The 71,469-nt window shown below is 50.5% G+C and overlaps 2 protein-coding genes across 2 annotated transcripts; both read right to left on the minus strand.

Moving 5' to 3' along the window:
* Positions 1-12,700: 12,700 nt before the first annotated feature.
* LOC308610791 (Golgi-associated RAB2 interactor protein 6-like) lies at positions 12,701-47,404 on the minus strand (the record flags this gene model as incomplete). Its single annotated transcript, XM_081259800.1, has 2 exons — positions 12,701-13,309; positions 46,871-47,404. Coding segments are annotated over 2 exons (1,143 nt in total), but the record flags the coding sequence as incomplete, so codon positions are not given.
* An 18,527-nt stretch (positions 47,405-65,931) lies between these two features.
* On the minus strand, positions 65,932-66,535 carry LOC308610792 (Golgi-associated RAB2B interactor protein 3-like; the record flags this gene model as incomplete). Its single annotated transcript, XM_081259801.1, has 2 exons — positions 65,932-65,958; positions 66,005-66,535. The coding sequence occupies 2 exons, from the start codon at positions 66,533-66,535 to the stop codon at positions 65,932-65,934; spliced, it is 558 nt and encodes a 185-aa protein (XP_081115927.1).
* Between the last annotated feature and the right edge of the window lie 4,934 nt (positions 66,536-71,469).

A 71,469-nucleotide genomic window follows, 5' to 3' on the forward strand; every position in this document is an offset into this window, starting at 1 on the left:
ACTCCCAATCCTTCCCTCCTTGACCCCTGCTTGTTTTTTTGTTTTTTTTTTTTTTTTTTTTTGCGGTACGCGGGCCTCTCACTGTTGTGGCCTCTCTCGTTGCGGAGCACAGGCTCCGGAGCCATGGCTCACGGGCCCAGCCGCTCCGCGGCATGTGGGGCCCTCCCGGACCGGGGCACGAACCCGTGTCCCCTGTGTCGGCAGGCAGACTCCCAACCACTGCGCCACCAGGGAAGCCCGAAGCTGAGCTCTTGAACTGGAGTGACCCTTCCGAGAGGGTCTGTGTTGGGCTACGACGGCCTGACCTTCACACTCCACATCAATCATTTCTTGCCGTGCACCTTGGGTGAGGAACCCAGGCAATTTCCAAACTCACTGCCAGCTGAAGGCTTTCTGTGGGATGCACCCCCAGCAGCTGGGGCCACAAGTCCTTCGTTGAAGAAATGCACCCCACGTGGATATTTCAAATGGAACGGTGTCTTTCAAAGCATACCCTCCAATCTCCTCATTATATAGATCCTGTGGCCCCAAATAGGAAGTAACATAAAGTCCCATATTAACAACCCCCCCAGCCAAATACTTCTTTTCACAGAAACCACAGTACCCTCCACAAAGTGCACATTTGATCAGGCCACTCCCCTCTTGAAAACATATCATGGCTTTGCATCACTCCAAGGTCAGAAATCAAACTCCTTTAAATGGACCTCAAAGCCTTGCATGGCGTGGCCCCTGCTGTGTTCCCCAGCATCACATCACGCTTGCTGTGCCAGCCACGACACTGCCTTCAATATGCCTCCCACCGTAGCACATCTTCAACAATCCTGTGAATGACCTTATTTTGCTGTAGGGAAAAAAACCCTTTCTAGTATGTATGTGTGTTGCCAGACTTGAAGTTTGGGACATTGGTTAGTTTGTAATCAACCATCCATTGCGTAATTGCACTTGCAGCTGCAGAATTGCTACCACGGTGATGAATATTGCTGTCCAAAATATTGGCCTTTATCTGATAGGGTGTACTGACTTGATACCCAAATTGATGTCTCCCTCCAGAAGAAGATGCCTGTTGCTTTGAAATACGTAGGTATCTGTGCATGTGTCTCTTGATGAACCGTCAAGATAGAAAAGGAAATCCAGAGCAAGTGCCAGGCAGGGCACGTTGCGGTGGGCAAGTCCCCACCTCCACTTTACTACTGCACTGGAGGTGTAAATTGTGTCAACTGTGGGTCTGCTCAGCTAACGCCCTGCATAGTGGACTAACTAGGTTCACGTTAAAGAAGTCCTTTGGGGTGAGGGAGTGAGAATGCCTAATACAGGCTAAGAAAGACAAAAGGTAAAGCCAAGGGTACAGAATCCTAAGATGAAGCTGTTTTAAGTAGGCTGATTCAGCCTCTGGCATAGTGAAAATCTGGGGCTCTGAGTCAAAGGCTTTGGAAAGAGTTCCCCTTTATCTCCCTCCTCTACCCCGTAACTCCTCACATTTCCGGAAGGCTTCCCCCAAACCCCTCTCAGGTCTTAGAGAACATGGCTCTTTCTCTCCTCTTACCAAGACCCACTGCTTCAAGAGGTAACTCCCAGGACACATTGATCCCCACAATCTATTGGTCTTTGTGTATCGGAAATCACAAGATGGGATTTTCCAGCCACCCACCAGAGCAACTGAGAAGGGCTTCCTCTCATCCTCCCAAGCTACCACTCCTCCCAGAATCCGTATCTTATTTCTCACCTCCTCCACCTCTACCACTTAATTTGCTCTGCAGAGAAAGTCCCTAAGTTTTACTGGAAACCCAACTTCCATCCTAGTAGACCCTGTTGTCACAGAAGGGAATGAGCAGAGAATTGCAAGGCTAGCAGATGACTCCCCGGTTCATACAAAGACACATGGGGCTTCCCTGGTGGCGCAGTGGTTGGGAGTCCGCCTGCCGATGCAGGGGGCACGGGTTCGTGTCCCTGTCCGGGAAGATCCTACATGCCGTGGAGCCGCTGGGCCCGTGAGCCATGGCCGCTGAGCCTGTGCGTCCGGAGCCTGTGCTCCGCAATGGGAGAGGCCACAGCAGCGAGAGGCCCGCATACCGCAAAAAAAAAAAAACCGCAAAACAAAAAACACACATGGTTCTCAGAGGCATTCTTCTCAAATCCGACGGTTGTTAACTGTTATCAACAGTTACTCTAATCCAACTGTCATCAAGTGTTGTTAACAATTTAATGATTTTCATGGACTCATGAAATTTATTTACAACTTTTTTTTAAACTGGAAAGACTTTTTTATGATGGACATTTAAAAATGCATAATCTCAGTATGAAATGAGATTTCATAATCTCATTTATGATTTTTTTTATTTTTAGAATCGCTTTCCACATGCATACATAATTTGCATAGTTCATCAGTACAGAGCATTTTGGATTATTCTGTTATTCCTTAGCAATATATCTAAACCTTTCTTGTGTTCCTGGATAGTGAGTATTTATGTCCCTTAGTTTCTTTATGTTATAGTTCTTGAAAGATATCTTTCAGACTTTGTCATCCATCTCTTGTGCATATATTGAAAGGAAAACAACAGTGAAACAAATTGGTTGAGATATTTCTAAGGCAGTGACTGCCACTTGGCTGACAGCAGTATAAGAATCATCCTGATGTCAGAGACGTTAAAATAAAATGGAAACGATAATACATTCCCATGGACATACCGCTTTGCATAATAGCTTTTCCTCCCAGACCATCCCTCCCTTGTTTTGACCCTACAGAAATCCAGTATTGTGAATTTTGTGTTTATCATGTCCTTGTTTTTTTCTCCCCTTTTAGCAAATGTGTGCTAAACATGGAAGCCAACCGGGGCTTTGTCTGCCTCTCAATGGTCATGTGTGAGCCTTGTTTCTGAACCAGGAATGACTCTGAAGCTCCTAAAGAAGGAGAGGATCTTACTGGATGTCTTACTTAGAGTCCCTGAACTGGTGGCGGACTGGCTGTTCCTCAGTTTGCGAGCTGTCCTCCCGTCCTTTGTCAACTTTGGAGTTTCCATGGCCAGATGAGGACCAGTGGGAGGATGATTTCTGGGTCTTGTCCCCTCCTGTCCTGTGGTGACCTTCACGTGTCCTGCGGTGATGGGAACTTTTCCTCGATGAAGACGTGTCCTTCTTTTCTTTTTTTCTCTCCAGGCTTCATCCCTGGGGTGGAAGCCCTTCTGGCTTCCATCCCGTTCAGACATGTAGCCTTCGGTCTGCAAGGTGGAGACCACGGGGTCTGCGACCTTCCCTTCAGCTCTTCCAGCAGCAGGCTTGCTGGTTGTGACTGCAACTGGCAACACCATGCTCATGCTGCTCTCTGGACCATCTGCCCCCGTCGAGGATGTGCTGGCATCATCGGCCAAGACCAGGTTCGTGTCCTGCAAGGATAAGCTGGCAGCACCTGCAGTGTCCTCGCCGGATCCGCTTTCTCCTGGATCCTTGATGGTGGCTCCCGCCAGGCCCATGGTCAACCCTGCCGCTGCTCCTTCGGCGCTTTTCACGGCTGCAGTTGATCCATGGGGGGCACCTGCAATGGCCTCGCCAGATCCGCTTTCTCCTGGATCCTTGATGGTGGCTCCCGCCAGGCCCATGGTCAACCCTGCCGCTGATCCTTCGGCGCTTTTCACGGCTGCAGTTGATCCATGGGGGGCACCTGCAATGGCCTCGCCAGATCCGCTTTCTCCTGGATCCTTGATGGTGGCTCCAGCCAGGCCCATGGCCATTCCTGCCGCTGATCCTTCGGCGCTTTTCACGGCTGCATTTGATCCATGGGGGGCACCTGCAATGGCCTCGCCGGATCCGCTTTCTCCTGGATCCTTGATAATGGCTCCCGCCAGGCCCATGGACATCCCTGCCGCTGATCCTTCGATGCATTTCACGGCTGCAGTTGATCCATGGGGGGGCACCTGCAGTGGCCTCACCGGATCCGCTTTCTCCTGGATCCTTGATGGTGGCTCCCGCCAGACCGGTGGTCATCCCTGCCGCTGATCCTTCGGCGGTTTTCACGGCTGCAGTTGAGACATGGGGGGCACCTGCAATGGCCTCGCTGAATCCGCTTTCTCTTGGATCCTTGATGGTGGCTACAGCCAGGTCCGTGGTCATCCCTGCCGCTGATCCATCGGCGCTTTTCACGGCTGCAGTTGATCCAAGGGGGGCACCTGCAGTGGCCTCGCCGGATCCGCTTTTTCCTGGATCCTTGACCGTGGCTCCCGCCAGGTCCGTGGTCATCCCTGCCGCTGATTCTTCGGAGCTTTTCACGGCTGCACTTGATCTATGGTGGCACCTGCAATGGCCTCGCCGGATCCGCTTTCTCCAGGATCCTTGATGGTGGCTCCTTGATGGTGGCTCCAGCCAGGCCCATGGCCATTCCTGCCACTGTTCCTTCGTCGCTTTTCACGGCGGTAGTAGATCCATGGTGGGTACCTGCAATGGCCTCGCCGGATCTGCTTTCTCCTGGATCCTGGATAATGGCTCCCGCCAGGCCCATGGACAACCCTGCCGCTGATCCTTCGGCGCTTTTCACGCCTGCAGTTGATCCATCGGGGATACCTGCAGTGGCCTCGCCGGATCCGCTTTCTCCTGGATCCTTGATGGTGGCTCCCGCCAGGCCCATGGTCATTCCTCCTGCTGATCCTTCGGCACTTTTTGTGGCTCCAGTCACGTCACGAAGCTTGTGAAGCCCAGCCTCATCCTGATCCCTTTCTCTGTGGAGCTCTGTGGTCTGAGCCAAGGGGAGGAGAATCAGGTAAGTTAGAGATGACAGAAAGTGAGATCTGAACTGTCTGCTCCTCTCTCATCCTGGAGCTGAGCAACTCAAGGGCTTATACTTAGAATAACCTTTGAGATCACCCAGTCTAAGCTCCCATTGGATGCTAGATCCCATCTACTGCACCGCTCTCAAACGGCCACTCCATTTTACTTGAACAGTCCCAGGGTCAGGGAAAGCACTGATACAGTTCTCCATGATACACACTTTAATTTTATACCCTTGTGCTTCTCTCTCTGCAGGACAGACTCCTAGAAGTGGGGTTCCCGGGTCAAGGGATGCACACCTTCTGCATTTTGGTGACTCCACGGGTTGGGCTGATTTGAATCAGCATGTCGGCGTCACGGGGAGACACAATGAAGGAAGGACTTCCTAACTGTGAATGATGTTCCACAACTGATGAGACTACCTGGGCTGGGGTAAGTGTTCAAGAAGAGACCAGACAGTCAGGATGCTGTAGGAGGGATTACAGCCCTGGTGAGGAGACCAGTGCAGCTGATAATGATACCTAAGGTCTCTCTGAAATTCAGCCCTGTGGGACAAGGTGGAGAAGCACTCGGAACCTCTCCAGTGTGGTGAATCCCATAGTGATAGCTCGTTTGTCCCTGACCCTTTTCAACAATAGAAGGTATTTCCCAGGTGAGTCTCAGAGAGCACCAAAGGCTATGAAGGACCAGCTTTGCCCTGCTCTCCCAAAGCACCCTGCCCCGTGTTCTTGAGTCTCTGTGGGTGCTTCCCACTAGGATTTTGGCATCCTCTGTAGTCGCTGCATCTCCAGTTTGGAGCATCGGGGTACTGCTGTAACTGTCTACCGGTGGTCTCAGGATATAGACAAGCTTTTCCCAATGGGAAAAGAGGTCTTTTTGTGCATCGGAAGAGGGGCACAGCTGCAGATAGAAAGTCCGGCCGGTAGCAAGATTCAGGCACAGCTGCTGTTTCTCACGGTTGTGGATGGAGATCTTGACAAACTTCAAGGGAAGCAGCCTGGTGAGCTCTAGGGTCTTCACGGGCTTGCAACCTCTCCCCTTGGTGATCCCGGCGCATCTGACATGCTCTTCACAGACTTTCGTTGTTCGGGCCAGCAGCATGACGTCAGGTAGTGGGAAGAGGGGGCTGGTGGATGCGACACCCACAGTCACCCTTCGGACGCGGTTGTCTAGGTCAATCAGTTCTCCTTTCTTGCTGACCTGGATAAAGTCGCTCTCAAACATGGGAGCGTACTTGAAAATGTCATACTCTCCTCCCTCGTACAGTTGTCGTTGCAGGACCCCCATGGAGGTCCTCAACACCCCCACTGAACAGTAGCTATTGGCCGTGTAATGAGGTAAACTCTCACTGCTCATGGCTCTCTTCGTTCAAGACAGAGCCACCAGCCACAAATTGAGTCTCGGAGAGAGAGAGGGAACGAAAGCAACTCGTCACCTCCCTGCAGGACTCTGCCAGAGTCTCTTGGCCCGACCATATTTATACCGCAAGTCCTTTGTGACCCGTCACCATCACATCGCACACCCCTTTGTTGAGCCTCCAAGTCCCCACCCCCTTGGGGCAGGCTCACCAGCCTCCCCCTAAACCAACCACCATGTCCATAGGGAACAGGCTGACCCTGCCAGGGTATAGGTGTGGGTAGGCTGGATAGTCTTTCTACTCAAAAGGTTGAGAAAACCCTCCTGCTTTTGTAAATATCTGGGTGGTTTCCAGTCTTGTTGTTGTTACAAATCTCCCTGCAGGGGTCATCTTCGTGCTTCTGCTGAATGATGTCCTGGGGATAAAATCCTGGAAGTGGACTGTGTACTTGCTAAGGGCAGGCATCCTATGGGAATTGCTGTTCTCTGTGTCCCCAGCGTATATAGCACAGTGCTGGCAGGAACTTAGAAAGAGTGCTACGTGTCAGAGTCCCACTGGTACTGTCATTTCCAGGATATGGAGAATTTTCTCACCCATTTTCTCTTTTCAAGGAGGCTAACTTTTGTTTATATTTATATTTATATTTATATTTTTTACAGTTTTAGAAACTTTTTATTGTGAAATATAACACACATTCATGAAAGTGCAGAAAGCATAAATATAGCTTAATGAGTAACAAGAAAGTGAACACCCTTGTAGCTGCCACCCAGAGCAAGAAATAGAACCCTGCCAGCCCCTCTTCTGCATGCTCCCTCCCCACAAAGGTAACCCAAACTTGGATTGTATTTATTTTCTTTTCCTTCTTCTTTTTTATTGATGTATAGTTGATTTACAATGTTGTGTTAATTTGTGTTGTGTTAATTTCTTCGGTTAATTTCTGATTCAGTTTTTTGTATACATACATTCTTTTTCCTATTCTTTTCCATTATGGTTTATCACAGGATACTGAATATAGTTCTCTGTGCTCTACAGTAGGACCCTGCTGTTTATCCATCCTGTAGTTTGTATCTGCTAATCCCAAACTCCCAATCCTTCCCTCCTTGACCCCTGCTTGTTTTTTTGTTTTTTTTTTTTTTTTTTTTGCGGTACGCGGGCCTCTCACTGTTGTGGCCTCTCTCGTTGCGGAGCACAGGCTCCGGAGCCATGGCTCACGGGCCCAGCCGCTCCGCGGCATGTGGGGCCCTCCCGGACCGGGGCACGAACCCGTGTCCCCTGTGTCGGCAGGCAGACTCCCAACCACTGCGCCACCAGGGAAGCCCGAAGCTGAGCTCTTGAACTGGAGTGACCCTTCCGAGAGGGTCTGTGTTGGGCTACGACGGCCTGACCTTCACACTCCACATCAATCATTTCTTGCCGTGCACCTTGGGTGAGGAACCCAGGCAATTTCCAAACTCACTGCCAGCTGAAGGCTTTCTGTGGGATGCACCCCCAGCAGCTGGGGCCACAAGTCCTTCGTTGAAGAAATGCACCCCACGTGGATATTTCAAATGGAACGGTGTCTTTCAAAGCATACCCTCCAATCTCCTCATTATATAGATCCTGTGGCCCCAAATAAGAAGTAACATAAAGTCCCATATTAACAACCCCCCCAGCCAAATACTTCTTTTCACAGAAACCACAGTACCCTCCACAAAGTGCACATTTGATCAGGCCACTCCCCTCTTGAAAACATATCATGGCTTTGCATCACTCCAAGGTCAGAAATCAAACTCCTTTAAATGGACCTCAAAGCCTTGCATGGCGTGGCCCCTGCTGTGTTCCCCAGCATCACATCACGCTTGCTGTGCCAGCCACGACACTGCCTTCAATATGCCTCCCACCGTAGCACATCTTCAACAATCCTGTGAATGACCTTATTTTGCTGTAGGGAAAAAAACCCTTTCTAGTATGTATGTGTGTTGCCAGACTTGAAGTTTGGGACATTGGTTAGTTTGTAATCAACCATCCATTGCGTAATTGCACTTGCAGCTGCAGAATTGCTACCACGGTGATGAATATTGCTGTCCAAAATATTGGCCTTTATCTGATAGGGTGTACTGACTTGATACCCAAATTGATGTCTCCCTCCAGAAGAAGATGCCTGTTGCTTTGAAATACGTAGGTATCTGTGCGTGTGTCTCTTGATGAACCGTCAAGATAGAAAAGGAAATCCAGAGCAAGTGCCAGGCAGGGCACGTTGCGGTGGGCAAGTCCCCACCTCCACTTTACTACTGCACTGGAGGTGTAAATTGTGTCAACTGTGGGTCTGCTCAGCTAACGCCCTGCATAGTGGACTAACTAGGTTCACGTTAAAGAAGTCCTTTGGGGTGAGGGAGTGAGAATGCCTAATACAGGCTAAGAAAGACAAAAGGTAAAGCCAAGGGTACAGAATCCTAAGATGAAGCTGTTTTAAGTAGGCTGATTCAGCCTCTGGCATAGTGAAAATCTGGGGCTCTGAGTCAAAGGCTTTGGAAAGAGTTCCCCTTTATCTCCCTCCTCTACCCCGTAACTCCTCACATTTCCGGAAGGCTTCCCCCAAACCCCTCTCAGGTCTTAGAGAACATGGCTCTTTCTCTCCTCTTACCAAGACCCACTGCTTCAAGAGGTAACTCCCAGGACACATTGATCCCCACAATCTATTGGTCTTTGTGTATCGGAAATCACAAGATGGGATTTTCCAGCCACCCACCAGAGCAACTGAGAAGGGCTTCCTCTCATCCTCCCAAGCTACCACTCCTCCCAGAATCCGTATCTTATTTCTCACCTCCTCCACCTCTACCACTTAATTTGCTCTGCAGAGAAAGTCCCTAAGTTTTACTGGAAACCCAACTTCCATCCTAGTAGACCCTGTTGTCACAGAAGGGAATGAGCAGAGAATTGCAAGGCTAGCAGATGACTCCCCGGTTCATACAAAGACACATGGGGCTTCCCTGGTGGCGCAGTGGTTGGGAGTCCGCCTGCCGATGCAGGGGGCACGGGTTCGTGTCCCTGTCCGGGAAGATCCTACATGCCGTGGAGCCGCTGGGCCCGTGAGCCATGGCCGCTGAGCCTGTGCGTCCGGAGCCTGTGCTCCGCAATGGGAGAGGCCACAGCAGCGAGAGGCCCGCATACCGCAAAAAAAAAAAAACCGCAAAACAAAAAACACACATGGTTCTCAGAGGCATTCTTCTCAAATCCGACGGTTGTTAACTGTTATCAACAGTTACTCTAATCCAACTGTCATCAAGTGTTGTTAACAATTTAATGATTTTCATGGACTCATGAAATTTATTTACAACTTTTTTTTAAACTGGAAAGACTTTTTTATGATGGACATTTAAAAATGCATAATCTCAGTATGAAATGAGATTTCATAATCTCATTTATGATTTTTTTTATTTTTAGAATCGCTTTCCACATGCATACATAATTTGCATAGTTCATCAGTACAGAGCATTTTGGATTATTCTGTTATTCCTTAGCAATATATCTAAACCTTTCTTGTGTTCCTGGATAGTGAGTATTTATGTCCCTTAGTTTCTTTATGTTATAGTTCTTGAAAGATATCTTTCAGACTTTGTCATCCATCTCTTGTGCATATATTGAAAGGAAAACAACAGTGAAACAAATTGGTTGAGATATTTCTAAGGCAGTGACTGCCACTTGGCTGACAGCAGTATAAGAATCATCCTGATGTCAGAGACGTTAAAATAAAATGGAAACGATAATACATTCCCATGGACATACCGCTTTGCATAATAGCTTTTCCTCCCAGACCATCCCTCCCTTGTTTTGACCCTACAGAAATCCAGTATTGTGAATTTTGTGTTTATCATGTCCTTGTTTTTTTCTCCCCTTTTAGCAAATGTGTGCTAAACATGGAAGCCAACCGGGGCTTTGTCTGCCTCTCAATGGTCATGTGTGAGCCTTGTTTCTGAACCAGGAATGACTCTGAAGCTCCTAAAGAAGGAGAGGATCTTACTGGATGTCTTACTTAGAGTCCCTGAACTGGTGGCGGACTGGCTGTTCCTCAGTTTGCGAGCTGTCCTCCCGTCCTTTGTCAACTTTGGAGTTTCCATGGCCAGATGAGGACCAGTGGGAGGATGATTTCTGGGTCTTGTCCCCTCCTGTCCTGTGGTGACCTTCACGTGTCCTGCGGTGATGGGAACTTTTCCTCGATGAAGACGTGTCCTTCTTTTCTTTTTTTCTCTCCAGGCTTCATCCCTGGGGTGGAAGCCCTTCTGGCTTCCATCCCGTTCAGACATGTAGCCTTCGGTCTGCAAGGTGGAGACCACGGGGTCTGCGACCTTCCCTTCAGCTCTTCCAGCAGCAGGCTTGCTGGTTGTGACTGCAACTGGCAACACCATGCTCATGCTGCTCTCTGGACCATCTGCCCCCGTCGAGGATGTGCTGGCATCATCGGCCAAGACCAGGTTCGTGTCCTGCAAGGATAAGCTGGCAGCACCTGCAGTGTCCTCGCCGGATCCGCTTTCTCCTGGATCCTTGATGGTGGCTCCCGCCAGGCCCATGGTCAACCCTGCCGCTGCTCCTTCGGCGCTTTTCACGGCTGCAGTTGATCCATGGGGGGCACCTGCAATGGCCTCGCCAGATCCGCTTTCTCCTGGATCCTTGATGGTGGCTCCCGCCAGGCCCATGGTCAACCCTGCCGCTGATCCTTCGGCGCTTTTCACGGCTGCAGTTGATCCATGGGGGGCACCTGCAATGGCCTCGCCAGATCCGCTTTCTCCTGGATCCTTGATGGTGGCTCCAGCCAGGCCCATGGCCATTCCTGCCGCTGATCCTTCGGCGCTTTTCACGGCTGCATTTGATCCATGGGGGGCACGTGCAATGGCCTCGCCGGATCCGCTTTCTCCTGGATCCTTGATAATGGCTCCCGCCAGGCCCATGGACATCCCTGCCGCTGATCCTTCGATGCATTTCACGGCTGCAGTTGATCCATGGGGGGGCACCTGCAGTGGCCTCACCGGATCCGCTTTCTCCTGGATCCTTGATGGTGGCTCCCGCCAGACCGGTGGTCATCCCTGCCGCTGATCCTTCGGCGGTTTTCACGGCTGCAGTTGAGACATGGGGGGCACCTGCAATGGCCTCGCTGAATCCGCTTTCTCTTGGATCCTTGATGGTGGCTACAGCCAGGTCCGTGGTCATCCCTGCCGCTGATCCATCGGCGCTTTTCACGGCTGCAGTTGATCCAAGGGGGGCACCTGCAGTGGCCTCGCCGGATCCGCTTTTTCCTGGATCCTTGACCGTGGCTCCCGCCAGGTCCGTGGTCATCCCTGCCGCTGATTCTTCGGAGCTTTTCACGGCTGCACTTGATCTATGGTGGCACCTGCAATGGCCTCGCCGGATCCGCTTTCTCCAGGATCCTTGATGGTGGCTCCTTGATGGTGGCTCCAGCCAGGCCCATGGCCATTCCTGCCACTGTTCCTTCGTCGCTTTTCACGGCGGTAGTAGATCCATGGTGGGTACCTGCAATGGCCTCGCCGGATCTGCTTTCTCCTGGATCCTGGATAATGGCTCCCGCCAGGCCCATGGACAACCCTGCCGCTGATCCTTCGGCGCTTTTCACGCCTGCAGTTGATCCATCGGGGATACCTGCAGTGGCCTCGCCGGATCCGCTTTCTCCTGGATCCTTGATGGTGGCTCCCGCCAGGCCCATGGTCATTCCTCCTGCTGATCCTTCGGCACTTTTTGTGGCTCCAGTCACGTCACGAAGCTTGTGAAGCCCAGCCTCATCCTGATCCCTTTCTCTGTGGAGCTCTGTGGTCTGAGCCAAGGGGAGGAGAATCAGGTAAGTTAGAGATGACAGAAAGTGAGATCTGAACTGTCTGCTCCTCTCTCATCCTGGAGCTGAGCAACTCAAGGGCTTATACTTAGAATAACCTTTGAGATCACCCAGTCTAAGCTCCCATTGGATGCTAGATCCCATCTACTGCACCGCTCTCAAACGGCCACTCCATTTTACTTGAACAGTCCCAGGGTCAGGGAAAGCACTGATACAGTTCTCCATGATACACACTTTAATTTTATACCCTTGTGCTTCTCTCTCTGCAGGACAGACTCCTAGAAGTGGGGTTCCCGGGTCAAGGGATGCACACCTTCTGCATTTTGGTGACTCCACGGGTTGGGCTGATTTGAATCAGCATGTCGGCGTCACGGGGAGACACAATGAAGGAAGGACTTCCTAACTGTGAATGATGTTCCACAACTGATGAGACTACCTGGGCTGGGGTAAGTGTTCAAGAAGAGACCAGACAGTCAGGATGCTGTAGGAGGGATTACAGCCCTGGTGAGGAGACCAGTGCAGCTGATAATGATACCTAAGGTCTCTCTGAAATTCAGCCCTGTGGGACAAGGTGGAGAAGCACTCGGAACCTCTCCAGTGTGGTGAATCCCATAGTGATAGCTCGTTTGTCCCTGACCCTTTTCAACAATAGAAGGTATTTCCCAGGTGAGTCTCAGAGAGCACCAAAGGCTATGAAGGACCAGCTTTGCCCTGCTCTCCCAAAGCACCCTGCCCCGTGTTCTTGAGTCTCTGTGGGTGCTTCCCACTAGGATTTTGGCATCCTCTGTAGTCGCTGCATCTCCAGTTTGGAGCATCGGGGTACTGCTGTAACTGTCTACCGGTGGTCTCAGGATATAGACAAGCTTTTCCCAATGGGAAAAGAGGTCTTTTTGTGCATCGGAAGAGGGGCACAGCTGCAGATAGAAAGTCCGGCCGGTAGCAAGATTCAGGCACAGCTGCTGTTTCTCACGGTTGTGGATGGAGATCTTGACAAACTTCAAGGGAAGCAGCCTGGTGAGCTCTAGGGTCTTCACGGGCTTGCAACCTCTCCCCTTGGTGATCCCGGCGCATCTGACATGCTCTTCACAGACTTTCGTTGTTCGGGCCAGCAGCATGACGTCAGGTAGTGGGAAGAGGGGGCTGGTGGATGCGACACCCACAGTCACCCTTCGGACGCGGTTGTCTAGGTCAATCAGTTCTCCTTTCTTGCTGACCTGGATAAAGTCGCTCTCAAACATGGGAGCGTACTTGAAAATGTCATACTCTCCTCCCTCGTACAGTTGTCGTTGCAGGACCCCCATGGAGGTCCTCAACACCCCCACTGAACAGTAGCTATTGGCCGTGTAATGAGGTAAACTCTCACTGCTCATGGCTCTCTTCGTTCAAGACAGAGCCACCAGCCACAAATTGAGTCTCGGAGAGAGAGAGGGAACGAAAGCAACTCGTCACCTCCCTGCAGGACTCTGCCAGAGTCTCTTGGCCCGACCATATTTATACCGCAAGTCCTTTGTGACCCGTCACCATCACATCGCACACCCCTTTGTTGAGCCTCCAAGTCCCCACCCCCTTGGGGCAGGCTCACCAGCCTCCCCCTAAACCAACCACCATGTCCATAGGGAACAGGCTGACCCTGCCAGGGTATAGGTGTGGGTAGGCTGGATAGTCTTTCTACTCAAAAGGTTGAGAAAACCCTCCTGCTTTTGTAAATATCTGGGTGGTTTCCAGTCTTGTTGTTGTTACAAATCTCCCTGCAGGGGTCATCTTCGTGCTTCTGCTGAATGATGTCCTGGGGATAAAATCCTGGAAGTGGACTGTGTACTTGCTAAGGGCAGGCATCCTATGGGAATTGCTGTTCTCTGTGTCCCCAGCGTATATAGCACAGTGCTGGCAGGAACTTAGAAAGAGTGCTACGTGTCAGAGTCCCACTGGTACTGTCATTTCCAGGATATGGAGAATTTTCTCACCCATTTTCTCTTTTCAAGGAGGCTAACTTTTGTTTATATTTATATTTATATTTATATTTTTTACAGTTTTAGAAACTTTTTATTGTGAAATATAACACACATTCATGAAAGTGCAGAAAGCATAAATATAGCTTAATGAGTAACAAGAAAGTGAGCACCCTTGTAGCTGCCACCCAGAGCAAGAAATAGAACCCTGCCAGCCCCTCTTCTGCATGCTCCCTCCCCACAAAGGGAACCCAACCTTGGCTTCTATTTTTTTTCTTTTCCCCCTTCTTTTTTATTGACAGTGTAGTTGATTTACAAGGTTGTATTCGTTTCTGTTGTGTTAATTTCTGATTCAGTTTCATGTGTATTCTTTGTATATTTCATGTATAGTCTTTTTCCTATTCTTTTCCATTATGGTTTATCACAGGATACTGACTATAGTTCTCTGTGCTCTACAGTAGGACCCTGCTGTTTATCCACCCTGTAGTTTGTATCTGCTAATCCCAAACTCCCAATCCTTCCCCGCCCCCAACCCCACTGAAAACCCCAAGTCTCTTCCCTATGTCTGGGAGTCTGTTTCTGTTTTGCAGATATGTTCATTTGCGTCGTACTTTAGAGTCCACGTATAAGGGCTATCATGTGGTGAGAAATGTTATTTTTTAAATAGGCTTCCCAGGTGATCCTTATGCATGTGAATGTTGGAGAACTACTGTCTTCCACTGTAAAGTTATGGCATACTGGGGCTGAAAGAGGCCCCCCAGACCTCCTAGCCCAGTGGTTTTCCAACTTGGCTGCTGCACAGTAGAATTATTGGGTGAGATTTTTAAAACTCCCGGTGCTGGAGGGCTTACCCCACCTAAATGTCATCAGAATCTCTGGGATTGGGGTCAGGCTATCAATGTTTGTTTGTTTGTTTGTTTTGAAGCTCCCCAGGGAACTCCCAACATACAACCAAGGGTAAGAATCACTGCAGCGGTCCAATCCATTGGTTTTACAGTTGGGGACCCCGTGGCTGCCCACAGAGGTACCATTATAGAGAGGCAGAGTGACCCAGGAGAGTCAGTGGCCCAGACAGGATAGGAACTCAGATTTCCTGACTCCTCGTTGGTGCTGCTTCTACCATAAAGATTGTGTCCCTTTGTTGAGCCAATGACAACCCTGATCCCCCCCGTGTTCTGTTTTACCCTACACAAAGTAAAATAACTCCCAATGGTTTCATTTCCTTACAAGCCAGAGAGAGTTTCTGTTTTCATAAGGTGAACCTCTGACCCCAGCTATGGCCTAAAGCTCAGCCCCGGCTGCAGACTTGTCCTCCCTCCACCCTACGTGCCCTGGAGAAGCCTTGCTGGGAAAACAGGCTTCTCTTTCGGGCAGTGGCTATGCACGTGTGACCTGCGAGCAAGCGACCAAAACCTTTTTCTGTGCTTATTTCCTTGCCTTCTACAGAGTGCCCATAACCAAACCAAAGGGCTTTGCTGAGAAAAGGATGGTTTTTCCATAACATAGCCTCGTGCTAGGCACAGCACGGCACAGACACCCCGTAAATACTTGATGAATTCAGTAATTAATTCAGCAACGCAAGTTTACACATCACGCAGTCACCTCCCCCAGCTTATCTTCTCCCCAAACTATATTTACATAGTAAATCTTATTTCCAAAGATTCGCAACCTCGCAATGAACATTTCTGTATAGTGCATCTATTTCCAGCCCTAGTGAATGGCTGAATGATACTTAATACCTATCTTGTACAACAAAATTTTGATTCTGGGGTCTCAGGCCAAAGCACAATTCGCATCACAGAAGTCACTGTCAAGTCCCTACCAGGCGAGGGGACATAGAAAACACAAGATAGCATTTCTTTTGGAGTTGTACGGTTTCCTTTATTAAAGAAAGTAGGAACTGCCTCTCTAGGGAAGGACCCAAGCCAACCGGGGCTTTGTCTACCTCCCAGTGGTCATGTGTGAGCCTTGGTGCTGAATCAGGAGTGACTGAAGCGCCTAAAGAAGGAGAGGATCTCACTGGATGCCTTACTTAGAGTCCCCGAACTGGTGGCGGGCTGGCTCTTCCTCCGTCTGCGAGCTGTCCTCCCCTCCTTGGTCAACTTTGGGGTTTTCATGGCCGCATGAGGACCAGTGGGAGGATGCTTTCTGGGTCTTGTCCCCTCGTGTCCTGTGGTGACCTTCACCTGTCCTGCGGTGATGGGAACTTTTCCTCGATGAAGACGTGTCCTTCTTTCCTTTTTTTCCTTCCAGGCTTCATCCCTGGGGTGGGAGACCTTCTGGCTTCCATCCCCTTCAGACGTGTAGCCTTCGCTCTGCAAGGTGGAGACCACGGGGGCTGCGACCTTCCCTTCAGCTCTTCCAGCAGCAGGCTTGCTGGTTGTGACTGCACCTGGCAACACCATGCTCATGCTGCTCTCTGGACCATCTGCCCCCGTCGAGGATGTGCTGGCAACATCCGCCGAGACCAGGCTCGTGTCCTGCAGGGATAGGCTGGCAGCACCTGCAGTGGCCTGGCCGGATCTGCTTTCTCCTGGATCCTCGATGGTGGCTCCCGCCAGGCCCACGGTCATCCCTGCCGCCGATCCTTCGGCGCCTTTCAGGGCTGCAGGTGACCCACGGGGGGCATGATGGATTCCCTCTCCCCCCACATAAGCACAAGACGTGGCTCCAGTCACGTCACGAAGCTTGCGAAGCCCAACCTCATCCTGATCCCTTTCTCTGTGGAGCTCTGTGGTCTGAGCCAAGGGGAGGAGAGACAGGTAAGATAGAGATGACAGAAAGTGAGCTCAGAACTGTCCGCTCCTCTCTCATCCTGGAGCTGAGCAACTCAAGGCCTTATACTTAGAATAACCTTTGAAATCACCCAGTCTAAGCTCCCATTGGATGCAAGACCCCATCTACTGCACCCCTGTCAAACGGCCACTCCACTGTACTTGAACAGTCCCAGGGCCAGGGAGAGCACTGATACAATTCTCCATGATGCTATGCACTTTAACTTTATACCCTTGTGCTTCTCTCCCTGCAGGACAGATTCCTAGAAGTGGGGTTCCTGGGTCAAGGGATGCACACCTTCTACATTTTGGTGACTCCACGGGTTGGGCTGATTTGAGTCAGCATGTCGGAGTCCCGGGGAGACACAATGAAGGAAGGACTTCCTAGCTGTGAATGACGTTCCCCACCTGCTGAGACTACCTGGGCTGGGGTAAGTGTTCAGGAAGAGAGCAGACAGTCAGGATGCTGTAGGAGGGATTACAGCCCTGGTGATGAGACCAGTGCAGCCGAGATGATACCTAAGGTCTCTCTGAAATTCGGCCTCGTGGGACAAGGTGGAGAAGCACTCGGAACCTCTCCCGTGTGGGGACTCCCGTAGTGATAGCTCGTTTGTCCCTGACCCTTTTCAACGGTAGAAGGTATTTCCCAGGCGAGTCTCAGAGAGCACCAAAGGCTATGAAGGACCAGCTTTGCCCTGCTCTCCCAAAGCACCCTGCCCCGTGTTCTTGAGTCCCTGTCGGTGCTTACCACTAGGATGTTGGCATCCTCTGTAGTCGCTGCATCTCCAGTTTGGAGCATCGGGGTACTGCTGTAACTGTCTACCGGTGGTCTCAGGATATAGACAAGCTTTTCCCAATAGGAAAAGAGGTCTTCTTGTGCGTCGGAAGAGGGGCACAGCTGCAGGTAGAAAGTCCGGCCGGTAGCAAGATTCAGGCACAGCTGCTGTTTCTCCCGGTTGTGGATGGAGATCTTGACAAACTTCAAGGGGAGCAGCCTGGTGAGCTCTAGGGTCTTCACGGGCTTGCAACCTCTCCCCTTGGTGACCCCGGCACAGACTCTCCTTGGTCGGGCCAGCAGCATGACGTCAGGTAGCGGGAAGAGGGGGCTGGTGGATGCGACGCCCACAGTCACCGTTCGGACGCGGTTGTCTAGGTCAATCAGTTCTCCTTCCTTGCTGACCTGGATAAAGTCGCTCTCCAACATGGGAGCGTGCTTGAAAATGTCATACTCTCCTCCCTCGTACAGTTGTCGTTGCAGGACCCCCATGGAGGTCCTCGACACCCCCACTGAACAGTAGCTGTTGGCCGTGTAATGAGGTAAACTCTCACTGCTCATGGCTCTCTTCGTTCAAGACAGAGCCACCAGCCACAAACTGAGTCTCGGAGGGAGAGAGAGAGAGGGAACGAAAGCACCTCGTCACCTCCCTGCAGGACTCTGCCAGAGTCTCTTGACCCGACCCTATTTATACCGCAAGCCCTTTGTGACCCGTCACCATCGCATCACACACCCCTTTGTTGAGCGTCCAAGCCCCCACCCCCTTGGGGCAGGCTCACCAGCCTCCCCCTAAACCAACCACCACGTCCATAGGGAAGAGGCTGACCCTGCCAGGGTATAGGTGTGGGTAGGCTGGATAGTCTTTCTACTCAAAAGGTTGAGAAAACCCTCCTGCTCTTGTAAATATCTGGGTGGCTTCCAGTCTTGTTGTTGTTACAGATCTCCATCATCTTGGCGCTTCTGCTGAATGATGTCCTGGGGATAAAATCCTGGAAGTGGACCGTGTACTTGCTAAGGGCAGGCATCCTATGGGGATTGCTGTTCTCTGTGCCCCCAGCGTATACAGCCCAGTGCTGGCAGGAACTTAGAAAGAGTGCTGCTACCTGTCAGAGTCCCACTGGTACTGTCATTTCCAGGATATGGAGAATTTTCTCACCCATTTTCTCTTTTCAAGGAGGCTAACTTTTGTTTATATTTATATTTATATTTCTTACAGTTTTAGAAACTTTTTATTGTGAAATATAACACACATTCATGAAAGTGCAGAAAGCATAAATATAGCTTAATGAGTAACAAGAAAGTGAACACCCTTGTAGCTGCCACCCAGAGCAAGAAATAGATCCCTGCCAGCCCCTCTTCTGCATGCTCCCTCCCCACAAAGGTAACCCAAACTTGGATTGTATTTATTTTCTTTTCCTTCTTCTTTTTTATTAATGTATAGTTGATTTACAATGTTGTGTTAATTTGTGTTGTGTTAATTTCTTCGGTTAATTTCTGATTCAGTTTTTTGTATACATACATTCTTTTTCCTATTCTTTTCCATTATGGTTTATCACAGGATACTGAATATAGTTCTCTGTGCTCTACAGTAGGACCCTGCTGTTTATCCATCCTGTAGTTTGTATCTGCTAATCCCAAACTCCCAATCCTTCCCTCCTTGACCCCTGCTTGTTTTTTTGTTTGTTTTTTTTTTTTTTTTGCGGTACGCGGGCCTCTCACTGTTGTGGCCTCTCTCGTTGCGGAGCACAGGCTCCGGAGCCATGGCTCACGGGCCCAGCCGCTCCGCGGCATGTGGGGCCCTCCCGGACCGGGGCACGAACCCGTGTCCCCTGTGTCGGCAGGCGGACTCCCAACCACTGCGCCACCAGGGAAGCCCGAAGCTGAGCTCTTGAACTGGAGTGACCCTTCCGAGAGGGTCTGTGTTGGGCTACGACGGCCTGACCTTCACACTCCACATCAATCATTTCTTGCCGTGCACCTCGGGTGAGGAACCCAGGCAATTTCCAAACTCACTGCCAGCTGAAGGCTTTCTGTGGGATGCACCCCCAGCAGCTGGGGCCACAAGTCCTTCGTTGAAGAAATGCACCCCACGTGGATATTTCAAATGGAACGGTGTCTTTCAAAGCATACCCTCCAATCTCCTCATTATATAGATCCTGTGGCCCCAAATAGGAAGTAACATAAAGTCCCATATTAACAACCCCCCCAGCCAAATACTTCTTTTCACAGAAACCACAGTACCCTCCACAAAGTGCACATTTGATCAGGCCACTCCCCTCTTGAAAACATATCATGGCTTTGCATCACTCCAAGGTCAGAAATCAAACTCCTTTAAATGGACCTCAAAGCCTTGCATGGCGTGGCCCCTGCTGTGTTCCCCAGCATCACATCACGCTTGCTGTGCCAGCCACGACACTGCCTTCAATATGCCTCCCACCGTAGCACATCTTCAACAATCCTGTGAATGACCTTATTTTGCTGTAGGGAAAAAAACCCTTTCTAGTATGTATGTGTGTTGCCAGACTTGAAGTTTGGGACATTGGTCAGTTTGTAATCAACCATCCATTGCGTAATTGCACTTGCAGCTGCAGAATTGCTACCACGGTGATGAATATTGCTGTCCAAAATATTGGCCTTTATCTGATAGGGTGTACTGACTTGATACCCAAATTGATGTCTCCCTCCAGAGGAAGATGCCTGTTGCTTTGAAATACGTAGGTATCTGTGCATGTGTCTCTTGATGAACCGTCAAGATAGAAAAGGAAATCCAGAGCAAGTGCCAGGCAGGGCACGTTGCGGTGGGCAAGTCCCCACCTCCACTTTACTACTGCACTGGAGGTGTAAATTGTGTCAACTGTGGGTCTGCTCAGCTAACGCCCTGCATAGTGGACTAACTAGGTTCACGTTAAAGAAGTCCTTTGGGGTGAGGGAGTGAGAATGCCTAATACAGGCTAAGAAAGACAAAAGGTAAAGCCAAGGGTACAGAATCCTAAGATGAAGCTGTTTTAAGTAGGCTGATTCAGCCTCTGGCATGGTGAAAATCTGGGGCTCTGAGTCAAAGGCTTTGGAAAGAGTTCCCCTTTATCTCCCTCCTCTACCCCGTAACTCCTCACATTTCCGGAAGGCTTCCCCCAAACCCCTCTCAGGTCTTAGAGAACATGGCTCTTTCTCTCCTCTTACCAAGACCCACTGCTTCAAGAGGTAACTCCCAGGACACATTGATCCCCACAATCTATTGGTCTTTGTGTATCGGAAATCACAAGATGGGATTTTCCAGCCACCCACCAGAGCAACTGAGAAGGGCTTCCTCTCATCCTCCCAAGCTACCACTCCTCCCAGAATCCGTATCTTATTTCTCACCTCCTCCACCTCTACCACTTAATTTGCTCTGCAGAGAAAGTCCCTAAGTTTTACTGGAAACCCAACTTCCATCCTAGTAGACCCTGTTGTCACAGAAGGGAATGAGCAGAGAATTGCAAGGCTAGCAGATGACTCCCCGGTTCATACAAAGACACATGGGGCTTCCCTGGTGGCGCAGTGGTTGGGAGTCCGCCTGCCGATGCAGGGGGCACGGGTTCGTGTCCCTGTCCGGGAAGATCCTACATGCCGTGGAGCCGCTGGGCCCGTGAGCCATGGCCGCTGAGCCTGTGCGTCCGGAGCCTGTGCTCCGCAATGGGAGAGGCCACAGCAGCGAGAGGCCCGCATACCGCAAAAAAAAAACAAACCGCAAAACAAAAAACACACATGGTTCTCAGAGGCATTCTTCTCAAATCCGACGGTTGTTAACTGTTATCAACAGTTACTCTAATCCAACTGTTATCAAGTGTTGTTAACAATTTAATGATTTTCATGGACTCATGAAATTTATTTACAACTTTTTTTTAAACTGGAAAGACTTTTTTATGATGGACATTTAAAAATGCATAATCTCAGTATGAAATGAGATTTCATAATCTCATTTATGATTTTTTTTATTTTTAGAATCGCTTTCCACATGCATACATAATTTGCATAGTTCATCAGTACAGAGCATTTTGGATTATTCTGTTATTCCTTAGCAATATATCTAAACCTTTCTTGTGTTCCTGGATAGTGAGTATTTATGTCCCTTAGTTTCTTTATGTTATAGTTCTTGAAAGATATCTTTCAGACTTTGTCATCCATCTCTTGTGCATATATTGAAAGGAAAACAACAGTGAAACAAATTGGTTGAGATATTTCTAAGGCAGTGACTGCCACTTGGCTGACAGCAGTATAAGAATCATCCTGATGTCAGAGATGTTAAAATAAAATGGAAACGATAATACATTCCCATGGACATACCGCTTTGCATAATAGCTTTTCCTCCCAGACCATCCCTCCCTTGTTTTGACCCTACAGAAATCCAGTATTGTGAATTTTGTGTTTATCATGTCCTTGTTTTTTTCTCCCCTTTTAGCAAATGTGTGCTAAACATGGAAGCCAACCGGGGCTTTGTCTGCCTCTCAATGGTCATGTGTGAGCCTTGTTTCTGAACCAGGAATGACTCTGAAGCTCCTAAAGAAGGAGAGGATCTTACTGGATGTCTTACTTAGAGTCCCTGAACTGGTGGCGGACTGGCTGTTCCTCAGTTTGCGAGCTGTCCTCCCGTCCTTTGTCAACTTTGGAGTTTCCATGGCCAGATGAGGACCAGTGGGAGGATGATTTCTGGGTCTTGTCCCCTCCTGTCCTGTGGTGACCTTCACGTGTCCTGCGGTGATGGGAACTTTTCCTCGATGAAGACGTGTCCTTCTTTTCTTTTTTTCTCTCCAGGCTTCATCCCTGGGGTGGAAGCCCTTCTGGCTTCCATCCCGTTCAGACATGTAGCCTTCGGTCTGCAAGGTGGAGACCACGGGGTCTGCGACCTTCCCTTCAGCTCTTCCAGCAGCAGGCTTGCTGGTTGTGACTGCAACTGGCAACACCATGCTCATGCTGCTCTCTGGACCATCTGCCCCCGTCGAGGATGTGCTGGCATCATCGGCCAAGACCAGGTTCGTGTCCTGCAAGGATAAGCTGGCAGCACCTGCAGTGTCCTCGCCGGATCCGCTTTCTCCTGGATCCTTGATGGTGGCTCCCGCCAGGCCCATGGTCAACCCTGCCGCTGCTCCTTCGGCGCTTTTCACGGCTGCAGTTGATCCATGGGGGGCACCTGCAATGGCCTCGCCAGATCCGCTTTCTCCTGGATCCTTGATGGTGGCTCCCGCCAGGCCCATGGTCAACCCTGCCGCTGATCCTTCGGCGCTTTTCACGGCTGCAGTTGATCCATGGGGGGCACCTGCAATGGCCTCGCCAGATCCGCTTTCTCCTGGATCCTTGATGGTGGCTCCAGCCAGGCCCATGGCCATTCCTGCCGCTGATCCTTCGGCGCTTTTCACGGCTGCATTTGATCCATGGGGGGCACCTGCAATGGCCTCGCCGGATCCGCTTTCTCCTGGATCCTTGATAATGGCTCCCGCCAGGCCCATGGACATCCCTGCCGCTGATCCTTCGATGCATTTCACGGCTGCAGTTGATCCATGGGGGGGCACCTGCAGTGGCCTCACCGGATCCGCTTTCTCCTGGATCCTTGATGGTGGCTCCCGCCAGACCGGTGGTCATCCCTGCCGCTGATCCTTCGGCGGTTTTCACGGCTGCAGTTGAGACATGGGGGGCACCTGCAATGGCCTCGCCGGAACCGCTTTCTCCTGTATCCGTGATGGTGCCTCCCGCCAGCCGATGGATATCCCTGTCGCTGATCCTTCGGCGCTTTTCACGGCTGCAGTTGATCCAAGGGGGGCACCTGCAATGGCCTCGCCGGAACCGCTTTCTCCTGAATCTTTGATGGTGGTTCCCGCCAGGCCCGTGGTCATCCCTGCCGGTGATCCTTCTGTGCTTTTCACGGCTGCAGTTGATCCATGGGGGGCACCTGCAATGGCCTCGCTGAATCCGCTTTCTCTTGGATCCTTGATGGTGGCTACAGCCAGGTCCGTGGTCATCCCTGCCGCTGATCCATCGGCACTTTTCACGGCTGCAGTTGATCCAAGGGGGGCACCTGCAGTGGCCTCGCCGGATCCGCTTTTTCCTGGATCCTTGACCGTGGCTCCCGCCAGGTCCGTGGTCATCCCTGCCGCTGATTCTTCGGAGCTTTTCACGGCTGCACTTGATGTGTGGTGGCACCTGCAATGGCCTCGCCGGATCCGCTTTCCCCAGGATCCTTGATGGCGGCTCCTTGATGGTGGCTCCAGCCAGGCCCATGGCCATTCCTGCCACTGTTCCTTCGTCGCTTTTCACGGCGGTAGTAGATCCATGGTGGGTACCTGCAATGGCCTCGCCGGATCTGCTTTCTCCTGGATCCTGGATAATGGCTCCCGCCAGGCCCATGGGCAACCCTGCCGCTGATCCTTCGGCGCTTTTCACGCCTGCAGTTGATCCATCGGGGATACCTGCAGTGGCCTCGCCGGATCCGCTTTCTCCTGGATCCTTGATGGTGGCTCCCGCCAGGCCCATGGTCATTCCTCCTGCTGATCCTTCGGCACTTTTTGTGGCTCCAGTCACGTCACGAAGCTTGTGAAGCCCAGCCTCATCCTGATCCCTTTCTCTGTGGAGCTCTGTGGTCTGAGCCAAGGGGAGGAGAATCAGGTAAGTTAGAGATGACAGAAAGTGAGATCTGAACTGTCTGCTCCTCTCTCATCCTGGAGCTGAGCAACTCAAGGGCTTATACTTAGAATAACCTTTGAGATCACCCAGTCTAAGCTCCCATTGGATGCTAGATCCCATCTACTGCACCGCTCTCAAACGGCCACTCCATTTTACTTGAACAGTCCCAGGGTCAGGGAAAGCACTGATACAGTTCTCCATGATACACACTTTAATTTTATACCCTTGTGCTTCTCTCTCTGCAGGACAGACTCCTAGAAGTGGGGTTCCCGGGTCAAGGGATGCACACCTTCTGCATTTTGGTGACTCCACGGGTTGGGCTGATTTGAATCAGCATGTCGGCGTCACGGGGAGACACAATGAAGGAAGGACTTCCTAACTGTGAATGATGTTCCACAACTGATGAGACTACCTGGGCTGGGGTAAGTGTTCAAGAAGAGACCAGACAGTCAGGATGCTGTAGGAGGGATTACAGCCCTGGTGAGGAGACCAGTGCAGCTGATAATGATACCTAAGGTCTCTCTGAAATTCAGCCCTGTGGGACAAGGTGGAGAAGCACTCGGAACCTCTCCAGTGTGGTGAATCCCATAGTGATAGCTCGTTTGTCCCTGACCCTTTTCAACAATAGAAGGTATTTCCCAGGTGAGTCTCAGAGAGCACCAAAGGCTATGAAGGACCAGCTTTGCCCTGCTCTCCCAAAGCACCCTGCCCCGTGTTCTTGAGTCTCTGTGGGTGCTTCCCACTAGGATTTTGGCATCCTCTGTAGTCGCTGCATCTCCAGTTTGGAGCATCGGGGTACTGCTGTAACTGTCTACCGGTGGTCTCAGGATATAGACAAGCTTTTCCCAATGGGAAAAGAGGTCTTTTTGTGCATCGGAAGAGGGGCACAGCTGCAGATAGAAAGTCCGGCCGGTAGCAAGATTCAGGCACAGCTGCTGTTTCTCACGGTTGTGGATGGAGATCTTGACAAACTTCAAGGGAAGCAGCCTGGTGAGCTCTAGGGTCTTCACGGGCTTGCAACCTCTCCCCTTGGTGATCCCGGCGCATCTGACATGCTCTTCACAGACTTTCGTTGTTCGGGCCAGCAGCATGACGTCAGGTAGTGGGAAGAGGGGGCTGGTGGATGCGACACCCACAGTCACCCTTCGGACGCGGTTGTCTAGGTCAATCAGTTCTCCTTTCTTGCTGACCTGGATAAAGTCGCTCTCAAACATGGGAGCGTACTTGAAAATGTCATACTCTCCTCCCTCGTACAGTTGTCGTTGCAGGACCCCCATGGAGGTCCTCAACACCCCCACTGAACAGTAGCTATTGGCCGTGTAATGAGGTAAACTCTCACTGCTCATGGCTCTCTTCGTTCAAGACAGAGCCACCAGCCACAAATTGAGTCTCGGAGAGAGAGAGGGAACGAAAGCAACTCGTCACCTCCCTGCAGGACTCTGCCAGAGTCTCTTGGCCCGACCATATTTATACCGCAAGTCCTTTGTGACCCGTCACCATCACATCGCACACCCCTTTGTTGAGCCTCCAAGTCCCCACCCCCTTGGGGCAGGCTCACCAGCCTCCCCCTAAACCAACCACCATGTCCATAGGGAACAGGCTGACCCTGCCAGGGTATAGGTGTGGGTAGGCTGGATAGTCTTTCTACTCAAAAGGTTGAGAAAACCCTCCTGCTTTTGTAAATATCTGGGTGGTTTCCAGTCTTGTTGTTGTTACAAATCTCCCTGCAGGGGTCATCTTCGTGCTTCTGCTGAATGATGTCCTGGGGATAAAATCCTGGAAGTGGACTGTGTACTTGCTAAGGGCAGGCATCCTATGGGAATTGCTGTTCTCTGTGTCCCCAGCGTATATAGCACAGTGCTGGCAGGAACTTAGAAAGAGTGCTACGTGTCAGAGTCCCACTGGTACTGTCATTTCCAGGATATGGAGAATTTTCTCACCCATTTTCTCTTTTCAAGGAGGCTAACTTTTGTTTATATTTATATTTATATTTATATTTTTTACAGTTTTAGAAACTTTTTATTGTGAAATATAACACACATTCATGAAAGTGCAGAAAGCATAAATATAGCTTAATGAGTAACAAGAAAGTGAACACCCTTGTAGCTGCCACCCAGAGCAAGAAATAGAACCCTGCCAGCCCCTCTTCTGCATGCTCCCTCCCCACAAAGGTAACCCAAACTTGGATTGTATTTATTTTCTTTTCCTTCTTCTTTTTTATTGATGTATAGTTGATTTACAATGTTGTGTTAATTTGTGTTGTGTTAATTTCTTCGGTTAATTTCTGATTCAGTTTTTTGTATACATACATTCTTTTTCCTATTCTTTTCCATTATGGTTTATCACAGGATACTGAATATAGTTCTCTGTGCTCTACAGTAGGACCCTGCTGTTTATCCATCCTGTAGTTTGTATCTGCTAATCCCAAACTCCCAATCCTTCCCTCCTTGACCCCTGCTTGTTTTTTTTTTTTTTTTTTTTTTTTGCGGTACGCGGGCCTCTCACTGTTGTGGCCTCTCTCGTTGCGGAGCACAGGCTCCGGAGCCATGGCTCACGGGCCCAGCCGCTCCGCGGCATGTGGGGCCCTCCCGGACCGGGGCACGAACCCGTGTCCCCTGTGTCGGCAGGTGGACTCCCAACCACTGCGCCACCAGGGAAGCCCGAAGCTGAGCTCTTGAACTGGAGTGACCCTTCCGAGAGGGTCTGTGTTGGGCTACGACGGCCTGACCTTCACACTCCACATCAATCATTTCTTGCCGTGCACCTCGGGTGAGGAACCCAGGCAATTTCCAAACTCACTGCCAGCTGAAGGCTTTCTGTGGGATGCACCCCCAGCAGCTGGGGCCACAAGTCCTTCGTTGAAGAAATGCACCCCACGTGGATATTTCAAATGGAACGGTGTCTTTCAAAGCATACCCTCCAATCTCCTCATTATATAGATCCTGTGGCCCCAAATAGGAAGTAACATAAAGTCCCATATTAACAACCCCCCCAGCCAAATACTTCTTTTCACAGAAACCACAGTACCCTCCACAAAGTGCACATTTGATCAGGCCACTCCCCTCTTGAAAACATATCATGGCTTTGCATCACTCCAAGGTCAGAAATCAAACTCCTTTAAATGGACCTCAAAGCCATGCATGGCGTGGCCCCTGCTGTGTTCCCCAGCATCACATCACGCTTGCTGTGCCAGCCACGACACTGCCTTCAATATGCCTCCCACCGTAGCACATCTTCAACAATCCTGTGAATGACCTTATTTTGCTGTAGGGAAAAAAACCCTTTCTAGTATGTATGTGTGTTGCCAGACTTGAAGTTTGGGACATTGGTTAGTTTGTAATCAACCATCCATTGCCTAATTGCACTTGCAGCTGCAGAATTGCTACCACGGTGATGAATATTGCTGTCCAAAATATTGGCCTTTATCTGATAGGGTGTACTGACTTGATACCCAAATTGATGTCTCCCTCCAGAGGAAGATGCCTGTCGCTTTGAAATACGTAGGTATCTGTGCATGTGTCTCTTGATGAACCGTCAAGATAGAAAAGGAAATCCAGAGCAAGTGCCAGGCAGGGCACGTTGCGGTGGGCAAGTCCCCACCTCCACTTTACTACTGCACTGGAGGTGTAAATTGTGTCAACTGTGGGTCTGCTCAGCTAACGCCCTGCATAGTGGACTAACTAGGTTCACGTTAAAGAAGTCCTTTGGGGTGAGGGAGTGAGAATGCCTAATACAGGCTAAGAAAGACAAAAGGTAAAGCCAAGGGTACAGAATCCTAAGATGAAGCTGTTTTAAGTAGGCTGATTCAGCCTCTGGCATAGTGAAAATCTGGGGCTCTGAGTCAAAGGCTTTGGAAAAAGTTCCCCTTTATCTCCCTCCTCTACCCCGTAACTCCTCACATTTCCGGAAGGCTTCCCCCAAACCCCTCTCAGGTCTTAGAGAACATGGCTCTTTCTCTCCTCTTACCAAGACCCACTGCTTCAAGAGGTAACTCCCAGGACACATTGATCCCCACAATCTATTGGTCTTTGTGTATCGGAAATCACAAGATGGGATTTTCCAGCCACCCACCAGAGCAACTGAGAAGGGCTTCCTCTCATCCTCCCAAGCTACCACTCCTCCCAGAATCCGTATCTTATTTCTCACCTCCTCCACCTCTACCACTTAATTTGCTCTGCAGAGAAAGTCCCTAAGTTTTACTGGAAACCCAACTTCCATCCTAGTAGACCCTGTTGTCACAGAAGGGAATGAGCAGAGAATTGCAAGGCTAGCAGATGACTCCCCGGTTCATACAAAGACACATGGGGCTTCCCTGGTGGCGCAGTGGTTGGGAGTCCGCCTGCCGATGCAGGGGGCACGGGTTCGTGTCCCTGTCCGGGAAGATCCTACATGCCGTGGAGCCGCTGGGCCCGTGAGCCATGGCCGCTGAGCCTGTGCGTCCGGAGCCTGTGCTCCGCAATGGGAGAGGCCACAGCAGCGAGAGGCCCGCATACCGCAAAAAAAAAACAAACCGCAAAACAAAAAACACACATGGTTCTCAGAGGCATTCTTCTCAAATCCGACGGTTGTTAACTGTTATCAACAGTTACTCTAATCCAACTGTTATCAAGTGTTGTTAACAATTTAATGATTTTCATGGACTCATGAAATTTATTTACAACTTTTTTTTAAACTGGAAAGACTTTTTTATGATGGACATTTAAAAATGCATAATCTCAGTATGAAATGAGATTTCATAATCTCATTTATGATTTTTTTTATTTTTAGAATCGCTTTCCACATGCATACATAATTTGCATAGTTCATCAGTACAGAGCATTTTGGATTATTCTGTTATTCCTTAGCAATATATCTAAACCTTTCTTGTGTTCCTGGATAGTGAGTATTTATGTCCCTTAGTTTCTTTATGTTATAGTTCTTGAAAGATATCTTTCAGACTTTGTCATCCATCTCTTGTGCATATATTGAAAGGAAAACAACAGTGAAACAAATTGGTTGAGATATTTCTAAGGCAGTGACTGCCACTTGGCTGACAGCAGTATAAGAATCATCCTGATGTCAGAGATGTTAAAATAAAATGGAAACGATAATACATTCCCATGGACATACCGCTTTGCATAATAGCTTTTCCTCCCAGACCATCCCTCCCTTGTTTTGACCCTACAGAAATCCAGTATTGTGAATTTTGTGTTTATCATGTCCTTGTTTTTTTCTCCCCTTTTAGCAAATGTGTGCTAAACATGGAAGCCAACCGGGGCTTTGTCTGCCTCTCAATGGTCATGTGTGAGCCTTGTTTCTGAACCAGGAATGACTCTGAAGCTCCTAAAGAAGGAGAGGATCTTACTGGATGTCTTACTTAGAGTCCCTGAACTGGTGGCGGACTGGCTGTTCCTCAGTTTGCGAGCTGTCCTCCCGTCCTTTGTCAACTTTGGAGTTTCCATGGCCAGATGAGGACCAGTGGGAGGATGATTTCTGGGTCTTGTCCCCTCCTGTCCTGTGGTGACCTTCACGTGTCCTGCGGTGATGGGAACTTTTCCTCGATGAAGACGTGTCCTTCTTTTCTTTTTTTCTCTCCAGGCTTCATCCCTGGGGTGGAAGCCCTTCTGGCTTCCATCCCGTTCAGACATGTAGCCTTCGGTCTGCAAGGTGGAGACCACGGGGTCTGCGACCTTCCCTTCAGCTCTTCCAGCAGCAGGCTTGCTGGTTGTGACTGCAACTGGCAACACCATGCTCATGCTGCTCTCTGGACCATCTGCCCCCGTCGAGGATGTGCTGGCATCATCGGCCAAGACCAGGTTCGTGTCCTGCAAGGATAAGCTGGCAGCACCTGCAGTGTCCTCGCCGGATCCGCTTTCTCCTGGATCCTTGATGGTGGCTCCCGCCAGGCCCATGGTCAACCCTGCCGCTGCTCCTTCGGCGCTTTTCACGGCTGCAGTTGATCCATGGGGGGCACCTGCAATGGCCTCGCCAGATCCGCTTTCTCCTGGATCCTTGATGGTGGCTCCCGCCAGGCCCATGGTCAACCCTGCCGCTGATCCTTCGGCGCTTTTCACGGCTGCAGTTGATCCATGGGGGGCACCTGCAATGGCCTCGCCAGATCCGCTTTCTCCTGGATCCTTGATGGTGGCTCCAGCCAGGCCCATGGCCATTCCTGCCGCTGATCCTTCGGCGCTTTTCACGGCTGCATTTGATCCATGGGGGGCACCTGCAATGGCCTCGCCGGATCCGCTTTCTCCTGGATCCTTGATAATGGCTCCCGCCAGGCCCATGGACATCCCTGCCGCTGATCCTTCGATGCATTTCACGGCTGCAGTTGATCCATGGGGGGGCACCTGCAGTGGCCTCACCGGATCCGCTTTCTCCTGGATCCTTGATGGTGGCTCCCGCCAGACCGGTGGTCATCCCTGCCGCTGATCCTTCGGCGGTTTTCACGGCTGCAGTTGAGACATGGGGGGCACCTGCAATGGCCTCGCCGGAACCGCTTTCTCCTGTATCCGTGATGGTGCCTCCCGCCAGCCGATGGATATCCCTGTCGCTGATCCTTCGGCGCTTTTCACGGCTGCAGTTGATCCAAGGGGGGCACCTGCAATGGCCTCGCCGGAACCGCTTTCTCCTGAATCTTTGATGGTGGTTCCCGCCAGGCCCGTGGTCATCCCTGCCGGTGATCCTTCTGTGCTTTTCACGGCTGCAGTTGATCCATGGGGGGCACCTGCAATGGCCTCGCTGAATCCGCTTTCTCTTGGATCCTTGATGGTGGCTACAGCCAGGTCCGTGGTCATCCCTGCCGCTGATCCATCGGCACTTTTCACGGCTGCAGTTGATCCAAGGGGGGCACCTGCAGTGGCCTCGCCGGATCCGCTTTTTCCTGGATCCTTGACCGTGGCTCCCGCCAGGTCCGTGGTCATCCCTGCCGCTGATTCTTCGGAGCTTTTCACGGCTGCACTTGATGTGTGGTGGCACCTGCAATGGCCTCGCCGGATCCGCTTTCCCCAGGATCCTTGATGGCGGCTCCTTGATGGTGGCTCCAGCCAGGCCCATGGCCATTCCTGCCACTGTTCCTTCGTCGCTTTTCACGGCGGTAGTAGATCCATGGTGGGTACCTGCAATGGCCTCGCCGGATCTGCTTTCTCCTGGATCCTGGATAATGGCTCCCGCCAGGCCCATGGGCAACCCTGCCGCTGATCCTTCGGCGCTTTTCACGCCTGCAGTTGATCCATCGGGGATACCTGCAGTGGCCTCGCCGGATCCGCTTTCTCCTGGATCCTTGATGGTGGCTCCCGCCAGGCCCATGGTCATTCCTCCTGCTGATCCTTCGGCACTTTTTGTGGCTCCAGTCACGTCACGAAGCTTGTGAAGCCCAGCCTCATCCTGATCCCTTTCTCTGTGGAGCTCTGTGGTCTGAGCCAAGGGGAGGAGAATCAGGTAAGTTAGAGATGACAGAAAGTGAGATCTGAACTGTCTGCTCCTCTCTCATCCTGGAGCTGAGCAACTCAAGGGCTTATACTTAGAATAACCTTTGAGATCACCCAGTCTAAGCTCCCATTGGATGCTAGATCCCATCTACTGCACCGCTCTCAAACGGCCACTCCATTTTACTTGAACAGTCCCAGGGTCAGGGAAAGCACTGATACAGTTCTCCATGATACACACTTTAATTTTATACCCTTGTGCTTCTCTCTCTGCAGGACAGACTCCTAGAAGTGGGGTTCCCGGGTCAAGGGATGCACACCTTCTGCATTTTGGTGACTCCACGGGTTGGGCTGATTTGAATCAGCATGTCGGCGTCACGGGGAGACACAATGAAGGAAGGACTTCCTAACTGTGAATGATGTTCCACAACTGATGAGACTACCTGGGCTGGGGTAAGTGTTCAAGAAGAGACCAGACAGTCAGGATGCTGTAGGAGGGATTACAGCCCTGGTGAGGAGACCAGTGCAGCTGATAATGATACCTAAGGTCTCTCTGAAATTCAGCCCTGTGGGACAAGGTGGAGAAGCACTCGGAACCTCTCCAGTGTGGTGAATCCCATAGTGATAGCTCGTTTGTCCCTGACCCTTTTCAACAATAGAAGGTATTTCCCAGGTGAGTCTCAGAGAGCACCAAAGGCTATGAAGGACCAGCTTTGCCCTGCTCTCCCAAAGCACCCTGCCCCGTGTTCTTGAGTCTCTGTGGGTGCTTCCCACTAGGATTTTGGCATCCTCTGTAGTCGCTGCATCTCCAGTTTGGAGCATCGGGGTACTGCTGTAACTGTCTACCGGTGGTCTCAGGATATAGACAAGCTTTTCCCAATGGGAAAAGAGGTCTTTTTGTGCATCGGAAGAGGGGCACAGCTGCAGATAGAAAGTCCGGCCGGTAGCAAGATTCAGGCACAGCTGCTGTTTCTCACGGTTGTGGATGGAGATCTTGACAAACTTCAAGGGAAGCAGCCTGGTGAGCTCTAGGGTCTTCACGGGCTTGCAACCTCTCCCCTTGGTGATCCCGGCGCATCTGACATGCTCTTCACAGACTTTCGTTGTTCGGGCCAGCAGCATGACGTCAGGTAGTGGGAAGAGGGGGCTGGTGGATGCGACACCCACAGTCACCCTTCGGACGCGGTTGTCTAGGTCAATCAGTTCTCCTTTCTTGCTGACCTGGATAAAGTCGCTCTCAAACATGGGAGCGTACTTGAAAATGTCATACTCTCCTCCCTCGTACAGTTGTCGTTGCAGGACCCCCATGGAGGTCCTCAACACCCCCACTGAACAGTAGCTATTGGCCGTGTAATGAGGTAAACTCTCACTGCTCATGGCTCTCTTCGTTCAAGACAGAGCCACCAGCCACAAATTGAGTCTCGGAGAGAGAGAGGGAACGAAAGCAACTCGTCACCTCCCTGCAGGACTCTGCCAGAGTCTCTTGGCCCGACCATATTTATACCGCAAGTCCTTTGTGACCCGTCACCATCACATCGCACACCCCTTTGTTGAGCCTCCAAGTCCCCACCCCCTTGGGGCAGGCTCACCAGCCTCCCCCTAAACCAACCACCATGTCCATAGGGAACAGGCTGACCCTGCCAGGGTATAGGTGTGGGTAGGCTGGATAGTCTTTCTACTCAAAAGGTTGAGAAAACCCTCCTGCTTTTGTAAATATCTGGGTGGTTTCCAGTCTTGTTGTTGTTACAAATCTCCCTGCAGGGGTCATCTTCGTGCTTCTGCTGAATGATGTCCTGGGGATAAAATCCTGGAAGTGGACTGTGTACTTGCTAAGGGCAGGCATCCTATGGGAATTGCTGTTCTCTGTGTCCCCAGCGTATATAGCACAGTGCTGGCAGGAACTTAGAAAGAGTGCTACGTGTCAGAGTCCCACTGGTACTGTCATTTCCAGGATATGGAGAATTTTCTCACCCATTTTCTCTTTTCAAGGAGGCTAACTTTTGTTTATATTTATATTTATATTTATATTTTTTACAGTTTTAGAAACTTTTTATTGTGAAATATAACACACATTCATGAAAGTGCAGAAAGCATAAATATAGCTTAATGAGTAACAAGAAAGTGAACACCCTTGTAGCTGCCACCCAGAGCAAGAAATAGAACCCTGCCAGCCCCTCTTCTGCATGCTCCCTCCCCACAAAGGTAACCCAAACTTGGATTGTATTTATTTTCTTTTCCTTCTTCTTTTTTATTGATGTATAGTTGATTTACAATGTTGTGTTAATTTGTGTTGTGTTAATTTCTTCGGTTAATTTCTGATTCAGTTTTTTGTATACATACATTCTTTTTCCTATTCTTTTCCATTATGGTTTATCACAGGATACTGAATATAGTTCTCTGTGCTCTACAGTAGGACCCTGCTGTTTATCCATCCTGTAGTTTGTATCTGCTAATCCCAAACTCCCAATCCTTCCCTCCTTGACCCCTGCTTGTTTTTTTTTTTTTTTTTTTTTTTTGCGGTACGCGGGCCTCTCACTGTTGTGGCCTCTCTCGTTGCGGAGCACAGGCTCCGGAGCCATGGCTCACGGGCCCAGCCGCTCCGCGGCATGTGGGGCCCTCCCGGACCGGGGCACGAACCCGTGTCCCCTGTGTCGGCAGGCGGACTCCCAACCACTGCGCCACCAGGGAAGCCCGAAGCTGAGCTCTTGAACTGGAGTGACCCTTCCGAGAGGGTCTGTGTTGGGCTACGACGGCCTGACCTTCACACTCCACATCAATCATTTCTTGCCGTGCACCTCGGGTGAGGAACCCAGGCAATTTCCAAACTCACTGCCAGCTGAAGGCTTTCTGTGGGATGCACCCCCAGCAGCTGGGGCCACAAGTCCTTCGTTGAAGAAATGCACCCCACGTGGATATTTCAAATGGAACGGTGTCTTTCAAAGCATACCCTCCAATCTCCTCATTATATAGATCCTGTGGCCCCAAATAGGAAGTAACATAAAGTCCCATATTAACAACCCCCCCAGCCAAATACTTCTTTTCACAGAAACCACAGTACCCTCCACAAAGTGCACATTTGATCAGGCCACTCCCCTCTTGAAAACATATCATGGCTTTGCATCACTCCAAGGTCAGAAATCAAACTCCTTTAAATGGACCTCAAAGCCATGCATGGCGTGGCCCCTGCTGTGTTCCCCAGCATCACATCACGCTTGCTGTGCCAGCCACGACACTGCCTTCAATATGCCTCCCACCGTAGCACATCTTCAACAATCCTGTGAATGACCTTATTTTGCTGTAGGGAAAAAAACCCTTTCTAGTATGTATGTGTGTTGCCAGACTTGAAGTTTGGGACATTGGTTAGTTTGTAATCAACCATCCATTGCCTAATTGCACTTGCAGCTGCAGAATTGCTACCACGGTGATGAATATTGCTGTCCAAAATATTGGCCTTTATCTGATAGGGTGTACTGACTTGATACCCAAATTGATGTCTCCCTCCAGAGGAAGATGCCTGTCGCTTTGAAATACGTAGGTATCTGTGCATGTGTCTCTTGATGAACCGTCAAGATAGAAAAGGAAATCCAGAGCAAGTGCCAGGCAGGGCACGTTGCGGTGGGCAAGTCCCCACCTCCACTTTACTACTGCACTGGAGGTGTAAATTGTGTCAACTGTGGGTCTGCTCAGCTAACGCCCTGCATAGTGGACTAACTAGGTTCACGTTAAAGAAGTCCTTTGGGGTGAGGGAGTGAGAATGCCTAATACAGGCTAAGAAAGACAAAAGGTAAAGCCAAGGGTACAGAATCCTAAGATGAAGCTGTTTTTTTTTTTTTTTTTTCTTTTTGCGGTATGCGGGCCTCTCACTGTTGTGGCCTCTCCCGTTGCGGAGCACAGGCTCTGGATGCGCAGGCCCAGCGGCCATGGCTCACGGGCCCAGCCGCTCCGCGGCATATGGGATCCTCCCAGACCGGGGCACGAACCCGTATCCCCTGCATCGGCAGGCGGACTCTCAACCACTGCGCCACCAGGGAGGCCCAGATGAAGCTGTTTTAAGTAGGCTGATTCAGCCTCTGGCATAGTGAAAATCTGGGGCTCTGAGTCAAAGGCTTTGGAAAAAGTTCCCCTTTATCTCCCTCCTCTACCCCGTAACTCCTCACATTTCCGGAAGGCTTCCCCCAAACCCCTCTCAGGTCTTAGAGAACATGGCTCTTTCTCTCCTCTTACCAAGACCCACTGCTTCAAGAGGTAACTCCCAGGACACATTGATCCCCACAATCTATTGGTCTTTGTGTATCGGAAATCACAAGATGGGATTTTCCAGCCACCCACCAGAGCAACTGAGAAGGGCTTCCTCTCATCCTCCCAAGCTACCACTCCTCCCAGAATCCGTATCTTATTTCTCACCTCCTCCACCTCTACCACTTAATTTGCTCTGCAGAGAAAGTCCCTAAGTTTTACTGGAAACCCAACTTCCATCCTAGTAGACCCTGTTGTCACAGAAGGGAATGAGCAGAGAATTGCAAGGCTAGCAGATGACTCCCCGGTTCATACAAAGACACATGGGGCTTCCCTGGTGGCGCAGTGGTTGGGAGTCCGCCTGCCGATGCAGGGGGCACGGGTTCGTGTCCCTGTCCGGGAAGATCCTACATGCCGTGGAGCCGCTGGGCCCGTGAGCCATGGCCGCTGAGCCTGTGCGTCCGGAGCCTGTGCTCCGCAATGGGAGAGGCCACAGCAGCGAGAGGCCCGCATACCGCAAAAAAAAACAAACCGCAAAACAAAAAACACACATGGTTCTCAGAGGCATTCTTCTCAAATCCGACGGTTGTTAACTGTTATCAACAGTTACTCTAATCCAACTGTTATCAAGTGTTGTTAACAATTTAATGATTTTCATGGACTCATGAAATTTATTTACAACTTTTTTTTAAACTGGAAAGACTTTTTTATGATGGACATTTAAAAATGCATAATCTCAGTATGAAATGAGATTTCATAATCTCATTTATGATTTTTTTTATTTTTAGAATCGCTTTCCACATGCATACATAATTTGCATAGTTCATCAGTACAGAGCATTTTGGATTATTCTGTTATTCCTTAGCAATATATCTAAACCTTTCTTGTGTTCCTGGATAGTGAGTATTTATGTCCCTTAGTTTCTTTATGTTATAGTTCTTGAAAGATATCTTTCAGACTTTGTCATCCATCTCTTGTGCATATATTGAAAGGAAAACAACAGTGAAACAAATTGGTTGAGATATTTCTAAGGCAGTGACTGCCACTTGGCTGACAGCAGTATAAGAATCATCCTGATGTCAGAGATGTTAAAATAAAATGGAAACGATAATACATTCCCATGGACATACCGCTTTGCATAATAGCTTTTCCTCCCAGACCATCCCTCCCTTGTTTTGACCCTACAGAAATCCAGTATTGTGAATTTTGTGTTTATCATGTCCTTGTTTTTTTCTCCCCTTTTAGCAAATGTGTGCTAAACATGGAAGCCAACCGGGGCTTTGTCTGCCTCTCAATGGTCATGTGTGAGCCTTGTTTCTGAACCAGGAATGACTCTGAAGCTCCTAAAGAAGGAGAGGATCTTACTGGATGTCTTACTTAGAGTCCCTGAACTGGTGGCGGACTGGCTGTTCCTCAGTTTGCGAGCTGTCCTCCCGTCCTTTGTCAACTTTGGAGTTTCCATGGCCAGATGAGGACCAGTGGGAGGATGATTTCTGGGTCTTGTCCCCTCCTGTCCTGTGGTGACCTTCACGTGTCCTGCGGTGATGGGAACTTTTCCTCGATGAAGACGTGTCCTTCTTTTCTTTTTTTCTCTCCAGGCTTCATCCCTGGGGTGGAAGCCCTTCTGGCTTCCATCCCGTTCAGACATGTAGCCTTCGGTCTGCAAGGTGGAGACCACGGGGTCTGCGACCTTCCCTTCAGCTCTTCCAGCAGCAGGCTTGCTGGTTGTGACTGCAACTGGCAACACCATGCTCATGCTGCTCTCTGGACCATCTGCCCCCGTCGAGGATGTGCTGGCATCATCGGCCAAGACCAGGTTCGTGTCCTGCAAGGATAAGCTGGCAGCACCTGCAGTGTCCTCGCCGGATCCGCTTTCTCCTGGATCCTTGATGGTGGCTCCCGCCAGGCCCATGGTCAACCCTGCCGCTGCTCCTTCGGCGCTTTTCACGGCTGCAGTTGATCCATGGGGGGCACCTGCAATGGCCTCGCCAGATCCGCTTTCTCCTGGATCCTTGATGGTGGCTCCCGCCAGGCCCATGGTCAACCCTGCCGCTGATCCTTCGGCGCTTTTCACGGCTGCAGTTGATCCATGGGGGGCACCTGCAATGGCCTCGCCAGATCCGCTTTCTCCTGGATCCTTGATGGTGGCTCCAGCCAGGCCCATGGCCATTCCTGCCGCTGATCCTTCGGCGCTTTTCACGGCTGCATTTGATCCATGGGGGGCACCTGCAATGGCCTCGCCGGATCCGCTTTCTCCTGGATCCTTGATAATGGCTCCCGCCAGGCCCATGGACATCCCTGCCGCTGATCCTTCGATGCATTTCACGGCTGCAGTTGATCCATGGGGGGGCACCTGCAGTGGCCTCACCGGATCCGCTTTCTCCTGGATCCTTGATGGTGGCTCCCGCCAGACCGGTGGTCATCCCTGCCGCTGATCCTTCGGCGGTTTTCACGGCTGCAGTTGAGACATGGGGGGCACCTGCAATGGCCTCGCTGAATCCGCTTTCTCTTGGATCCTTGATGGTGGCTACAGCCAGGTCCGTGGTCATCCCTGCCGCTGATCCATCGGCGCTTTTCACGGCTGCAGTTGATCCAAGGGGGGCACCTGCAGTGGCCTCGCCGGATCCGCTTTTTCCTGGATCCTTGACCGTGGCTCCCGCCAGGTCCGTGGTCATCCCTGCCGCTGATTCTTCGGAGCTTTTCACGGCTGCACTTGATCTATGGTGGCACCTGCAATGGCCTCGCCGGATCCGCTTTCTCCAGGATCCTTGATGGTGGCTCCTTGATGGTGGCTCCAGCCAGGCCCATGGCCATTCCTGCCACTGTTCCTTCGTCGCTTTTCACGGCGGTAGTAGATCCATGGTGGGTACCTGCAATGGCCTCGCCGGATCTGCTTTCTCCTGGATCCTGGATAATGGCTCCCGCCAGGCCCATGGACAACCCTGCCGCTGATCCTTCGGCGCTTTTCACGCCTGCAGTTGATCCATCGGGGATACCTGCAGTGGCCTCGCCGGATCCGCTTTCTCCTGGATCCTTGATGGTGGCTCCCGCCAGGCCCATGGTCATTCCTCCTGCTGATCCTTCGGCACTTTTTGTGGCTCCAGTCACGTCACGAAGCTTGTGAAGCCCAGCCTCATCCTGATCCCTTTCTCTGTGGAGCTCTGTGGTCTGAGCCAAGGGGAGGAGAATCAGGTAAGTTAGAGATGACAGAAAGTGAGATCTGAACTGTCTGCTCCTCTCTCATCCTGGAGCTGAGCAACTCAAGGGCTTATACTTAGAATAACCTTTGAGATCACCCAGTCTAAGCTCCCATTGGATGCTAGATCCCATCTACTGCACCGCTCTCAAACGGCCACTCCATTTTACTTGAACAGTCCCAGGGTCAGGGAAAGCACTGATACAGTTCTCCATGATACACACTTTAATTTTATACCCTTGTGCTTCTCTCTCTGCAGGACAGACTCCTAGAAGTGGGGTTCCCGGGTCAAGGGATGCACACCTTCTGCATTTTGGTGACTCCACGGGTTGGGCTGATTTGAATCAGCATGTCGGCGTCACGGGGAGACACAATGAAGGAAGGACTTCCTAACTGTGAATGATGTTCCACAACTGATGAGACTACCTGGGCTGGGGTAAGTGTTCAAGAAGAGACCAGACAGTCAGGATGCTGTAGGAGGGATTACAGCCCTGGTGAGGAGACCAGTGCAGCTGATAATGATACCTAAGGTCTCTCTGAAATTCAGCCCTGTGGGACAAGGTGGAGAAGCACTCGGAACCTCTCCAGTGTGGTGAATCCCATAGTGATAGCTCGTTTGTCCCTGACCCTTTTCAACAATAGAAGGTATTTCCCAGGTGAGTCTCAGAGAGCACCAAAGGCTATGAAGGACCAGCTTTGCCCTGCTCTCCCAAAGCACCCTGCCCCGTGTTCTTGAGTCTCTGTGGGTGCTTCCCACTAGGATTTTGGCATCCTCTGTAGTCGCTGCATCTCCAGTTTGGAGCATCGGGGTACTGCTGTAACTGTCTACCGGTGGTCTCAGGATATAGACAAGCTTTTCCCAATGGGAAAAGAGGTCTTTTTGTGCATCGGAAGAGGGGCACAGCTGCAGATAGAAAGTCCGGCCGGTAGCAAGATTCAGGCACAGCTGCTGTTTCTCACGGTTGTGGATGGAGATCTTGACAAACTTCAAGGGAAGCAGCCTGGTGAGCTCTAGGGTCTTCACGGGCTTGCAACCTCTCCCCTTGGTGATCCCGGCGCATCTGACATGCTCTTCACAGACTTTCGTTGTTCGGGCCAGCAGCATGACGTCAGGTAGTGGGAAGAGGGGGCTGGTGGATGCGACACCCACAGTCACCCTTCGGACGCGGTTGTCTAGGTCAATCAGTTCTCCTTTCTTGCTGACCTGGATAAAGTCGCTCTCAAACATGGGAGCGTACTTGAAAATGTCATACTCTCCTCCCTCGTACAGTTGTCGTTGCAGGACCCCCATGGAGGTCCTCAACACCCCCACTGAACAGTAGCTATTGGCCGTGTAATGAGGTAAACTCTCACTGCTCATGGCTCTCTTCGTTCAAGACAGAGCCACCAGCCACAAATTGAGTCTCGGAGAGAGAGAGGGAACGAAAGCAACTCGTCACCTCCCTGCAGGACTCTGCCAGAGTCTCTTGGCCCGACCATATTTATACCGCAAGTCCTTTGTGACCCGTCACCATCACATCGCACACCCCTTTGTTGAGCCTCCAAGTCCCCACCCCCTTGGGGCAGGCTCACCAGCCTCCCCCTAAACCAACCACCATGTCCATAGGGAACAGGCTGACCCTGCCAGGGTATAGGTGTGGGTAGGCTGGATAGTCTTTCTACTCAAAAGGTTGAGAAAACCCTCCTGCTTTTGTAAATATCTGGGTGGTTTCCAGTCTTGTTGTTGTTACAAATCTCCCTGCAGGGGTCATCTTCGTGCTTCTGCTGAATGATGTCCTGGGGATAAAATCCTGGAAGTGGACTGTGTACTTGCTAAGGGCAGGCATCCTATGGGAATTGCTGTTCTCTGTGTCCCCAGCGTATATAGCACAGTGCTGGCAGGAACTTAGAAAGAGTGCTACGTGTCAGAGTCCCACTGGTACTGTCATTTCCAGGATATGGAGAATTTTCTCACCCATTTTCTCTTTTCAAGGAGGCTAACTTTTGTTTATATTTATATTTATATTTATATTTTTTACAGTTTTAGAAACTTTTTATTGTGAAATATAACACACATTCATGAAAGTGCAGAAAGCATAAATATAGCTTAATGAGTAACAAGAAAGTGAACACCCTTGTAGCTGCCACCCAGAGCAAGAAATAGAACCCTGCCAGCCCCTCTTCTGCATGCTCCCTCCCCACAAAGGTAACCCAAACTTGGATTGTATTTATTTTCTTTTCCTTCTTCTTTTTTATTGATGTATAGTTGATTTACAATGTTGTGTTAATTTGTGTTGTGTTAATTTCTTCGGTTAATTTCTGATTCAGTTTTTTGTATACATACATTCTTTTTCCTATTCTTTTCCATTATGGTTTATCACAGGATACTGAATATAGTTCTCTGTGCTCTACAGTAGGACCCTGCTGTTTATCCATCCTGTAGTTTGTATCTGCTAATCCCAAACTCCCAATCCTTCCCTCCTTGACCCCTGCTTGTTTTTTTTTTTTTTTTTTTTTTTTGCGGTACGCGGGCCTCTCACTGTTGTGGCCTCTCTCGTTGCGGAGCACAGGCTCCGGAGCCATGGCTCACGGGCCCAGCCGCTCCGCGGCATGTGGGGCCCTCCCGGACCGGGGCACGAACCCGTGTCCCCTGTGTCGGCAGGCGGACTCCCAACCACTGCGCCACCAGGGAAGCCCGAAGCTGAGCTCTTGAACTGGAGTGACCCTTCCGAGAGGGTCTGTGTTGGGCTACGACGGCCTGACCTTCACACTCCACATCAATCATTTCTTGCCGTGCACCTCGGGTGAGGAACCCAGGCAATTTCCAAACTCACTGCCAGCTGAAGGCTTTCTGTGGGATGCACCCCCAGCAGCTGGGGCCACAAGTCCTTCGTTGAAGAAATGCACCCCACGTGGATATTTCAAATGGAACGGTGTCTTTCAAAGCATACCCTCCAATCTCCTCATTATATAGATCCTGTGGCCCCAAATAGGAAGTAACATAAAGTCCCATATTAACAACCCCCCCAGCCAAATACTTCTTTTCACAGAAACCACAGTACCCTCCACAAAGTGCACATTTGATCAGGCCACTCCCCTCTTGAAAACATATCATGGCTTTGCATCACTCCAAGGTCAGAAATCAAACTCCTTTAAATGGACCTCAAAGCCATGCATGGCGTGGCCCCTGCTGTGTTCCCCAGCATCACATCACGCTTGCTGTGCCAGCCACGACACTGCCTTCAATATGCCTCCCACCGTAGCACATCTTCAACAATCCTGTGAATGACCTTATTTTGCTGTAGGGAAAAAAACCCTTTCTAGTATGTATGTGTGTTGCCAGACTTGAAGTTTGGGACATTGGTTAGTTTGTAATCAACCATCCATTGCCTAATTGCACTTGCAGCTGCAGAATTGCTACCACGGTGATGAATATTGCTGTCCAAAATATTGGCCTTTATCTGATAGGGTGTACTGACTTGATACCCAAATTGATGTCTCCCTCCAGAGGAAGATGCCTGTCGCTTTGAAATACGTAGGTATCTGTGCATGTGTCTCTTGATGAACCGTCAAGATAGAAAAGGAAATCCAGAGCAAGTGCCAGGCAGGGCACGTTGCGGTGGGCAAGTCCCCACCTCCACTTTACTACTGCACTGGAGGTGTAAATTGTGTCAACTGTGGGTCTGCTCAGCTAACGCCCTGCATAGTGGACTAACTAGGTTCACGTTAAAGAAGTCCTTTGGGGTGAGGGAGTGAGAATGCCTAATACAGGCTAAGAAAGACAAAAGGTAAAGCCAAGGGTACAGAATCCTAAGATGAAGCTGTTTTAAGTAGGCTGATTCAGCCTCTGGCATAGTGAAAATCTGGGGCTCTGAGTCAAAGGCTTTGGAAAAAGTTCCCCTTTATCTCCCTCCTCTACCCCGTAACTCCTCACATTTCCGGAAGGCTTCCCCCAAACCCCTCTCAGGTCTTAGAGAACATGGCTCTTTCTCTCCTCTTACCAAGACCCACTGCTTCAAGAGGTAACTCCCAGGACACATTGATCCCCACAATCTATTGGTCTTTGTGTATCGGAAATCACAAGATGGGATTTTCCAGCCACCCACCAGAGCAACTGAGAAGGGCTTCCTCTCATCCTCCCAAGCTACCACTCCTCCCAGAATCCGTATCTTATTTCTCACCTCCTCCACCTCTACCACTTAATTTGCTCTGCAGAGAAAGTCCCTAAGTTTTACTGGAAACCCAACTTCCATCCTAGTAGACCCTGTTGTCACAGAAGAGAATGAGCAGAGAATTGCAAGGCTAGCAGATGACTCCCCGGTTCATACAAAGACACATGGGGCTTCCCTGGTGGCGCAGTGGTTGGGAGTCCGCCTGCCGATGCAGGGGGCACGGGTTCGTGTCCCTGTCCGGGAAGATCCTACATGCCGTGGAGCCGCTGGGCCCGTGAGCCATGGCCGCTGAGCCTGTGCGTCCGGAGCCTGTGCTCCGCAATGGGAGAGGCCACAGCAGCGAGAGGCCCGCATACCGCAAAAAAAAAAAACCGCAAAACAAAAAACACACATGGTTCTCAGAGGCATTCTTCTCAAATCCGACGGTTGTTAACTGTTATCAACAGTTACTCTAATCCAACTGTCATCAAGTGTTGTTAACAATTTAATGATTTTCATGGACTCATGAAATTTATTTACAACTTTTTTTTAAACTGGAAAGACTTTTTTATGATGGACATTTAAAAATGCATAATCTCAGTATGAAATGAGATTTCATAATCTCATTTATGATTTTTTTTATTTTTAGAATCGCTTTCCACATGCATACATAATTTGCATAGTTCATCAGTACAGAGCATTTTGGATTATTCTGTTATTCCTTAGCAATATATCTAAACCTTTCTTGTGTTCCTGGATAGTGAGTATTTATGTCCCTTAGTTTCTTTATGTTATAGTTCTTGAAAGATATCTTTCAGACTTTGTCATCCATCTCTTGTGCATATATTGAAAGGAAAACAACAGTGAAACAAATTGGTTGAGATATTTCTAAGGCAGTGACTGCCACTTGGCTGACAGCAGTATAAGAATCATCCTGATGTCAGAGACGTTAAAATAAAATGGAAACGATAATACATTCCCATGGACATACCGCTTTGCATAATAGCTTTTCCTCCCAGACCATCCCTCCCTTGTTTTGACCCTACAGAAATCCAGTATTGTGAATTTTGTGTTTATCATGTCCTTGTTTTTTTCTCCCCTTTTAGCAAATGTGTGCTAAACATGGAAGCCAACCGGGGCTTTGTCTGCCTCTCAATGGTCATGTGTGAGCCTTGTTTCTGAACCAGGAATGACTCTGAAGCTCCTAAAGAAGGAGAGGATCTTACTGGATGTCTTACTTAGAGTCCCTGAACTGGTGGCGGACTGGCTGTTCCTCAGTTTGCGAGCTGTCCTCCCGTCCTTTGTCAACTTTGGAGTTTCCATGGCCAGATGAGGACCAGTGGGAGGATGATTTCTGGGTCTTGTCCCCTCCTGTCCTGTGGTGACCTTCACGTGTCCTGCGGTGATGGGAACTTTTCCTCGATGAAGACGTGTCCTTCTTTTCTTTTTTTCTCTCCAGGCTTCATCCCTGGGGTGGAAGCCCTTCTGGCTTCCATCCCGTTCAGACATGTAGCCTTCGGTCTGCAAGGTGGAGACCACGGGGTCTGCGACCTTCCCTTCAGCTCTTCCAGCAGCAGGCTTGCTGGTTGTGACTGCAACTGGCAACACCATGCTCATGCTGCTCTCTGGACCATCTGCCCCCGTCGAGGATGTGCTGGCATCATCGGCCAAGACCAGGTTCGTGTCCTGCAAGGATAAGCTGGCAGCACCTGCAGTGTCCTCGCCGGATCCGCTTTCTCCTGGATCCTTGATGGTGGCTCCCGCCAGGCCCATGGTCAACCCTGCCGCTGCTCCTTCGGCGCTTTTCACGGCTGCAGTTGATCCATGGGGGGCACCTGCAATGGCCTCGCCAGATCCGCTTTCTCCTGGATCCTTGATGGTGGCTCCCGCCAGGCCCATGGTCAACCCTGCCGCTGATCCTTCGGCGCTTTTCACGGCTGCAGTTGATCCATGGGGGGCACCTGCAATGGCCTCGCCAGATCCGCTTTCTCCTGGATCCTTGATGGTGGCTCCAGCCAGGCCCATGGCCATTCCTGCCGCTGATCCTTCGGCGCTTTTCACGGCTGCATTTGATCCATGGGGGGCACCTGCAATGGCCTCGCCGGATCCGCTTTCTCCTGGATCCTTGATAATGGCTCCCGCCAGGCCCATGGACATCCCTGCCGCTGATCCTTCGATGCATTTCACGGCTGCAGTTGATCCATGGGGGGGCACCTGCAGTGGCCTCACCGGATCCGCTTTCTCCTGGATCCTTGATGGTGGCTCCCGCCAGACCGGTGGTCATCCCTGCCGCTGATCCTTCGGCGGTTTTCACGGCTGCAGTTGAGACATGGGGGGCACCTGCAATGGCCTCGCTGAATCCGCTTTCTCTTGGATCCTTGATGGTGGCTACAGCCAGGTCCGTGGTCATCCCTGCCGCTGATCCATCGGCGCTTTTCACGGCTGCAGTTGATCCAAGGGGGGCACCTGCAGTGGCCTCGCCGGATCCGCTTTTTCCTGGATCCTTGACCGTGGCTCCCGCCAGGTCCGTGGTCATCCCTGCCGCTGATTCTTCGGAGCTTTTCACGGCTGCACTTGATCTATGGTGGCACCTGCAATGGCCTCGCCGGATCCGCTTTCTCCAGGATCCTTGATGGTGGCTCCTTGATGGTGGCTCCAGCCAGGCCCATGGCCATTCCTGCCACTGTTCCTTCGTCGCTTTTCACGGCGGTAGTAGATCCATGGTGGGTACCTGCAATGGCCTCGCCGGATCTGCTTTCTCCTGGATCCTGGATAATGGCTCCCGCCAGGCCCATGGACAACCCTGCCGCTGATCCTTCGGCGCTTTTCACGCCTGCAGTTGATCCATCGGGGATACCTGCAGTGGCCTCGCCGGATCCGCTTTCTCCTGGATCCTTGATGGTGGCTCCCGCCAGGCCCATGGTCATTCCTCCTGCTGATCCTTCGGCACTTTTTGTGGCTCCAGTCACGTCACGAAGCTTGTGAAGCCCAGCCTCATCCTGATCCCTTTCTCTGTGGAGCTCTGTGGTCTGAGCCAAGGGGAGGAGAATCAGGTAAGTTAGAGATGACAGAAAGTGAGATCTGAACTGTCTGCTCCTCTCTCATCCTGGAGCTGAGCAACTCAAGGGCTTATACTTAGAATAACCTTTGAGATCACCCAGTCTAAGCTCCCATTGGATGCTAGATCCCATCTACTGCACCGCTCTCAAACGGCCACTCCATTTTACTTGAACAGTCCCAGGGTCAGGGAAAGCACTGATACAGTTCTCCATGATACACACTTTAATTTTATACCCTTGTGCTTCTCTCTCTGCAGGACAGACTCCTAGAAGTGGGGTTCCCGGGTCAAGGGATGCACACCTTCTGCATTTTGGTGACTCCACGGGTTGGGCTGATTTGAATCAGCATGTCGGCGTCACGGGGAGACACAATGAAGGAAGGACTTCCTAACTGTGAATGATGTTCCACAACTGATGAGACTACCTGGGCTGGGGTAAGTGTTCAAGAAGAGACCAGACAGTCAGGATGCTGTAGGAGGGATTACAGCCCTGGTGAGGAGACCAGTGCAGCTGATAATGATACCTAAGGTCTCTCTGAAATTCAGCCCTGTGGGACAAGGTGGAGAAGCACTCGGAACCTCTCCAGTGTGGTGAATCCCATAGTGATAGCTCGTTTGTCCCTGACCCTTTTCAACAATAGAAGGTATTTCCCAGGTGAGTCTCAGAGAGCACCAAAGGCTATGAAGGACCAGCTTTGCCCTGCTCTCCCAAAGCACCCTGCCCCGTGTTCTTGAGTCTCTGTGGGTGCTTCCCACTAGGATTTTGGCATCCTCTGTAGTCGCTGCATCTCCAGTTTGGAGCATCGGGGTACTGCTGTAACTGTCTACCGGTGGTCTCAGGATATAGACAAGCTTTTCCCAATGGGAAAAGAGGTCTTTTTGTGCATCGGAAGAGGGGCACAGCTGCAGATAGAAAGTCCGGCCGGTAGCAAGATTCAGGCACAGCTGCTGTTTCTCACGGTTGTGGATGGAGATCTTGACAAACTTCAAGGGAAGCAGCCTGGTGAGCTCTAGGGTCTTCACGGGCTTGCAACCTCTCCCCTTGGTGATCCCGGCGCATCTGACATGCTCTTCACAGACTTTCGTTGTTCGGGCCAGCAGCATGACGTCAGGTAGTGGGAAGAGGGGGCTGGTGGATGCGACACCCACAGTCACCCTTCGGACGCGGTTGTCTAGGTCAATCAGTTCTCCTTTCTTGCTGACCTGGATAAAGTCGCTCTCAAACATGGGAGCGTACTTGAAAATGTCATACTCTCCTCCCTCGTACAGTTGTCGTTGCAGGACCCCCATGGAGATCCTCAACACCCCCACTGAACAGTAGCTATTGGCCGTGTAATGAGGTAAACTCTCACTGCTCATGGCTCTCTTCGTTCAAGACAGAGCCACCAGCCACAAATTGAGTCTCGGAGAGAGAGAGGGAACGAAAGCAACTCGTCACCTCCCTGCAGGACTCTGCCAGAGTCTCTTGGCCCGACCATATTTATACCGCAAGTCCTTTGTGACCCGTCACCATCACATCGCACACCCCTTTGTTGAGCCTCCAAGTCCCCACCCCCTTGGGGCAGGCTCACCAGCCTCCCCCTAAACCAACCACCATGTCCATAGGGAACAGGCTGACCCTGCCAGGGTATAGGTGTGGGTAGGCTGGATAGTCTTTCTACTCAAAAGGTTGAGAAAACCCTCCTGCTCTTGTAAATATCTGGGTGGCTTCCAGTCTTGTTGTTGTTACAGATCTCCATCATCTTGGCGCTTCTGCTGAATGATGTCCTGGGGATAAAATCCTGGAAGTGGACCGTGTACTTGCTAAGGGCAGGCATCCTATGGGGATTGCTGTTCTCTGTGCCCCCAGCGTATACAGCCCAGTGCTGGCAGGAACTTAGAAAGAGTGCTGCTACCTGTCAGAGTCCCACTGGTACTGTCATTTCCAGGATATGGAGAATTTTCTCACCCATTTTCTCTTTTCAAGGAGGCTAACTTTTTATATTTGTGGTTTTTTTTTTTTTTACAGTTTTAGAAACTGTTTTTATTGTGAAATACAACACACACTCATGAAAGTGCACAAACCATAAATATATAGCTTAATGAGTAACAAGAAAGTGAGCACCCTTGTAGCTGCCACCCAGAGCAAGAAATAGAACCCGGCCAGCCCCTCTTCTGCATGCTCCCTCCCCACAAAGGGAACCCAACCTTGGCTTCTATTTTTTTTCTTTTCCCCCTTCTTTTTTATTGACAGTGTAGTTGATTTACAAGGTTGTATTCGTTTCTGTTGTGTTAATTTCTGATTCAGTTTCATGTGTATTCTTTGTATATTTCATGTATAGTCTTTTTCCTATTCTTTTCCATTATGGTTTATCACAGGATACTGACTATAGTTCTCTGTGCTCTACAGTAGGACCCTGCTGTTTATCCACCCTGTAGTTTGTATCTGCTAATCCCAAACTCCCAATCCTTCCCCGCCCCCAACCCCACTGAAAACCCCAAGTCTCTTCCCTATGTCTGGGAGTCTGTTTCTGTTTTGCAGATATGTTCATTTGCGTCGTACTTTAGAGTCCACGTATAAGGGCTATCATGTGGTGAGAAATGTTATTTTTTAAATAGGCTTCCCAGGTGATCCTTATGCATGTGAATGTTGGAGAACTACTGTCTTCCACTGTAAAGTTATGGCATACTGGGGCTGAAAGAGGCCCCCCAGACCTCCTAGCCCAGTGGTTTTCCAACTTGGCTGCTGCACAGTAGAATTATTGGGTGAGATTTTTAAAACTCCCGGTGCTGGAGGGCTTACCCCACCTAAATGTCATCAGAATCTCTGGGATTGGGGTCAGGCTATCAATGTTTGTTTGTTTGTTTGTTTTGAAGCTCCCCAGGGAACTCCCAACATACAACCAAGGGTAAGAATCACTGCAGCGGTCCAATCCATTGGTTTTACAGTTGGGGACCCCGTGGCTGCCCACAGAGGTACCATTACAGAGAGGCAGAGTGACCCAGGAGAGTCAGTGGCCCAGACAGGATAGGAACTCAGATTTCCTGACTCCTCGTTGGTGCTGCTTCTACCATAAAGATTGTGTCCCTTTGTTGAGCCAATGACAACCCTGATCCCCCCCGTGTTCTGTTTTACCCTACACAAAGTAAAATAACTCCCAATGGTTTCATTTCCTTACAAGCCAGAGAGAGTTTCTGTTTTCATAAGGTGAACCTCTGACCCCAGCTATGGCCTAAAGCTCAGCCCCGGCTGCAGACTTGTCCTCCCTCCACCCTACGTGCCCTGGAGAAGCCTTGCTGGGAAAACAGGCTTCTCTTTCGGGCAGTGGCTATGCACGTGTGACCTGCGAGCAAGCGACCAAAACCTTTTTCTGTGCTTATTTCCTTGCCTTCTACAGAGTGCCCATAACCAAACCAAAGGGCTTTGCTGAGAAAAGGATGGTTTTTCCATAACATAGCCTCGTGCTAGGCACAGCACGGCACAGACACCCCGTAAATACTTGATGAATTCAGTAATTAATTCAGCAACGCAAGTTTACACATCACGCAGTCACCTCCCCCAGCTTATCTTCTCCCCAAACTATATTTACATAGTAAATCTTATTTCCAAAGATTCGCAACCTCGCAATGAACATTTCTGTATAGTGCATCTATTTCCAGCCCTAGTGAATGGCTGAATGATACTTAATACCTATCTTGTACAACAAAATTTTGATTCTGGGGTCTCAGGCCAAAGCACAATTCGCATCACAGAAGTCACTGTCAAGTCCCTACCAGGCGAGGGGACATAGAAAACACAAGATAGCATTTCTTTTGGAGTTGTACGGTTTCCTTTATTAAAGAAAGTAGGAACTGCCTCTCTAGGGAAGGACCCAAGCCAACCGGGGCTTTGTCTACCTCCCAGTGGTCATGTGTGAGCCTTGGTGCTGAATCAGGAGTGACTGAAGCGCCTAAAGAAGGAGAGGATCTCACTGGATGCCTTACTTAGAGTCCCCGAACTGGTGGCGGGCTGGCTCTTCCTCCGTCTGCGAGCTGTCCTCCCCTCCTTGGTCAACTTTGGGGTTTTCATGGCCGCATGAGGACCAGTGGGAGGATGCTTTCTGGGTCTTGTCCCCTCGTGTCCTGTGGTGACCTTCACCTGTCCTGCGGTGATGGGAACTTTTCCTCGATGAAGACGTGTCCTTCTTTCCTTTTTGTCCTTCCAGGCTTCATCCCTGGGGTGGGAGACCTTCTGGCTTCCATCCCCTTCAGACGTGTAGCCTTCGCTCTGCAAGGTGGAGACCACGGGGGCTGCGACCTTCCCTTCAGCTCTTCCAGCAGCAGGCTTGCTGGTTGTGACTGCACCTGGCAACACCATGCTCATGCTGCTCTCTGGACCATCTGCCCCCGTCGAGGATGTGCTGGCAACATCCGCCGAGACCAGGCTCGTGTCCTGCAGGGATAGGCTGGCAGCACCTGCAGTGGCCTGGCCGGATCTGCTTTCTCCTGGATCCTCGATGGTGGCTCCCGCCAGGCCCACGGTCATCCCTGCCGCCGATCCTTCGGCGCCTTTCAGGGCTGCAGGTGACCCACGGGGGGCATGATGGATTCCCTCTCCCCCCACATAAGCACAAGACGTGGCTCCAGTCACGTCACGAAGCTTGCGAAGCCCAACCTCATCCTGATCCCTTTCTCTGTGGAGCTCTGTGGTCTGAGCCAAGGGGAGGAGAGACAGGTAAGATAGAGATGACAGAAAGTGAGCTCAGAACTGTCCGCTCCTCTCTCATCCTGGAGCTGAGCAACTCAAGGCCTTATACTTAGAATAACCTTTGAAATCACCCAGTCTAAGCTCCCATTGGATGCAAGACCCCATCTACTGCACCCCTGTCAAACGGCCACTCCACTGTACTTGAACAGTCCCAGGGCCAGGGAGAGCACTGATACAATTCTCCATGATGCTATGCACTTTAACTTTATACCCTTGTGCTTCTCTCCCTGCAGGACAGATTCCTAGAAGTGGGGTTCCTGGGTCAAGGGATGCACACCTTCTACATTTTGGTGACTCCACGGGTTGGGCTGATTTGAGTCAGCATGTCGGAGTCCCGGGGAGACACAATGAAGGAAGGACTTCCTAGCTGTGAATGACGTTCCCCACCTGCTGAGACTACCTGGGCTGGGGTAAGTGTTCAGGAAGAGAGCAGACAGTCAGGATGCTGTAGGAGGGATTACAGCCCTGGTGATGAGACCAGTGCAGCCGAGATGATACCTAAGGTCTCTCTGAAATTCGGCCTCGTGGGACAAGGTGGAGAAGCACTCGGAACCTCTCCCGTGTGGGGACTCCCGTAGTGATAGCTCGTTTGTCCCTGACCCTTTTCAACGGTAGAAGGTATTTCCCAGGCGAGTCTCAGAGAGCACCAAAGGCTATGAAGGACCAGCTTTGCCCTGCTCTCCCAAAGCACCCTGCCCCGTGTTCTTGAGTCCCTGTCGGTGCTTACCACTAGGATGTTGGCATCCTCTGTAGTCGCTGCATCTCCAGTTTGGAGCATCGGGGTACTGCTGTAACTGTCTACCGGTGGTCTCAGGATATAGACAAGCTTTTCCCAATAGGAAAAGAGGTCTTCTTGTGCGTCGGAAGAGGGGCACAGCTGCAGGTAGAAAGTCCGGCCGGTAGCAAGATTCAGGCACAGCTGCTGTTTCTCCCGGTTGTGGATGGAGATCTTGACAAACTTCAAGGGGAGCAGCCTGGTGAGCTCTAGGGTCTTCACGGGCTTGCAACCTCTCCCCTTGGTGACCCCGGCACAGACTCTCCTTGGTCGGGCCAGCAGCATGACGTCAGGTAGCGGGAAGAGGGGGCTGGTGGATGCGACGCCCACAGTCACCGTTCGGACGCGGTTGTCTAGGTCAATCAGTTCTCCTTCCTTGCTGACCTGGATAAAGTCGCTCTCCAACATGGGAGCGTGCTTGAAAATGTCATACTCTCCTCCCTCGTACAGTTGTCGTTGCAGGACCCCCATGGAGGTCCTCGACACCCCCACTGAACAGTAGCTGTTGGCCGTGTAATGAGGTAAACTCTCACTGCTCATGGCTCTCTTCGTTCAAGACAGAGCCACCAGCCACAAACTGAGTCTCGGAGGGAGAGAGAGAGAGGGAACGAAAGCACCTCGTCACCTCCCTGCAGGACTCTGCCAGAGTCTCTTGACCCGACCCTATTTATACCGCAAGCCCTTTGTGACCCGTCACCATCGCATCACACACCCCTTTGTTGAGCGTCCAAGCCCCCACCCCCTTGGGGCAGGCTCACCAGCCTCCCCCTAAACCAACCACCACGTCCATAGGGAAGAGGCTGACCCTGCCAGGGTATAGGTGTGGGTAGGCTGGATAGTCTTTCTACTCAAAAGGTTGAGAAAACCCTCCTGCTCTTGTAAATATCTGGGTGGCTTCCAGTCTTGTTGTTGTTACAGATCTCCATCATCTTGGCGCTTCTGCTGAATGATGTCCTGGGGATAAAATCCTGGAAGTGGACCGTGTACTTGCTAAGGGCAGGCATCCTATGGGGATTGCTGTTCTCTGTGCCCCCAGCGTATACAGCCCAGTGCTGGCAGGAACTTAGAAAGAGTGCTGCTACCTGTCAGAGTCCCACTGGTACTGTCATTTCCAGGATATGGAGAATTTTCTCACCCATTTTCTCTTTTCAAGGAGGCTAACTTTTGTTTATATTTATATTTATATTTCTTACAGTTTTAGAAACTTTTTATTGTGAAATATAACACACATTCATGAAAGTGCAGAAAGCATAAATATAGCTTAATGAGTAACAAGAAAGTGAACACCCTTGTAGCTGCCACCCAGAGCAAGAAATAGATCCCTGCCAGCCCCTCTTCTGCATGCTCCCTCCCCACAAAGGTAACCCAAACTTGGATTGTATTTATTTTCTTTTCCTTCTTCTTTTTTATTAATGTATAGTTGATTTACAATGTTGTGTTAATTTGTGTTGTGTTAATTTCTTCGGTTAATTTCTGATTCAGTTTTTTGTATACATACATTCTTTTTCCTATTCTTTTCCATTATGGTTTATCACAGGATACTGAATATAGTTCTCTGTGCTCTACAGTAGGACCCTGCTGTTTATCCATCCTGTAGTTTGTATCTGCTAATCCCAAACTCCCAATCCTTCCCTCCTTGACCCCTGCTTGTTTTTTTGTTTGTTTTTTTTTTTTTTTTGCGGTACGCGGGCCTCTCACTGTTGTGGCCTCTCTCGTTGCGGAGCACAGGCTCCGGAGCCATGGCTCACGGGCCCAGCCGCTCCGCGGCATGTGGGGCCCTCCCGGACCGGGGCACGAACCCGTGTCCCCTGTGTCGGCAGGCGGACTCCCAACCACTGCGCCACCAGGGAAGCCCGAAGCTGAGCTCTTGAACTGGAGTGACCCTTCCGAGAGGGTCTGTGTTGGGCTACGACGGCCTGACCTTCACACTCCACATCAATCATTTCTTGCCGTGCACCTCGGGTGAGGAACCCAGGCAATTTCCAAACTCACTGCCAGCTGAAGGCTTTCTGTGGGATGCACCCCCAGCAGCTGGGGCCACAAGTCCTTCGTTGAAGAAATGCACCCCACGTGGATATTTCAAATGGAACGGTGTCTTTCAAAGCATACCCTCCAATCTCCTCATTATATAGATCCTGTGGCCCCAAATAGGAAGTAACATAAAGTCCCATATTAACAACCCCCCCAGCCAAATACTTCTTTTCACAGAAACCACAGTACCCTCCACAAAGTGCACATTTGATCAGGCCACTCCCCTCTTGAAAACATATCATGGCTTTGCATCACTCCAAGGTCAGAAATCAAACTCCTTTAAATGGACCTCAAAGCCTTGCATGGCGTGGCCCCTGCTGTGTTCCCCAGCATCACATCACGCTTGCTGTGCCAGCCACGACACTGCCTTCAATATGCCTCCCACCGTAGCACATCTTCAACAATCCTGTGAATGACCTTATTTTGCTGTAGGGAAAAAAACCCTTTCTAGTATGTATGTGTGTTGCCAGACTTGAAGTTTGGGACATTGGTCAGTTTGTAATCAACCATCCATTGCGTAATTGCACTTGCAGCTGCAGAATTGCTACCACGGTGATGAATATTGCTGTCCAAAATATTGGCCTTTATCTGATAGGGTGTACTGACTTGATACCCAAATTGATGTCTCCCTCCAGAGGAAGATGCCTGTTGCTTTGAAATACGTAGGTATCTGTGCATGTGTCTCTTGATGAACCGTCAAGATAGAAAAGGAAATCCAGAGCAAGTGCCAGGCAGGGCACGTTGCGGTGGGCAAGTCCCCACCTCCACTTTACTACTGCACTGGAGGTGTAAATTGTGTCAACTGTGGGTCTGCTCAGCTAACGCCCTGCATAGTGGACTAACTAGGTTCACGTTAAAGAAGTCCTTTGGGGTGAGGGAGTGAGAATGCCTAATACAGGCTAAGAAAGACAAAAGGTAAAGCCAAGGGTACAGAATCCTAAGATGAAGCTGTTTTAAGTAGGCTGATTCAGCCTCTGGCATGGTGAAAATCTGGGGCTCTGAGTCAAAGGCTTTGGAAAGAGTTCCCCTTTATCTCCCTCCTCTACCCCGTAACTCCTCACATTTCCGGAAGGCTTCCCCCAAACCCCTCTCAGGTCTTAGAGAACATGGCTCTTTCTCTCCTCTTACCAAGACCCACTGCTTCAAGAGGTAACTCCCAGGACACATTGATCCCCACAATCTATTGGTCTTTGTGTATCGGAAATCACAAGATGGGATTTTCCAGCCACCCACCAGAGCAACTGAGAAGGGCTTCCTCTCATCCTCCCAAGCTACCACTCCTCCCAGAATCCGTATCTTATTTCTCACCTCCTCCACCTCTACCACTTAATTTGCTCTGCAGAGAAAGTCCCTAAGTTTTACTGGAAACCCAACTTCCATCCTAGTAGACCCTGTTGTCACAGAAGGGAATGAGCAGAGAATTGCAAGGCTAGCAGATGACTCCCCGGTTCATACAAAGACACATGGGGCTTCCCTGGTGGCGCAGTGGTTGGGAGTCCGCCTGCCGATGCAGGGGGCACGGGTTCGTGTCCCTGTCCGGGAAGATCCTACATGCCGTGGAGCCGCTGGGCCCGTGAGCCATGGCCGCTGAGCCTGTGCGTCCGGAGCCTGTGCTCCGCAATGGGAGAGGCCACAGCAGCGAGAGGCCCGCATACCGCAAAAAAAAAACAAACCGCAAAACAAAAAACACACATGGTTCTCAGAGGCATTCTTCTCAAATCCGACGGTTGTTAACTGTTATCAACAGTTACTCTAATCCAACTGTTATCAAGTGTTGTTAACAATTTAATGATTTTCATGGACTCATGAAATTTATTTACAACTTTTTTTTAAACTGGAAAGACTTTTTTATGATGGACATTTAAAAATGCATAATCTCAGTATGAAATGAGATTTCATAATCTCATTTATGATTTTTTTTATTTTTAGAATCGCTTTCCACATGCATACATAATTTGCATAGTTCATCAGTACAGAGCATTTTGGATTATTCTGTTATTCCTTAGCAATATATCTAAACCTTTCTTGTGTTCCTGGATAGTGAGTATTTATGTCCCTTAGTTTCTTTATGTTATAGTTCTTGAAAGATATCTTTCAGACTTTGTCATCCATCTCTTGTGCATATATTGAAAGGAAAACAACAGTGAAACAAATTGGTTGAGATATTTCTAAGGCAGTGACTGCCACTTGGCTGACAGCAGTATAAGAATCATCCTGATGTCAGAGACGTTAAAATAAAATGGAAACGATAATACATTCCCATGGACATACCGCTTTGCATAATAGCTTTTCCTCCCAGACCATCCCTCCCTTGTTTTGACCCTACAGAAATCCAGTATTGTGAATTTTGTGTTTATCATGTCCTTGTTTTTTTCTCCCCTTTTAGCAAATGTGTGCTAAACATGGAAGCCAACCGGGGCTTTGTCTGCCTCTCAATGGTCATGTGTGAGCCTTGTTTCTGAACCAGGAATGACTCTGAAGCTCCTAAAGAAGGAGAGGATCTTACTGGATGTCTTACTTAGAGTCCCTGAACTGGTGGCGGACTGGCTGTTCCTCAGTTTGCGAGCTGTCCTCCCGTCCTTTGTCAACTTTGGAGTTTCCATGGCCAGATGAGGACCAGTGGGAGGATGATTTCTGGGTCTTGTCCCCTCCTGTCCTGTGGTGACCTTCACGTGTCCTGCGGTGATGGGAACTTTTCCTCGATGAAGACGTGTCCTTCTTTTCTTTTTTTCTCTCCAGGCTTCATCCCTGGGGTGGAAGCCCTTCTGGCTTCCATCCCGTTCAGACATGTAGCCTTCGGTCTGCAAGGTGGAGACCACGGGGTCTGCGACCTTCCCTTCAGCTCTTCCAGCAGCAGGCTTGCTGGTTGTGACTGCAACTGGCAACACCATGCTCATGCTGCTCTCTGGACCATCTGCCCCCGTCGAGGATGTGCTGGCATCATCGGCCAAGACCAGGTTCGTGTCCTGCAAGGATAAGCTGGCAGCACCTGCAGTGTCCTCGCCGGATCCGCTTTCTCCTGGATCCTTGATGGTGGCTCCCGCCAGGCCCATGGTCAACCCTGCCGCTGCTCCTTCGGCGCTTTTCACGGCTGCAGTTGATCCATGGGGGGCACCTGCAATGGCCTCGCCAGATCCGCTTTCTCCTGGATCCTTGATGGTGGCTCCCGCCAGGCCCATGGTCAACCCTGCCGCTGATCCTTCGGCGCTTTTCACGGCTGCAGTTGATCCATGGGGGGCACCTGCAATGGCCTCGCCAGATCCGCTTTCTCCTGGATCCTTGATGGTGGCTCCAGCCAGGCCCATGGCCATTCCTGCCGCTGATCCTTCGGCGCTTTTCACGGCTGCATTTGATCCATGGGGGGCACCTGCAATGGCCTCGCCGGATCCGCTTTCTCCTGGATCCTTGATAATGGCTCCCGCCAGGCCCATGGACATCCCTGCCGCTGATCCTTCGATGCATTTCACGGCTGCAGTTGATCCATGGGGGGGCACCTGCAGTGGCCTCACCGGATCCGCTTTCTCCTGGATCCTTGATGGTGGCTCCCGCCAGACCGGTGGTCATCCCTGCCGCTGATCCTTCGGCGGTTTTCACGGCTGCAGTTGAGACATGGGGGGCACCTGCAATGGCCTCGCTGAATCCGCTTTCTCTTGGATCCTTGATGGTGGCTACAGCCAGGTCCGTGGTCATCCCTGCCGCTGATCCATCGGCGCTTTTCACGGCTGCAGTTGATCCAAGGGGGGCACCTGCAGTGGCCTCGCCGGATCCGCTTTTTCCTGGATCCTTGACCGTGGCTCCCGCCAGGTCCGTGGTCATCCCTGCCGCTGATTCTTCGGAGCTTTTCACGGCTGCACTTGATGTGTGGTGGCACCTGCAATGGCCTCGCCGGATCCGCTTTCCCCAGGATCCTTGATGGCGGCTCCTTGATCGTGGCTCCAGCCAGGCCCATGGCCATTCCTGCCACTGTTCCTTCGTCGCTTTTCACGGCGGTAGTAGATCCATGGTGGGTACCTGCAATGGCCTCGCCGGATCTGCTTTCTCCTGGATCCTGGATAATGGCTCCCGCCAGGCCCATGGGCAACCCTGCCGCTGATCCTTCGGCGCTTTTCACGCCTGCAGTTGATCCATCGGGGATACCTGCAGTGGCCTCGCCGGATCCGCTTTCTCCTGGATCCTTGATGGTGGCTCCCGCCAGGCCCATGGTCATTCCTCCTGCTGATCCTTCGGCACTTTTTGTGGCTCCAGTCACGTCACGAAGCTTGTGAAGCCCAGCCTCATCCTGATCCCTTTCTCTGTGGAGCTCTGTGGTCTGAGCCAAGGGGAGGAGAATCAGGTAAGTTAGAGATGACAGAAAGTGAGATCTGAACTGTCTGCTCCTCTCTCATCCTGGAGCTGAGCAACTCAAGGGCTTATACTTAGAATAACCTTTGAGATCACCCAGTCTAAGCTCCCATTGGATGCTAGATCCCATCTACTGCACCGCTCTCAAACGGCCACTCCATTTTACTTGAACAGTCCCAGGGTCAGGGAAAGCACTGATACAGTTCTCCATGATACACACTTTAATTTTATACCCTTGTGCTTCTCTCTCTGCAGGACAGACTCCTAGAAGTGGGGTTCCCGGGTCAAGGGATGCACACCTTCTGCATTTTGGTGACTCCACGGGTTGGGCTGATTTGAATCAGCATGTCGGCGTCACGGGGAGACACAATGAAGGAAGGACTTCCTAACTGTGAATGATGTTCCACAACTGATGAGACTACCTGGGCTGGGGTAAGTGTTCAAGAAGAGACCAGACAGTCAGGATGCTGTAGGAGGGATTACAGCCCTGGTGAGGAGACCAGTGCAGCTGATATGATACCTAAGGTCTCTCTGAAATTCAGCCCTGTGGGACAAGGTGGAGAAGCACTCGGAACCTCTCCAGTGTGGTGAATCCCATAGTGATAGCTCGTTTGTCCCTGACCCTTTTCAACAATAGAAGGTATTTCCCAGGTGAGTCTCAGAGAGCACCAAAGGCTATGAAGGACCAGCTTTGCCCTGCTCTCCCAAAGCACCCTGCCCCGTGTTCTTGAGTCTCTGTGGGTGCTTCCCACTAGGATTTTGGCATCCTCTGTAGTCGCTGCATCTCCAGTTTGGAGCATCGGGGTACTGCTGTAACTGTCTACCGGTGGTCTCAGGATATAGACAAGCTTTTCCCAATGGGAAAAGAGGTCTTTTTGTGCATCGGAAGAGGGGCACAGCTGCAGATAGAAAGTCCGGCCGGTAGCAAGATTCAGGCACAGCTGCTGTTTCTCACGGTTGTGGATGGAGATCTTGACAAACTTCAAGGGAAGCAGCCTGGTGAGCTCTAGGGTCTTCACGGGCTTGCAACCTCTCCCCTTGGTGATCCCGGCGCATCTGACATGCTCTTCACAGACTTTCGTTGTTCGGGCCAGCAGCATGACATCAGGTAGTGGGAAGAGGGGGCTGGTGGATGCGACACCCACAGTCACCCTTCGGACGCGGTTGTCTAGGTCAATCAGTTCTCCTTTCTTGCTGACCTGGATAAAGTCGCTCTCAAACATGGGAGCGTACTTGAAAATGTCATACTCTCCTCCCTCGTACAGTTGTCGTTGCAGGACCCCCATGGAGGTCCTCAACACCCCCACTGAACAGTAGCTATTGGCCGTGTAATGAGGTAAACTCTCACTGCTCATGGCTCTCTTCGTTCAAGACAGAGCCACCAGCCACAAATTGAGTCTCGGAGAGAGAGAGGGAACGAAAGCAACTCGTCACCTCCCTGCAGGACTCTGCCAGAGTCTCTTGGCCCGACCATATTTATACCGCAAGTCCTTTGTGACCCGTCACCATCACATCGCACACCCCTTTGTTGAGCCTCCAAGTCCCCACCCCCTTGGGGCAGGCTCACCAGCCTCCCCCTAAACCAACCACCATGTCCATAGGGAACAGGCTGACCCTGCCAGGGTATAGGTGTGGGTAGGCTGGATAGTCTTTCTACTCAAAAGGTTGAGAAAACCCTCCTGCTTTTGTAAATATCTGGGTGGTTTCCAGTCTTGTTGTTGTTACAAATCTCCCTGCAGGGGTCATCTTCGTGCTTCTGCTGAATGATGTCCTGGGGATAAAATCCTGGAAGTGGACTGTGTACTTGCTAAGGGCAGGCATCCTATGGGAATTGCTGTTCTCTGTGTCCCCAGCGTATATAGCACAGTGCTGGCAGGAACTTAGAAAGAGTGCTACGTGTCAGAGTCCCACTGGTACTGTCATTTCCAGGATATGGAGAATTTTCTCACCCATTTTCTCTTTTCAAGGAGGCTAACTTTTGTTTATATTTATATTTATATTTATATTTTTTACAGTTTTAGAAACTTTTTATTGTGAAATATAACACACATTCATGAAAGTGCAGAAAGCATAAATATAGCTTAATGAGTAACAAGAAAGTGAACACCCTTGTAGCTGCCACCCAGAGCAAGAAATAGAACCCTGCCAGCCCCTCTTCTGCATGCTCCCTCCCCACAAAGGTAACCCAAACTTGGATTGTATTTATTTTCTTTTCCTTCTTCTTTTTTATTGATGTATAGTTGATTTACAATGTTGTGTTAATTTGTGTTGTGTTAATTTCTTCGGTTAATTTCTGATTCAGTTTTTTGTATACATACATTCTTTTTCCTATTCTTTTCCATTATGGTTTATCACAGGATACTGAATATAGTTCTCTGTGCTCTACAGTAGGACCCTGCTGTTTATCCATCCTGTAGTTTGTATCTGCTAATCCCAAACTCCCAATCCTTCCCTCCTTGACCCCTGCTTGTTTTTTTGTTTTTTTTTTTTTTTTTTTTTGCGGTACGCGGGCCTCTCACTGTTGTGGCCTCTCTCGTTGCGGAGCACAGGCTCCGGAGCCATGGCTCACGGGCCCAGCCGCTCCGCGGCATGTGGGGCCCTCCCGGACCGGGGCACGAACCCGTGTCCCCTGTGTCGGCAGGCAGACTCCCAACCACTGCGCCACCAGGGAAGCCCGAAGCTGAGCTCTTGAACTGGAGTGACCCTTCCGAGAGGGTCTGTGTTGGGCTACGACGGCCTGACCTTCACACTCCACATCAATCATTTCTTGCCGTGCACCTTGGGTGAGGAACCCAGGCAATTTCCAAACTCACTGCCAGCTGAAGGCTTTCTGTGGGATGCACCCCCAGCAGCTGGGGCCACAAGTCCTTCGTTGAAGAAATGCACCCCACGTGGATATTTCAAATGGAACGGTGTCTTTCAAAGCATACCCTCCAATCTCCTCATTATATAGATCCTGTGGCCCCAAATAGGAAGTAACATAAAGTCCCATATTAACAACCCCCCCAGCCAAATACTTCTTTTCACAGAAACCACAGTACCCTCCACAAAGTGCACATTTGATCAGGCCACTCCCCTCTTGAAAACATATCATGGCTTTGCATCACTCCAAGGTCAGAAATCAAACTCCTTTAAATGGACCTCAAAGCCTTGCATGGCGTGGCCCCTGCTGTGTTCCCCAGCATCACATCACGCTTGCTGTGCCAGCCACGACACTGCCTTCAATATGCCTCCCACCGTAGCACATCTTCAACAATCCTGTGAATGACCTTATTTTGCTGTAGGGAAAAAAACCCTTTCTAGTATGTATGTGTGTTGCCAGACTTGAAGTTTGGGACATTGGTTAGTTTGTAATCAACCATCCATTGCGTAATTGCACTTGCAGCTGCAGAATTGCTACCACGGTGATGAATATTGCTGTCCAAAATATTGGCCTTTATCTGATAGGGTGTACTGACTTGATACCCAAATTGATGTCTCCCTCCAGAAGAAGATGCCTGTTGCTTTGAAATACGTAGGTATCTGTGCATGTGTCTCTTGATGAACCGTCAAGATAGAAAAGGAAATCCAGAGCAAGTGCCAGGCAGGGCACGTTGCGGTGGGCAAGTCCCCACCTCCACTTTACTACTGCACTGGAGGTGTAAATTGTGTCAACTGTGGGTCTGCTCAGCTAACGCCCTGCATAGTGGACTAACTAGGTTCACGTTAAAGAAGTCCTTTGGGGTGAGGGAGTGAGAATGCCTAATACAGGCTAAGAAAGACAAAAGGTAAAGCCAAGGGTACAGAATCCTAAGATGAAGCTGTTTTAAGTAGGCTGATTCAGCCTCTGGCATAGTGAAAATCTGGGGCTCTGAGTCAAAGGCTTTGGAAAGAGTTCCCCTTTATCTCCCTCCTCTACCCCGTAACTCCTCACATTTCCGGAAGGCTTCCCCCAAACCCCTCTCAGGTCTTAGAGAACATGGCTCTTTCTCTCCTCTTACCAAGACCCACTGCTTCAAGAGGTAACTCCCAGGACACATTGATCCCCACAATCTATTGGTCTTTGTGTATCGGAAATCACAAGATGGGATTTTCCAGCCACCCACCAGAGCAACTGAGAAGGGCTTCCTCTCATCCTCCCAAGCTACCACTCCTCCCAGAATCCGTATCTTATTTCTCACCTCCTCCACCTCTACCACTTAATTTGCTCTGCAGAGAAAGTCCCTAAGTTTTACTGGAAACCCAACTTCCATCCTAGTAGACCCTGTTGTCACAGAAGGGAATGAGCAGAGAATTGCAAGGCTAGCAGATGACTCCCCGGTTCATACAAAGACACATGGGGCTTCCCTGGTGGCGCAGTGGTTGGGAGTCCGCCTGCCGATGCAGGGGGCACGGGTTCGTGTCCCTGTCCGGGAAGATCCTACATGCCGTGGAGCCGCTGGGCCCGTGAGCCATGGCCGCTGAGCCTGTGCGTCCGGAGCCTGTGCTCCGCAATGGGAGAGGCCACAGCAGCGAGAGGCCCGCATACCGCAAAAAAAAAAAAACCGCAAAACAAAAAACACACATGGTTCTCAGAGGCATTCTTCTCAAATCCGACGGTTGTTAACTGTTATCAACAGTTACTCTAATCCAACTGTCATCAAGTGTTGTTAACAATTTAATGATTTTCATGGACTCATGAAATTTATTTACAACTTTTTTTTAAACTGGAAAGACTTTTTTATGATGGACATTTAAAAATGCATAATCTCAGTATGAAATGAGATTTCATAATCTCATTTATGATTTTTTTTATTTTTAGAATCGCTTTCCACATGCATACATAATTTGCATAGTTCATCAGTACAGAGCATTTTGGATTATTCTGTTATTCCTTAGCAATATATCTAAACCTTTCTTGTGTTCCTGGATAGTGAGTATTTATGTCCCTTAGTTTCTTTATGTTATAGTTCTTGAAAGATATCTTTCAGACTTTGTCATCCATCTCTTGTGCATATATTGAAAGGAAAACAACAGTGAAACAAATTGGTTGAGATATTTCTAAGGCAGTGACTGCCACTTGGCTGACAGCAGTATAAGAATCATCCTGATGTCAGAGACGTTAAAATAAAATGGAAACGATAATACATTCCCATGGACATACCGCTTTGCATAATAGCTTTTCCTCCCAGACCATCCCTCCCTTGTTTTGACCCTACAGAAATCCAGTATTGTGAATTTTGTGTTTATCATGTCCTTGTTTTTTTCTCCCCTTTTAGCAAATGTGTGCTAAACATGGAAGCCAACCGGGGCTTTGTCTGCCTCTCAATGGTCATGTGTGAGCCTTGTTTCTGAACCAGGAATGACTCTGAAGCTCCTAAAGAAGGAGAGGATCTTACTGGATGTCTTACTTAGAGTCCCTGAACTGGTGGCGGACTGGCTGTTCCTCAGTTTGCGAGCTGTCCTCCCGTCCTTTGTCAACTTTGGAGTTTCCATGGCCAGATGAGGACCAGTGGGAGGATGATTTCTGGGTCTTGTCCCCTCCTGTCCTGTGGTGACCTTCACGTGTCCTGCGGTGATGGGAACTTTTCCTCGATGAAGACGTGTCCTTCTTTTCTTTTTTTCTCTCCAGGCTTCATCCCTGGGGTGGAAGCCCTTCTGGCTTCCATCCCGTTCAGACATGTAGCCTTCGGTCTGCAAGGTGGAGACCACGGGGTCTGCGACCTTCCCTTCAGCTCTTCCAGCAGCAGGCTTGCTGGTTGTGACTGCAACTGGCAACACCATGCTCATGCTGCTCTCTGGACCATCTGCCCCCGTCGAGGATGTGCTGGCATCATCGGCCAAGACCAGGTTCGTGTCCTGCAAGGATAAGCTGGCAGCACCTGCAGTGTCCTCGCCGGATCCGCTTTCTCCTGGATCCTTGATGGTGGCTCCCGCCAGGCCCATGGTCAACCCTGCCGCTGCTCCTTCGGCGCTTTTCACGGCTGCAGTTGATCCATGGGGGGCACCTGCAATGGCCTCGCCAGATCCGCTTTCTCCTGGATCCTTGATGGTGGCTCCCGCCAGGCCCATGGTCAACCCTGCCGCTGATCCTTCGGCGCTTTTCACGGCTGCAGTTGATCCATGGGGGGCACCTGCAATGGCCTCGCCAGATCCGCTTTCTCCTGGATCCTTGATGGTGGCTCCAGCCAGGCCCATGGCCATTCCTGCCGCTGATCCTTCGGCGCTTTTCACGGCTGCATTTGATCCATGGGGGGCACCTGCAATGGCCTCGCCGGATCCGCTTTCTCCTGGATCCTTGATAATGGCTCCCGCCAGGCCCATGGACATCCCTGCCGCTGATCCTTCGATGCATTTCACGGCTGCAGTTGATCCATGGGGGGGCACCTGCAGTGGCCTCACCGGATCCGCTTTCTCCTGGATCCTTGATGGTGGCTCCCGCCAGACCGGTGGTCATCCCTGCCGCTGATCCTTCGGCGGTTTTCACGGCTGCAGTTGAGACATGGGGGGCACCTGCAATGGCCTCGCTGAATCCGCTTTCTCTTGGATCCTTGATGGTGGCTACAGCCAGGTCCGTGGTCATCCCTGCCGCTGATCCATCGGCGCTTTTCACGGCTGCAGTTGATCCAAGGGGGGCACCTGCAGTGGCCTCGCCGGATCCGCTTTTTCCTGGATCCTTGACCGTGGCTCCCGCCAGGTCCGTGGTCATCCCTGCCGCTGATTCTTCGGAGCTTTTCACGGCTGCACTTGATCTATGGTGGCACCTGCAATGGCCTCGCCGGATCCGCTTTCTCCAGGATCCTTGATGGTGGCTCCTTGATGGTGGCTCCAGCCAGGCCCATGGCCATTCCTGCCACTGTTCCTTCGTCGCTTTTCACGGCGGTAGTAGATCCATGGTGGGTACCTGCAATGGCCTCGCCGGATCTGCTTTCTCCTGGATCCTGGATAATGGCTCCCGCCAGGCCCATGGACAACCCTGCCGCTGATCCTTCGGCGCTTTTCACGCCTGCAGTTGATCCATCGGGGATACCTGCAGTGGCCTCGCCGGATCCGCTTTCTCCTGGATCCTTGATGGTGGCTCCCGCCAGGCCCATGGTCATTCCTCCTGCTGATCCTTCGGCACTTTTTGTGGCTCCAGTCACGTCACGAAGCTTGTGAAGCCCAGCCTCATCCTGATCCCTTTCTCTGTGGAGCTCTGTGGTCTGAGCCAAGGGGAGGAGAATCAGGTAAGTTAGAGATGACAGAAAGTGAGATCTGAACTGTCTGCTCCTCTCTCATCCTGGAGCTGAGCAACTCAAGGGCTTATACTTAGAATAACCTTTGAGATCACCCAGTCTAAGCTCCCATTGGATGCTAGATCCCATCTACTGCACCGCTCTCAAACGGCCACTCCATTTTACTTGAACAGTCCCAGGGTCAGGGAAAGCACTGATACAGTTCTCCATGATACACACTTTAATTTTATACCCTTGTGCTTCTCTCTCTGCAGGACAGACTCCTAGAAGTGGGGTTCCCGGGTCAAGGGATGCACACCTTCTGCATTTTGGTGACTCCACGGGTTGGGCTGATTTGAATCAGCATGTCGGCGTCACGGGGAGACACAATGAAGGAAGGACTTCCTAACTGTGAATGATGTTCCACAACTGATGAGACTACCTGGGCTGGGGTAAGTGTTCAAGAAGAGACCAGACAGTCAGGATGCTGTAGGAGGGATTACAGCCCTGGTGAGGAGACCAGTGCAGCTGATAATGATACCTAAGGTCTCTCTGAAATTCAGCCCTGTGGGACAAGGTGGAGAAGCACTCGGAACCTCTCCAGTGTGGTGAATCCCATAGTGATAGCTCGTTTGTCCCTGACCCTTTTCAACAATAGAAGGTATTTCCCAGGTGAGTCTCAGAGAGCACCAAAGGCTATGAAGGACCAGCTTTGCCCTGCTCTCCCAAAGCACCCTGCCCCGTGTTCTTGAGTCTCTGTGGGTGCTTCCCACTAGGATTTTGGCATCCTCTGTAGTCGCTGCATCTCCAGTTTGGAGCATCGGGGTACTGCTGTAACTGTCTACCGGTGGTCTCAGGATATAGACAAGCTTTTCCCAATGGGAAAAGAGGTCTTTTTGTGCATCGGAAGAGGGGCACAGCTGCAGATAGAAAGTCCGGCCGGTAGCAAGATTCAGGCACAGCTGCTGTTTCTCACGGTTGTGGATGGAGATCTTGACAAACTTCAAGGGAAGCAGCCTGGTGAGCTCTAGGGTCTTCACGGGCTTGCAACCTCTCCCCTTGGTGATCCCGGCGCATCTGACATGCTCTTCACAGACTTTCGTTGTTCGGGCCAGCAGCATGACGTCAGGTAGTGGGAAGAGGGGGCTGGTGGATGCGACACCCACAGTCACCCTTCGGACGCGGTTGTCTAGGTCAATCAGTTCTCCTTTCTTGCTGACCTGGATAAAGTCGCTCTCAAACATGGGAGCGTACTTGAAAATGTCATACTCTCCTCCCTCGTACAGTTGTCGTTGCAGGACCCCCATGGAGGTCCTCAACACCCCCACTGAACAGTAGCTATTGGCCGTGTAATGAGGTAAACTCTCACTGCTCATGGCTCTCTTCGTTCAAGACAGAGCCACCAGCCACAAATTGAGTCTCGGAGAGAGAGAGGGAACGAAAGCAACTCGTCACCTCCCTGCAGGACTCTGCCAGAGTCTCTTGGCCCGACCATATTTATACCGCAAGTCCTTTGTGACCCGTCACCATCACATCGCACACCCCTTTGTTGAGCCTCCAAGTCCCCACCCCCTTGGGGCAGGCTCACCAGCCTCCCCCTAAACCAACCACCATGTCCATAGGGAACAGGCTGACCCTGCCAGGGTATAGGTGTGGGTAGGCTGGATAGTCTTTCTACTCAAAAGGTTGAGAAAACCCTCCTGCTTTTGTAAATATCTGGGTGGTTTCCAGTCTTGTTGTTGTTACAAATCTCCCTGCAGGGGTCATCTTCGTGCTTCTGCTGAATGATGTCCTGGGGATAAAATCCTGGAAGTGGACTGTGTACTTGCTAAGGGCAGGCATCCTATGGGAATTGCTGTTCTCTGTGTCCCCAGCGTATATAGCACAGTGCTGGCAGGAACTTAGAAAGAGTGCTACGTGTCAGAGTCCCACTGGTACTGTCATTTCCAGGATATGGAGAATTTTCTCACCCATTTTCTCTTTTCAAGGAGGCTAACTTTTGTTTATATTTATATTTATATTTATATTTTTTACAGTTTTAGAAACTTTTTATTGTGAAATATAACACACATTCATGAAAGTGCAGAAAGCATAAATATAGCTTAATGAGTAACAAGAAAGTGAACACCCTTGTAGCTGCCACCCAGAGCAAGAAATAGAACCCTGCCAGCCCCTCTTCTGCATGCTCCCTCCCCACAAAGGTAACCCAAACTTGGATTGTATTTATTTTCTTTTCCTTCTTCTTTTTTATTGATGTATAGTTGATTTACAATGTTGTGTTAATTTGTGTTGTGTTAATTTCTTCGGTTAATTTCTGATTCAGTTTTTTGTATACATACATTCTTTTTCCTATTCTTTTCCATTATGGTTTATCACAGGATACTGAATATAGTTCTCTGTGCTCTACAGTAGGACCCTGCTGTTTATCCATCCTGTAGTTTGTATCTGCTAATCCCAAACTCCCAATCCTTCCCTCCTTGACCCCTGCTTGTTTTTTTGTTTTTTTTTTTTTTTTTTTTTGCGGTACGCGGGCCTCTCACTGTTGTGGCCTCTCTCGTTGCGGAGCACAGGCTCCGGAGCCATGGCTCACGGGCCCAGCCGCTCCGCGGCATGTGGGGCCCTCCCGGACCGGGGCACGAACCCGTGTCCCCTGTGTCGGCAGGCAGACTCCCAACCACTGCGCCACCAGGGAAGCCCGAAGCTGAGCTCTTGAACTGGAGTGACCCTTCCGAGAGGGTCTGTGTTGGGCTACGACGGCCTGACCTTCACACTCCACATCAATCATTTCTTGCCGTGCACCTTGGGTGAGGAACCCAGGCAATTTCCAAACTCACTGCCAGCTGAAGGCTTTCTGTGGGATGCACCCCCAGCAGCTGGGGCCACAAGTCCTTCGTTGAAGAAATGCACCCCACGTGGATATTTCAAATGGAACGGTGTCTTTCAAAGCATACCCTCCAATCTCCTCATTATATAGATCCTGTGGCCCCAAATAGGAAGTAACATAAAGTCCCATATTAACAACCCCCCCAGCCAAATACTTCTTTTCACAGAAACCACAGTACCCTCCACAAAGTGCACATTTGATCAGGCCACTCCCCTCTTGAAAACATATCATGGCTTTGCATCACTCCAAGGTCAGAAATCAAACTCCTTTAAATGGACCTCAAAGCCTTGCATGGCGTGGCCCCTGCTGTGTTCCCCAGCATCACATCACGCTTGCTGTGCCAGCCACGACACTGCCTTCAATATGCCTCCCACCGTAGCACATCTTCAACAATCCTGTGAATGACCTTATTTTGCTGTAGGGAAAAAAACCCTTTCTAGTATGTATGTGTGTTGCCAGACTTGAAGTTTGGGACATTGGTTAGTTTGTAATCAACCATCCATTGCGTAATTGCACTTGCAGCTGCAGAATTGCTACCACGGTGATGAATATTGCTGTCCAAAATATTGGCCTTTATCTGATAGGGTGTACTGACTTGATACCCAAATTGATGTCTCCCTCCAGAAGAAGATGCCTGTTGCTTTGAAATACGTAGGTATCTGTGCATGTGTCTCTTGATGAACCGTCAAGATAGAAAAGGAAATCCAGAGCAAGTGCCAGGCAGGGCACGTTGCGGTGGGCAAGTCCCCACCTCCACTTTACTACTGCACTGGAGGTGTAAATTGTGTCAACTGTGGGTCTGCTCAGCTAACGCCCTGCATAGTGGACTAACTAGGTTCACGTTAAAGAAGTCCTTTGGGGTGAGGGAGTGAGAATGCCTAATACAGGCTAAGAAAGACAAAAGGTAAAGCCAAGGGTACAGAATCCTAAGATGAAGCTGTTTTAAGTAGGCTGATTCAGCCTCTGGCATAGTGAAAATCTGGGGCTCTGAGTCAAAGGCTTTGGAAAGAGTTCCCCTTTATCTCCCTCCTCTACCCCGTAACTCCTCACATTTCCGGAAGGCTTCCCCCAAACCCCTCTCAGGTCTTAGAGAACATGGCTCTTTCTCTCCTCTTACCAAGACCCACTGCTTCAAGAGGTAACTCCCAGGACACATTGATCCCCACAATCTATTGGTCTTTGTGTATCGGAAATCACAAGATGGGATTTTCCAGCCACCCACCAGAGCAACTGAGAAGGGCTTCCTCTCATCCTCCCAAGCTACCACTCCTCCCAGAATCCGTATCTTATTTCTCACCTCCTCCACCTCTACCACTTAATTTGCTCTGCAGAGAAAGTCCCTAAGTTTTACTGGAAACCCAACTTCCATCCTAGTAGACCCTGTTGTCACAGAAGGGAATGAGCAGAGAATTGCAAGGCTAGCAGATGACTCCCCGGTTCATACAAAGACACATGGGGCTTCCCTGGTGGCGCAGTGGTTGGGAGTCCGCCTGCCGATGCAGGGGGCACGGGTTCGTGTCCCTGTCCGGGAAGATCCTACATGCCGTGGAGCCGCTGGGCCCGTGAGCCATGGCCGCTGAGCCTGTGCGTCCGGAGCCTGTGCTCCGCAATGGGAGAGGCCACAGCAGCGAGAGGCCCGCATACCGCAAAAAAAAAAAAACCGCAAAACAAAAAACACACATGGTTCTCAGAGGCATTCTTCTCAAATCCGACGGTTGTTAACTGTTATCAACAGTTACTCTAATCCAACTGTCATCAAGTGTTGTTAACAATTTAATGATTTTCATGGACTCATGAAATTTATTTACAACTTTTTTTTAAACTGGAAAGACTTTTTTATGATGGACATTTAAAAATGCATAATCTCAGTATGAAATGAGATTTCATAATCTCATTTATGATTTTTTTTATTTTTAGAATCGCTTTCCACATGCATACATAATTTGCATAGTTCATCAGTACAGAGCATTTTGGATTATTCTGTTATTCCTTAGCAATATATCTAAACCTTTCTTGTGTTCCTGGATAGTGAGTATTTATGTCCCTTAGTTTCTTTATGTTATAGTTCTTGAAAGATATCTTTCAGACTTTGTCATCCATCTCTTGTGCATATATTGAAAGGAAAACAACAGTGAAACAAATTGGTTGAGATATTTCTAAGGCAGTGACTGCCACTTGGCTGACAGCAGTATAAGAATCATCCTGATGTCAGAGACGTTAAAATAAAATGGAAACGATAATACATTCCCATGGACATACCGCTTTGCATAATAGCTTTTCCTCCCAGACCATCCCTCCCTTGTTTTGACCCTACAGAAATCCAGTATTGTGAATTTTGTGTTTATCATGTCCTTGTTTTTTTCTCCCCTTTTAGCAAATGTGTGCTAAACATGGAAGCCAACCGGGGCTTTGTCTGCCTCTCAATGGTCATGTGTGAGCCTTGTTTCTGAACCAGGAATGACTCTGAAGCTCCTAAAGAAGGAGAGGATCTTACTGGATGTCTTACTTAGAGTCCCTGAACTGGTGGCGGACTGGCTGTTCCTCAGTTTGCGAGCTGTCCTCCCGTCCTTTGTCAACTTTGGAGTTTCCATGGCCAGATGAGGACCAGTGGGAGGATGATTTCTGGGTCTTGTCCCCTCCTGTCCTGTGGTGACCTTCACGTGTCCTGCGGTGATGGGAACTTTTCCTCGATGAAGACGTGTCCTTCTTTTCTTTTTTTCTCTCCAGGCTTCATCCCTGGGGTGGAAGCCCTTCTGGCTTCCATCCCGTTCAGACATGTAGCCTTCGGTCTGCAAGGTGGAGACCACGGGGTCTGCGACCTTCCCTTCAGCTCTTCCAGCAGCAGGCTTGCTGGTTGTGACTGCAACTGGCAACACCATGCTCATGCTGCTCTCTGGACCATCTGCCCCCGTCGAGGATGTGCTGGCATCATCGGCCAAGACCAGGTTCGTGTCCTGCAAGGATAAGCTGGCAGCACCTGCAGTGTCCTCGCCGGATCCGCTTTCTCCTGGATCCTTGATGGTGGCTCCCGCCAGGCCCATGGTCAACCCTGCCGCTGCTCCTTCGGCGCTTTTCACGGCTGCAGTTGATCCATGGGGGGCACCTGCAATGGCCTCGCCAGATCCGCTTTCTCCTGGATCCTTGATGGTGGCTCCCGCCAGGCCCATGGTCAACCCTGCCGCTGATCCTTCGGCGCTTTTCACGGCTGCAGTTGATCCATGGGGGGCACCTGCAATGGCCTCGCCAGATCCGCTTTCTCCTGGATCCTTGATGGTGGCTCCAGCCAGGCCCATGGCCATTCCTGCCGCTGATCCTTCGGCGCTTTTCACGGCTGCAGTTGATCCATGGGGGGCACCTGCAATGGCCTCGCCGGATCCGCTTTCTCCTGGATCCTTGATAATGGCTCCCGCCAGGCCCATGGACATC

Source organism: Mesoplodon bidens (assembly GCF_964165515.1).
Source record: "Mesoplodon bidens genome assembly, contig: HAP1_SCAFFOLD_536, whole genome shotgun sequence".
In the NCBI taxonomy this organism is placed as follows: Eukaryota; Metazoa; Chordata; class Mammalia; order Artiodactyla; family Ziphiidae; genus Mesoplodon; species Mesoplodon bidens.